The sequence below is a fragment of the Oryzias latipes genome, chromosome 20 (genome assembly GCF_002234675.1).
Source record: "Oryzias latipes chromosome 20, ASM223467v1".
Classification (NCBI taxonomy): Eukaryota; Metazoa; Chordata; class Actinopteri; order Beloniformes; family Adrianichthyidae; genus Oryzias; species Oryzias latipes.
Window position 1 is genome coordinate 17,180,458 of NC_019878.2, and position 72,089 is coordinate 17,252,546.

The 72,089-nt window shown below is 39.3% G+C and overlaps 1 protein-coding gene, 1 long non-coding RNA gene and 1 other non-coding gene across 4 annotated transcripts; 1 reads left to right on the forward strand and 2 right to left on the reverse strand.

Annotated features, from left to right (window-relative positions):
* The first annotated feature begins 26,051 nt into the window (after positions 1 to 26,051).
* On the forward strand, positions 26,052 to 54,801 carry LOC105356685. Of its 2 annotated transcripts, XR_002872384.1 has the most exons (4): positions 26,052 to 26,182; positions 35,786 to 35,911; positions 45,133 to 45,210; positions 54,612 to 54,801. It is a non-coding gene; the product is annotated as an uncharacterized LOC105356685 (long non-coding RNA). The 2 variants fall into 2 exon arrangements; XR_002872383.1 differs by lacking the exons at positions 45,133 to 45,210; positions 54,612 to 54,801 and adding an exon at positions 36,049 to 36,619 and having other exon boundaries at positions 26,057 to 26,182.
* A 3,748-nt stretch (positions 54,802 to 58,549) lies between these two features.
* On the reverse strand, positions 58,550 to 60,634 carry bhlhe22 (basic helix-loop-helix family member e22). Its single transcript, XM_004081043.4, has one exon. The coding sequence runs from the start codon at positions 60,204 to 60,206 to the stop codon at positions 59,400 to 59,402; it is 807 nt and encodes a 268-aa protein (XP_004081091.1). The 5' UTR covers positions 60,207 to 60,634; the 3' UTR covers positions 58,550 to 59,399.
* Positions 60,635 to 68,906: 8,272 nt separating this feature from the next.
* On the reverse strand, positions 68,907 to 68,997 carry mir124-3 (microRNA 124-3). The gene has a single exon (NR_107197.1). It is a non-coding gene; the product is annotated as a microRNA 124-3 (primary transcript).
* Between the last annotated feature and the right edge of the window lie 3,092 nt (positions 68,998 to 72,089).

A 72,089-nucleotide genomic window follows, 5' to 3' on the forward strand; every position in this document is an offset into this window, starting at 1 on the left:
TTACTTTGGAAAAGCCTGGAAGTAGAAACCTGGCTTATTTTCTTCAGTTTTCTTCAATCTGCAAATTTCACACATATGCCGATGATATACTGTGCTTACAAAGACAAAGTTGGGTCATCAGACAATGCCCAGCAAAATAATTGGTGGAATTTAATAGATTGTATAATCCACATGAATCTGCAAATACCATCCCAACATAGTTTTCACTGGTGTTTTGGAAGAAAGGAGAAAACATGCAAAGAAGGCTCAGAAAACAGTTCTGCATTTTGCTGCAGGTTTTTTTTTAATTTAACCACTGTTTCCTGGGTCACACCCTGACTTGTTGACAGACCACTGACTGTATACGAGAACTGGACTGAGTGATCCTTCTCTCTGGCATTCCAAACAGGAAGTACCTTCTGGTCCCAAAAAGCCAAAATCCTAAAGATTTTAACTGAGAAATCGAATGTTAAAACGTTTGGTCAGCAGATTCTTTTGAGGCTGCTTTCAGATTTAGGGGTGTGGACTTTCCAACAACCTCACTCCTGATTGGCAAAGGTGGTTGCCAAAGAAATGCTGCCTCAGACAAACTTGGAGCAATCACTGCTTATCGTAGTTGTCTGGTTCCAACATGGCAACGTTTTACTGTGGAAAAATGACTAATTGACTTAATTTCATTGGAGCTGGAAGCAAGTCATTTTCTATGGGCGATGTAACACTCGCACGATCCAGTTCTATTATACAGTCAATGTGACAGACCTTTGAGGGTCAGTTGCTTGTGGCACTTACCTTGATACCCCACTGATCTGTAGTTAGATACGCTCAGTGTTGTACACTCCCTAAAGGTCCAGCTGACCTTCTTTCTTGAGTGTTGAAGTTTACTGCACATATATATATGGGAGTGAATGTTGTTATTTATCTAATACAATTTGTTTCTGTGATGGACTTGTAGCATTCAATGATTTCTCTGTTCAATTATTATGTTTAATTAACAGAGATGAATGTTATGGAGCAAAATTAAGCCTATTTCAAAAGTTATTTGAATTGATATTATTGGGTTACAGTTCATTTTTGCATTCTTTTCAAATTGCCCTGCTTTGGTTGGATCAAAGTCAGGAGACAGTGTGCAGCCGTAAAGTCTCTTCTTTGCTCTGTGCTGAAAAAAGGCTAGAGGCTGGTGTACAGAGCGTCAGTTTGTGCATCGTGCTGGAGACTGACAAGGGGGCTCACCCTCAGAGATAGCCGGCTGTTGTCCTAAAAGTGTAGCACATTGCCTATTGCTCCGGGACAGGAAATCAGGGACAGCAAAGGACAATGTGGTGCATGCAGTCAGCACTTCAGATGACATCACACAAGTGAACAATGCAGCCATGTTTCAGGAGCTGTGCGGAACAATTGTATTTTAATTTATCAGTGATCTGCTTGAAGAGTAAATCTTTGCTGATCCATTCCAAACATTTGATTAGATGTAATTGGGAGAAATGAAGCAACGCTTCTAGCAGCTAACCCTTTTGCATCTAAGTGAATGCTCTTTGTTAATGTGTGCGATATTACCTCTCATGAAGGGCTTCGTAATGCTCATCAAGGCATTACACAGTAAACGTCTGAATAATTCAGAATAATTATTAAATCCATTTCACCTAAGTGTAAAATGACATAGTTTAGCAGACAGCGTGTGGCGTTAAAGCGAATGAACTCTGAGTTCCTAAAGGAGCATGACAAATGTGAGGTGACATTACACATGTTAGTTTTCAACCCTGAACATACTCCTCACCCTCCTGGTCATGCAGTACATATGTCAGGGATAGGGACAGCAGCCTTTTGCCAATATCTCATACCAGGCTGAATCTGTTTGAATCAGACCTACGCATGAATAGATGTGCACACTTATGCTGTTGCACAGTAAAGCCCAGGGATTTATATATATATATAATTTTTTTTTTCACTGATACCTGTTTCAGAGCACACATTCCAGGCTTGTGAGGCCACACAGGCTCTGCTGTGATCCTGTAGGATGCCGTCAACATGCTATGCCAAGGTGTGACATCCACAGCATATGTCAATAGACGTCCATGCCACTCATCAAATGACATGGTGTTACCATGACAACAGATGTCGCAAACATCTCCTCACCTATCATGCTGCTACATGCCATTTTCCCCCATAATTTAGATTTAGAAGCAGGTGTTTGTGTGTAAGTGCAAATGTGTTAATACAGCTCTCACATGACCCAAATAGATCTGTGGTTGTTTGTTTTTTCCTTTTTCTTTTTTTGACAAGTGGTCCTGTGTGCTATGTACTTGCTTGTGCATGCGTGTGCTTTGTAGCAAGCCAGTGACAGCTGAAGAAGAGGACTGTATTTGTGGAAGAACAGCATGGCTGCAGAGAGGAGTGGAGATCCTGAGGGAGGCCTAATGGTTCCACTCCTTCCTGCACAGAGATAAAGACTCATAATAAGCGTGTATGCTCACCATCTGGCCCTGTGCATGTGGCCCTTATGGAGGCGAAAGCAGCACAATCTGTAAACGATCAGGAGCCATGGCACTCCCCCTAGAGAGACCGCCATGCAATCAAGGTGACAGATGGCAGCACCGCTGCTGTGGCCTCATAGAGGAGATCAAAATCACCTTCAATAAACTCTGACTGGAATGGGCACAAGCCCCTCAAAAGTCAGTTTGTCAGTCAAACTGTGGCAGCTTGCTGAAACAGGGGGAACACACAGCGGTCCGTCCATCCACTGCCTGATTTCCATATTTTCCATCTGACTGAGTCTGAACTGTGATCTTTTTCCAGTTGTCCTTTCGACTTGTGCCTGCGTGGGCAAGCCGACTGCCAGGACAAGCAATGCTGCTGGGGGAAAATTGAGAACATGATTCCGCTAATATGGGGCAAAAATAGTGGATGTTTCCAGAATGGCATTAAATAACCAACTGGTTCTCTGATATTGATATGACAGGACCCCCATGAGTTGACTCTCTTTATCTGAGCTATTGTACATCTACTCAACCTCACATTGTTGTAAATCATTTAACACATCAGATTACTATTTTTCCTCATTCTCTATTGAGTTGAATCCCCTTCCTTCCGGCGTTTTTTTGTTTAACATCTGATAGAGCAGCATGGTCCAGCCTCCGCACCGTGTTTCTATCTGAATCTCTGTGTCCTAAACACAGACACAGAAATGCTTGGGAATGCTATTTCACACATCCCCTTCATCTGATGCGCAGCTTCTGTCAGTGATGTGAGAAAAACAGGCTGACTCTCCAATCTTTTTTTGCACCAGTGCAAAAGTTCAAAATTGAAATGCCATCTGTTCAATGAAACTAATCTGGGCAGAGAGAGCTGTGTCCAACACTCCTCTGATTGGATATGCTTCTTGTCTTTAAACTCCCCCTAATCATTTCAGGATATGGCTATAAGCATTACTGTTGTATATTTAGATGAAAAAAGATACAAACTGTTCCTCATGAATTACTAACAATTTTTTCCTTTTATACTACATTTCATGTTTTTAATTTACAAAAATATAATAATTGCATAAATTGAGGCGCTGCAGGTATTTTATGTACAAATTTTACATCTAGATTATGTAGTCTAGTCTAGACCATGTTGGGTTTTTAGTTTTAATATAAGATGACGTCAGAGGTCCTTTTAGAGAAAATCACCTTTTCTTTAAGCACTCACTTAGTTAATTGCTCCACTTTTTTATTAATTGGACATGTTCCATTGTCTCTATTTACTTCCCCTGTTTTATTGGGGTGTTTCAGAGTGCACTTAATCAAACCCTTAAAGATTTTACAAATGTTAAATATGTGCACTTTAACTAATAATTAGATCAATTACAGTAATTAGTTTCCTCAGCTCAATTGAAAATAAGGGTGCTTTCTGAACTGTATTGTGCAGTGGGCTTCCTCTGTGAGCTGACTAATTCTGAGACCAGGGGAGCTTCAGATGTTCTGCAGGTTCCTAACCACGAGGTTAGAATAATAGCAACTAAATTCTTTAAATGGAATTGGTTGTATTTTTCTCCTATAGGGGCTCGGCCACCACAGAACAGTTAAATCACGAGGGCTGTTAGGCAAAACACATTTCCTCTGTTTGACTTTAATTAATTCTGTATAGTTTTGAGCCGATGTCAGCTCAGACGAGAATGGATCCATTTGTCTGCAATTGGATGCATCAGAATGGAGCAGAGTAGGGAGCTTGTGGCATGCCAACTGTAGCACCTTTGTCACTCCTACAGGATTTGCCCAATCATATTTTTTCCTCTGCTCCTAATTCACATCAATTTTAATAAAGAAATACTCAGAAATGCAGTTTGAATCTTAGATTCCTTTATACACATCCTCCATCATGGAAAGAAAGTACTACAAGAACATGTCAAAAACACCAAAAGCATAATTTTTATTGGGGTGTGTCGTTAAACCTTTATTGATACAGGATAGTCTCTTGAGCTCTCCTTTACAAGAGAAACCTGAGGGAAAAAGGGATTTCCGGAGTGTGATCCGATTTGATGCCCAAATCTTTTCATTAATGAATGCACCATCTCTAACTTTAGATACTGTATGTAAGCAGGATAAATATAAAGATTTAAATTTCTTACCGGTCTTCCATTATATTTTAACCTTACTTTTTTGCACTGCGGTTCTAAGAAATGACTTTGATCCAAATTATATTCAATGAAACTGTTGAACAATGTGAGAAATTGTTTTTGTCAGAGCTCCAACACTTGTGTGTTGATGAGTGATAAAGTTCTGTTAAGATGGTTAATTTGGTTACACCGCGACTTACTTGATACTTACTTGAAGATTTAATTACCAAAAAGCATTAAGGCGGTAAGGTTGATCCTCAGAGTGCAGTTTGGCTGTAGCTTCTTTGATTATGTATTAAATCCCACAGATTCATAGCTGTGCTGGACTTTTTTCGTTGTTTTGTCAGATTTTAATTTGAGCCTCACCTGATGGATGCCAGTAATTTATGCTGATTGGAAACAAGGTGTCACAGTGTATTTTTCTTTACCTCCCTTCACTCATCTGAACAGAAGATTATATGGAGAAGGGTTGATTGGTTGCGAAGTGACTGCTGTACCCCACAGGCTGGAATTTATGTTCTCTATTTGAACTGAGGCCGCATTTACTGTATACATCAGGTTTGTTAATGAAATTTGTTGCCAAGAGGGAAATGGTTGCCTGCAGTTGCTCAGTGGTTTGACACATAATTGTGGAAAACATAACCTCTTAAAGTTCGAAGCGACAAAACTTCAGTTTTGTTATTACCCAGAAAAAGAGATTCTACTTTGTGATTAATATATGGCTCATAAAGAAAGTGGAGTTTTTAAAGAGCCTATGCTATTTTAGGTCTTTCAGAGTAAACTATATCCATATAAATGATGATATATCGCAATTTAAAAAAATACAATATGAGTTATTTACGCAGGTCATTTTCCGACCCAGAAATAAAACGATTCAATCTGCTTCTGGGTGCCGCCCATTTCATGACGCCAACCTAGAGCCAGCAGTGTGTCTGCGATTCCCCTACAAAAAACAAACCACATCTGAACTTTTGCAAAGAGGGATGTGCATATTGTAGATCATTACACTCTTTACCTAGAGTCCGATCCGGAATTTGAAGTGCACGTGGTACCACAGCGACCCCGAAGACATCTGCAGGAAGTTTCTGACTGGCAAATTAAAATCGAAGAGAAGTTCCTGTCGTACTGTTGCATTTATTATAGAACTAAGAATTGTCATGCCATACAATGTCATGCATGCATGTCCTCCAACCATTTCTGACGAGTAGGCTCTTCTTTGGAAAGATTGAATAAACTCCTAAATTTTTGGCAGCCTAAAACACATTTTCTCCACTAGAAGACATTGTCTTACACAAAAAAGTGAGCCGTTGTTGTCTCTGCAGATTAGTTCTGTTAAGTTCTGTTAAGATGAGGAATCGCTTCTTCTCAGAGTCGATGGCCCCCCTGGCATGGCAGATTGTTCCCGGTTGGGGCTGTTCCCCCACGTTCATATTTAAGAATGTGAGGACCCAATTGTTTTTCGTGGATTTGTTTTTTCAGAGATGCAAAATTCTGCTTTGGGGTTGCTTTTCATGATGAATTAACATTATGATACACTTAAAAGCTCAAAAAAGTAGATTTTGCATGATATTGTCCCTTTAAAATGATGCAGAAACTAGAAAAGGAATGACAGTCCCATGACCAACAGTATGAATGTAACACTGTTCTGCTGTAACATGTGGAGCTGTGCGTGCTCTTCCTCCTGTCTGTGAGTGTGTGACTGACAGGTGTCAGACTTGTCACAGCTCTCAAAGCGGCTTTGGGTGGTAGTGGATGTTTAGGGACAGCAAGAGAAGGAAACAGTTGATGGGGAGGGATGGTGAACAAGTCTATCATTTTATTCAGGCTTTTCTCTTTGTATCACGCATCTTCAGCCCCATGTTGTCCATCAGTATCAGCGGGTGACATGTAAAAGCACTGCTCAGCCTCAAACACTCATCAGGACTTTACATGTTGTACCACCTTAGGACCTTGCAGTGTTAGTGGGCAACTGTGGCATCCTCACTGTCCTCTTGCCCTTCATTCTGGCTCAGCGGCTTCACTCGTACCGTCGCAATTCTGATTGCTTTCCAAAAACTTGATTTCACAAATGGAAAAACAGCATCTGCTTTCCCGCAGCTTCACATATGGCAGTCATATCTGCTCAGACGAGCTGAAGCAGGTAAAATGGATGGGGGGGGGGCCCTTTGGGACCTTAAACAGAGGGCCAGGCCTCGGGGACTCTTGGGCCAATTTGCAACAAGGGCCACTGCTGCCCTGAGCCAGTTTAACCTGCATACAAAATGAGGCTACAGAAAACCGAGGACCACGAACATGGAGGAGAGCTATAGGCTGTTTGTTCTGTGGCTCTTCAAAATAACCACACAAAAATAGTTCAGATTCAAATAAATATTTCAATTATTTCTGATTTAAATTATTAGATTAAACCTGGATTTGCTGCAGGCAGTTTTTAAAATTAACACTTCAACACAAAATAATGGATTATATGTGTACAGAACTCAGTCATTTATCCATGTTTCTGTTTCTGATGATTAAGAGTTTTGTCATTTTTTTTAACTTGTCCTGTCCAACAGCTGGGCAAACAGATGAGAGCTGAAGGCCTCTTGTGTTGGACATATTGTACTTTAACAACAGGGGTTATGAATCTTCTGACAAACCACAGGCTTGTCTGAATAAACCCCTTCTGTAATCTAGGCCAAATTGTATTCATCTTAATCATATTTGAAAATCTTTGTGTTAGACCGGAGGGAAAAGGAAAGGAGGGAAGAGGAGGAAGGGATGTTAGAGAGGGGGGATAGGAGGGTGATTATAGAAGGGGGGGGGGGGGTAAAACCATGAAGCAGCATTAAGCAACAAGTTGCTGGATGGTTATAATCTTTACAGTGAGGTTCAGATGAAATACAAGTCTATAAGGGCGGGGCCTGTCCACACACACACTCAAATGTTATAAACACACCTGTTGGCTCCAAAAATGTTAAAATGTCAACATGTACACAGTACAAATAATGTTCACACACACATACCTATGCCTTTAAACCAACTAGTGTGAAATATTTCATTCGATCGCGCCAATTATTCGTGTAAAGATGAGCTAACACCTGTGCTCAAATGAGTGTTTAGGTTCTTTTAAAATGGAGAATGGAATGTAAAAAGAAGGAGGGAGAGTGCCCAGCCATCCCCACACCAAGACCCCCGCTGCAGCAGCAGTGGCAGCTAGACCCTCCCCAACACCCGCACGGTAGCAGATAGAGACCAACCGCCCCCCGGGGATCACATCCGTCAACCAGGCCAGGACCAGCTAGACCGCCACGGGGGCCCCCAATGCCAGAGCGCAAGGGGGCATGGGGGGACAGAGAGTGCAAGCTCCAGCCCAACCAGGAGAGCACACCCCCCCCCCCCCCCCCCCCCCCCCCCGCCGCGCCACGCCAGAAGAGCACCCACGGCCCCAGACGAGCACCTCACCACCACCCAGGAGTTCTGGGCATCCCCCCACCCAAACCCCAGGTACGAGTCAGGACCCCACAAGGGAGACCCGCCCCATGCTCCAGGCATCCCCCCACCCGTAATATTTTAGATTTTTAAGCTTGTGTCAATAGCAACTGTCTGACTTTGTGTGATGTAAGAAATAAGTAATTGTATGGTAAATTATTTTATAGATAACAATAAGTCCTGTGAAGATTTTGCAGTGTTTCGCTCCCTTTTTAATTCAAACGAAGAACTCTTGGTAATTTATTGTTGTTGAAACATTTGATATTTAATTAATCATAACCTTGTTTGCCTTTTTTGCAAAGACCAGGCCCACCTTAGGTTCCCGAAGTTGAAGCAAACCAAGTGCCAAATGTTGCAGTTCCTCAAAAGACCACTGGAGGCTGATGTTAGAAGTAGGTACATCCTTATTGATTCCTATTTTAAAAACTTTAAGCCTCTTTACATTCTGGTTCCTGATGCTTTTTTTTTTTTTTTATAGGTCTTTTACATTATTCATATCAAGTTCTGATGGAGGGGGTTGATCAATTGTTTTGATTTTATTAAAGCTCAGTTTTAGAGTAGTGCTTTTATTTGAATCTTTTTTTTCTTCTCCCAATTGTTCTTTTTTTGGTATTGTTCAGCTGTTTTTGTTTTTTATTGTTTAGTATTTTTTTAGTATTTTAGTATAGTTGAGTCAATATGTCTTTTTTAGGCTTATCTTTACTGTGCAGATTTCAATGGATGATACTTGAATGCAGCCATAGGGGAGCACATCTCTGTCTCAGAATGAATGGAGAGGTTTGTGCCAGCAAGCTATCCAAATTAAAACTAAAGCCAAAAAAGATACATAATAGGGTTTATATTTGCACGCTAAAACAGCAAGTATAGGTTTAAAGTTTTCTAAAATAATTTCAGGATCCTGGACGTGTGTCTCCCTGCTTAGTTTTAATATTTTATTTGGCGAGTTCAATCATTGTTAGTTTTTATGTGGGTTTTTTGTGAAAAATAAATTAAAAATAAACAAATTTGAGTCATGTTTCTCAACTTCTGCTTTCAAAAATCTAAAAACTACATTTTCCTGTTTTTCTTTTCAGTCTGGAACCTGGTCTGTTTTTGTCGGACTCAAAATCTGATGCTGCTATTTTTCCTTTTGATACACTGTCTTTCTGCTTTTTTTCTACTATCTTCATCAAACTCCTAGAAATAAAAGTTTTCCGAGGCCTTCTTTCTGCCAAGAGCGGGTAAAAGTTAGACATGTAAGATTAACCAAAGCTGTTGCTTTTATAATGTCTTTTTACACATTTTTTTTCTTCCCTCTAGTGATCACAGAATGATGAGTCACATATAAATGAATTAGTCAAATGTTTTTTGAAGTAATTTTTGTTTGCAGAAGTTTACTTTTGAGTCTTCTAAAGCTGCTGGAGGTTATATCTTCACATTATCTGTCAGTGAAAATCATGGGAAATGGCGCCCTGGGATTTGAACCATTTTGCATGCTTGAATATTGTGTTAAATATTGACGTGAACGCCCCTCGTGCATAAATTAGAGATAAAATGCAGTGGCTAATGCTGACTTGTATCAGCCTGTAGGCAGTCCACTATAAACATTTGTAATGATTGCTAATTGCCTTGTTAGTATGAAAACAAAGCTTTTTTTCCTTGTGCTGAAGAGCTAAATTAGTGGGAAACAAACAAGTGGAGGGGAACATGAATAAGGATGTTTTCACATGAGCATCTGTGGATACAGCTGCTGCTTGCTCTGCTCACCCTGCCTGCTCCTCTCTGCTTCTCTCAGCCTCAAGCACACAAAACCAAACAAGACAACATCCTTTGTGATAATGAAATGGAACATTTCCCCTGAGTTTTATGACTCCACTTCCTGATTTTTTTTTACATCTGCCACAGATTGCTTGTAAGCTAAATTGATGTCTTCGGGTAATGATGGGAAAGTTAAACATTTGCTTAATTTTTTATGTAGTTTAAACATGTCCATCAGCTCAAAAGAGGAAGTCCCCCACCAATCTTAGGGGCAAATAAAAATTCAGGGGCCTTTTGTTCCAATCAGCTTCTCCTATCAGGCTAAACGCTCTCTAGAGACAGAGCTTATTACCTGACACAATCCTCCAGTAGAGGAGGATCCCATGAGTGGCCCGAGTCATGAGCTGGACCCTGTTTGCAGGGGCCGGTGGGGGGGAGGAGACTGACAGCTTGGGGCCAAAGAGACGAAAGGATTCCACAGCTTCATTGACGTTTTAATCAAAAGCAGTTAGTCTTGAATCAGTCTGTTTGCAGGCGGCGATGCAGGAAAGCTCTTCATCTGAGCCCACTGCAAAGATTGAAATGCAGATCCAGCCAACGAACAATTTCTCTTCTGTCATCACCTTTTTATCATAAATGGTTGAAAGGGTGGTGCTCAATGCTGTGACATGGACTTCCAGGAGCTGCTTACTCTCAATTCCTGGTGAAATGTTGATACATTTTGCAAAAAACTGGTTAAAGTGGATGGAAAAGGAAACAAAATAAGAACCAAGGTTTTAAACATATTTTTTCTTAACTTATATAATCTGCAAATACTTAAAGAATTGTTTTGTTGCATTGCTTCATTAGCTTTGCATGTACTTTTGCACTGTACACATTGCCTTAAGTTTTCTTTATTTCTTTTTTTTTCAATTGTGTCATCATTTTAAAAAATGAAAAGCTGTGAAATTAAGTCTTCACAAAAAAGCCTTAGTCCATTGTGTTAATTGTCGTGCTGGTCATCTGTGTGTCCTTTTTCAAGTTCCCCCTAAGGAACTGATAAAACGATGAATTGATTACTACTTTCCTAAGTAAACTCAGTAGATTATTATATTAAAAAGCTATGTTGAATCAAAACTTTGTGATTGGGAAGGACCCAAGCGCAAAAAATGTACTGAAACATTGAGACTGAAAAACTCAACTTTGCTATCCAAGGAAACAAAAACCTGAAACATTAGAAAACGAACTGTTTCCATGAACTTGCTATAAACTTAAAAACGCTGATCTCATTGATGGGAACAATTGATTTTTTTATTTTTTTTTATTTTAAATCTTGTGCATCAAATTAAAAACGAAAAATAACTTTAAAACAAATTTTCAGTATGAAACCCTTTTTTTGTTTAAGTATAACACATTTATTTAATGTGATCATCTGGCAACAAATGACTATTTCAAAAAGTAATGTGCTTAACGGTCTAAATCCTGACTTTCTCACATCTCTTTCATGTTTCTGGAGTTTTGGCATCTTTGAAAGAAGCCAAACAGGTAGAATGTCAAGCTATTTTGTATTAAAGTTAGCATTTTTGAAACCTGAATGCTGCAAACATTTATTATCCACAAACTAGCCAAAGATTTATTCATAAATTAGCATGTAATAATAGGAGAAAAAGGAAATAATTGTCCGCTCTGAGCTGCAGGTAAAAAGTGACAGCTGCTTAATACGGTTTTGTCACTGGCGTAACTTAATCATTTAGTGACCCCGGTGACGGCGGCCTTATAACTGCTGAAAGACAGAATGGCACTCTGGTTGCCCATTTACAGAAGCAGCAATAGAAACCAAGGTCACTTTAATTAACTGCCAAAATTACAATTTAAACGATGATACTAATCACTCACTTTTTGTGCCAGCAAGAAACCATTGGCTGTCATGTTAATTTAAGGCTGCAGAAGAAAATGACCCACAGTACACACAAGTCTGTGCTGTTCTATATTTTATTTGAGCGGCGCTGTTTTTCAGATCAGGAGTGGGGTGACCTAACGTGTCTACAACTTGTAATTACCTTGATATCTTCCTTTCTAAATTGTTTGTATTTTTTTACAATTATATTCATTGTCTTTTCCTTCCTCAGGGTTTCACTTCGATTTTTCTGCTCTTTCTTCTTTGAGAACTACTAGAAGCGATAAAAAAGTGTATCAATGACTAGAATTTGCATGTCTAGTGATTGCAACAGTAAAATATTGTTCCGTGCCTGCATGGGTTGAGGTTGCAATACCACATTTTTTCATTTTGTACATAAAAAACAAATGTTTCAATCTACATTCAGGTTTTTTTTTGTTTCATATGGGAAGTTTATCAATTGGTCAAGCCAATGTCTCAAAAAAATCTCATCAGATGTTTCAACACACAATCTCACTGAATCCTTGACTCTTAACCTTTTTATTGTCAAGGACTAGTTGATCAATGGAGGCACTAAATAAGCTACTGACTATGGGACATTTATTTAAGCCAGCCTCCACCCCATTACCGTTACTGCCCATCTGGCACTGCTACCACCCCAAGCCCTCCTAAAGGTTACTCATTTACATATGGAGGGGGGAGCATCCACTGATAAGAGTTTCAATCAGTCTGCTCTTTATGATTAGTCCAATCTAAAACACCAGCAGTTGGTTAAAGCTCTGCCTGAGTGCCTTCTAGCCACTTTTGGAAAAAAAAAGAAAAAAGGTCTTGAAACGCTAAAAACAACTGACTGCAAACAACTGATGAACAGAACTCATAAGATCTTAGATAAATTATGACAGGACGCTGAAATTGATGTATTATTGTGATCGTTGGCCATATGGCACAGATTGCTTCTCCCCCTACTCACTCCAAAATTTGTGATTGCAGGGCGAGGTCAGTTCAACCTTTACCATTGCAAAAATGAATCTCAGGCTGATCAGAAAAGATGGAAAACACAAAACGTTAATGCTCCTTTTGCTGAATTTAAACTAGGAAGACTAATTAAACACATCAGTTGAGAGAAATTAACAAAGATATTCAATATGGCCACGTTTTTTGCGTTAAAGATTCTTGGGCCGGTTCTTGAGTGAATTTTATGGCTAAATCCTGTCAAGTTGACATATTACTGATGCAAAAAGCTTTGCACTGTCTTGTTCTTTAATAGTAACAATAGTGACACGTCACACCAATGCTATCAGTATAACTTGTGTCAGATTTAGCTGATAGGACTGGATGAAGATGAGTGATGGAAGAAATTCGGATGAATATATAATTTGTTTCAGACACATTTTCCTATGTTGACTCTCTGCGGCCCCGAGCCTCCCAGAGAGCCTTAGGGCCACAGAGACTGTTCATGTTTGAAAAGACACACTAGAGACCCACTCCAATGAAAATCGTGTTTTTGGTGTTTGTGAACATGTTTTTGTGGCCTCTTTCTTATGATGGAGGACAATGAAGATTAAGCTCAAAATTGTTGTGAATCAGGATTTGACAATAAAAGCAGTTTGAAAAAGCTTGTAGCTGTGATGTGGAAACTGCTCCGCTCCATTTTGATGCATCCACCTGCAGACAAATAGGTTAATGTACAGTATGTCTTTGTTTTCCTCATCCGAGCTGACGTTTGGTTGGAAACCGTACGGCTGGATAGCTCTAATATTGCTCACCATTTTGTTGAATCAGTGATATTAGGTTGGGGTAATGAGGGGCTGTAAGCTAGCAGGAGATAGTGTAAGGCAAGGGCAAGGCAAGTTCATTTGTATAGCACAATTCGTACACAAAGTAATTCAAGGTGCTTCACAAAACATAAAAATGCATTAAAATCACAATACATCATAGAAATAATCAGCGTAAAATTTACTTTAAAAGAAAAGAAAAAAAAAAATTTGAAAATTGATTTAAAAATAAAGGAAGGAAAGTCTTAATCCTAGTGAGTAGGTGGCCGTTCGATAGTGTTGTGGAGTTGATGGCTTTTTTAATGCCCTGAACCTTGCCATTAAAAAATACAGCAAACTCATTACATTTGGGTGTGCAAACCAGTTCTATTGGTAGCTGGGTTGGAGGGTTGGAGTGGTGTAAACAAAGGGATGACGGGAAATGAAGGTGGGCTTACTCCATGCCAACTGTCCTGCCCACAATTCAGAGGCGTATTTCTAATGAACTACGTTTCTGCATCTCTGCAGAAACTATGTCCTAGGAAATGTTTTGGGATTTTTGCCAAAAAACGGAATAATCATAATTAAAAAGCACTACGAAGGCTTCTAAAATAGATCACAAGATGAATGGAGTTGGACTTAAAAAGGAGGCTCAAGACCAACTTTTCTATGTTGTGGAGGAAAACAAAGATGTACATGGATCTAGTCGTCTACAAGTGGATGAATCAGAATGGAGCGGAGCAGAGAGCTTGCGACTTGCCATAGTAACACTTACAAGCTTTTTCGAGTGGCATATTTCCTCTGCTACTGATTCATGGTGATTTGGATAAAGCAATACTCAGTATTCATCTTATTTTTGGCTGCACGGTGGAAACAGAACACCAATGGGGGACCTTTCTGTGTGGAGTTTGCATGTTCTCCCTGTGTATGCGAGGGTTTTCTCCGGGGACTCTGGCTTCCTCCCACCATCCCAAAACATGCTTCATAGGTTAATTGATTGCTCTAAATTGTCCCTAATGTGAGTTTGAATGGGTGTGCAGCCCTGCTACAGACAGGTGACCTGTCCAGCATATCCCCTGCCTTCGCCCACGAGTGGCCAGGATAGACTCCAGCAGCCCCGTGACCCCGAAAGGGACAAAACGAGTTTAGAAGATGAATGAATGAATACTCTAATGTCCTCCATTATGAGAAAAATGCTACAAGAACATTAATGTTGATCCTTTTTCTTAACAAAAGTGTAAATTGAATTAGGATTGGCTCGTTCTATCTATTAGTAAAGTATTTTCTACTGCTCTGTCAACTCTCCCTGAACTGGAAGTGGGTTTTTATTCTCCACAAGCAAAGTTTAGCCCACAGGAAGACATTTCTTTTATATTATCTTTTGCTCGTGAGCTGCCAGCATTTACACGACCGTCTCATAATAATTACAAAGTCAACCCATTTGCTGAGGGCAATGTTGTATTAAATTGTAATATCCTGCACTGTTTCCTGACACAAACTTGATGTGTCACTGTGATTGGCGTGGAAGAGATGACATGACAGAGCTGGTTTTGGGGGGCTGACAGATAGTTGGCAGGTTAAGGCTCCCCTGTTGGGTGCTGCGCTGCCTCAGGACAGTCACCTGTCAACTCAGGTGAAGGCTCGTCATAGCTGATGACTGGGGGCAGCAGAGTGGATATAATGGGATGAGCAGACTGACATAGACATAGTGCGGGACTCTCTTTGTCTGCTGGCGAAAGAGTAAGGCTTGCTTCAGTCAAGTGCGTGACTTTGCTGAAAAATGAGTTGTTGAGAGTTTTAGGTCTTGATGTTCTGGCAGTTATGTACTGAGTGGTGATATTTCTAAATTACTTTAACTGATCAAACTTCTGTTTTCTCTTAACTTTTGCACACTGCTACAGCAAATGAGACTTTGACAGTGGCTTTTGTGAATCTGGGGTCGTTCCTGTGTTCACCCAATCACTGTTGCCATTTTTGTAGAGTTTCTTCAAAAGAGCGTCCTGCCAAGCACAGAGGGAGCATGTGTCCATCAAAGTCAGACTGATATGAAGCAGGAGGGCTGAGGCCTGCTCAGGAGATGGAAGGCTGGGACTGACTCATGTACAAAACCAAGAATCAGACTGTCACTTTCGGCGCAGCCCACTGCCACCATGCATCACACAACACCGACTCCATGGAAAAACTTCTGGGTTGCAGTCAATACATTGTGAAGCAGAGCGAGGCCACAAATAAACCACAATAAATATCATAACTTTTTTTGTGTGATTTTTTTTTGTTTTTGTTTATAGATCTATGCAAGGGAGATTCAGTAACTTTAAAGTAATATTGAATTTGAGGATACATTTTTCATTTTAATGTTTAAAAAAATGTAAACTTAGATTTTTCAAATCAACCAGCCTTGTTTAAGAAATATTTTAGGCTGAAAAATATTCTAACATACTAAGACGCTCTTTAAAACAAACAGAAAATTTGTTTAAGTTCTAAAAATAGTTTTTCGTAATAAAGTAAACAGCAAACAATCTATCTTTTCAGGTTAACAGGATTTATATTATAAACAATACACAAAAAATCTTGGCAGACATTATTGCAAAAGCTACCGAAAAATCAAAATATTGAAAAAGTCACTCAAAAAATAAACAGGTTAAAGTAAAACAAAAGAAAATCAATGATTGGCTGTCACAAGTCATGATGACGTTTGAAAATAAAATATGAAAACTTTACAATGAAAATAGGGATATTTAATAAATCAACTGATTGATATTTTACTTTAATAGTGCTATTTTACTTGGTAATTTGCTATTGTCTTGTTCTTGTCGTGATTAACATTCATGTACCGGTAATTCTTTCTTGAAAAATAAATCATTAAATCAAAACAAATTTTTCCAAAGGCGCTTCACAAAAGCAAAAAAACAACAAAATTTATTACAATTCAATTTAAGGAAATTCAAGATTATTATGATTCAGTCCAGATTATTCTAAAAAAGCCAAATTATCTGATCAAGGTTTCGAATATTAGTCTATTTGAAAAAGTTCTTGTGTCTGAAATCATTAATAAAAAATGCTTGTGATTTAATATATTTGACTGCTGTAATAAGGATTTTAAAGGATTTACTGTAAAACACAAGACATTTTCATCTTGTTTCCAAAAAAACCCACTAAGTATCAGATTAGTTTTATTTCATAAAGGTTGCAAACATTCAGGGAATCTTCTGATAGCAGTTCCCTCTTCTTAATATTCTAATTACAAAAGAAGTCTGTTCGAATAAAACTATGAAACTTCCCAGTATTTCATTTACTTATTTTCTTAGCATATCATGGGGTAAAGATTGGAAATAATCCATACTAATTTATAGACTGCAACAGATTTATCAAAATCATGAAATAATTCTTCTTTCAATATTTTTTTCTTTTATTAGAATAAACTACTTTGAGTTGGTTTTAAAAGTAAAATTGTATTATTTCACTCATAATTTTTTTGACATCTCATATTTAATTTGTTTTACATTATTTTAAATATGTTTTTCATAGCCAAACAAAATTTGTTTTAAAAGCAGTTGAAGGAATAATGTATTCATATCAAATGGCAAATCAAATCAAAAAGTAAACATGTGAAATTTAGTTTTTTGGCAGTGAAACCCTTCTCAATGTGTAACTGAGCCACCTGGAAGACCACTTGAAGACTTTGTCCATGTATTTTTAATGCTCAGGCATCTGCTTTATCCTGTTCAGAGCATGAGCTGGTCACTCACTGCTGTTTTATCATCTAGTTTTGGTACAACACTCACAAATAAGTGCTCCCTTCACCTGTCTGTCAAACACCTCTTCTGTGGTAGCATCTCTCTATATCTTCCTGTCAAATCGTCTCTTCGGCCCCAGAGGCCCTGAGCGCCCGTCAGTGGGGCCTGTCAGTTATGACTTCTGATCTGTATTCGTAACTTCTGTCAGAGTCGTGCCATTTAATCCGACATGCCATCCACTGTGCTCTGCAAAAGCACCAGCAGTGCTCACTAACCTGGAGGTAATCCCTGTAACCTGCTCGAGTTATATGGCTGGATCCTGAAATGTGTCATGAACTGAGCGTTGCCACAAGATCCTCCTGACTCATGGTACGAACATGGTGAAAGAACTTACTGCAGATGTTGTCTGAACTCGTCTCACCTTCAGTTCTCACATAAGAAAATAAAAAAAATAATGAAGTTGTTCCCTCCCTTAAAAAGGAAGACCTTATTTTCATCCTTGTCTCTTTTCCCACAAATGAAAAAAATATATCCTACATCCATCCTCTATTTGTAAGGGCGTCCTCCAATGTGGAGGTTTTTAAGAAAGAACTCAAAAGACATCTTTTTCACTTTGCATTTCACAATTATTGTGAAGCAAGGCACACTTTCAGCATTGAATGGACCACAACACAGAGTTATAATGTGCTTTTTTTAGTTCATGGTTGTGGTTCATTAGTTTTGTCAGCCATCAGAGTGAAAATACTGGAATTGACTGTGTTGCATGAATAAAAGTCTCTTTATTCTGGAGATAAGAACATTTTTTTCTATTTCCATGGATGCCAGCTGTTGCCGATTAGCAACAAACCAAAAATTATACCTATTTTCTGTGCTATTGTCAAATTTACTATCTCAACTTAATTTACTTGAACATAAAAACACGATTGAAAACATTTTTTTATAATTGTAAATTGTGTGACATTCCCTTGTGTTTTAATTTGATTTTATGGATAGTTTTTTTCCCCTTTGTTTTTGTAGAATGTGTTTGTTTTTCATTATAATCACTATTTTTATTTCTTTACTATTTTTACTATTTATTTAACTAAAGCACTTTGAGGTGTTCTGTAACAGGGAAAGTGCTCTATAAATAAAGTTACATTACAATTGGATACCCGATTAATCAGCCTAATTTCTGCTATTTTGAAAAATAATCAGCATCAGTCGTTGTCCAAGCACACTAAGCTGATTAACAGGAGACAGGCCCATCTGCGGCAGCTTTCAGTTAACGTTGGAAACATTTAAACCAGTTAAATATTTTTGGTCAAAAACCAAAACAGAAGAAAGAAACATTTATTTTAATATAGCATGGAAGCTTCAAAAAGTAACTACATCTCATTGTTGTGATTTCTTTTCAAAGCCTCTTACCAAAAACAGCTACATCTTCTAAAGGACTCTGGGACACTTGGTTGTCGTATGTTTCACCTTGACCCAAAGAGCGTGTGCAATTATTTATTCGTATCAAAACAAAAGAACAGCAAAAAAATGAGAAAAAAGAAAAAGGTCAACAGTAAATGCCTCATGGCTTCATTACTTTTGCTAAATTTGTTGTGTTTTTCAGTTTTGTCTCTCCCTTGATAGCAGCTCAATTGGGGGCATATTAATTCTCTAAATGACTTTTTAAGTAGTTCCCCTGCTCTGGGTGACCCTGCTGAGTGACAGGCGCCTCTAACCCTTTCTCACGAGGGGGAAACCACGTTTAGTCAGTTTGTTTTGCCTCAATCCACAACATATGGCGACCAGCATTCAAAATACAGAAATGTCAGACTGTCAACAGTCACTGATTTGCCTATTTCCTCTTTTAAAGACAGAAATGACTGGTAGCAGACAAAAAAAATTAGGGAAATTCAGATTAAAATAAGGATATTTTTAACTTGTTGCCTTCTCAAGTCACTGTTGATCAAAGTATTTGCACAGAAAAATTACACAGAATGTTAAGGATTCTTTGGAGTCCTGGCTTGTCATTTATCCTTGTGTTTTCTAGTCAACTGGGTGAAGGATACGTTGCCTGTTTCACCACTCAAACTCTGGGCCCCATCTGCTCGCAGAAAGGCGCAACATTTGTCAAAGTAGACTGGATAATGGCTTTGGCATCCCTATTATAATTTCAGCATAATCTTCATTTGTCCACTTTTGGCGTCAGGACACTTCTGGGTTTGAGAAATCAGTCAAGAAATGTCCAGATTCAGTTTTATAAACTGAATTCTAATAAAAGCTAATTAAAAATACATTTAAAAGATGACAGTTGAAGCATCCCAATCAGTATTGCTTCTGTTTTTTAAGCATATTTAAAGCTGCATAACCAAAGCAATAAACTAAAATCTAGTTTTTACATCTTCAGATGAGTTAAACACCAAAATCAGACATGAGAATCAAAGCTTTCAAGCTTTTGCAGCAAAATTCCTGCCATCTGCCATTAAAAAGTGTGAGAAAAATCATAGAAAAATACAAGGTAAAAACATGTCACTCCTCACTTCATACTTGTAATTACAACAGGGGGACTAACTTTGTATGATGTTTAGCCATTCTCCATTAAGATTGTGGCTCTCAGCTGACTCCTGCTCCCCTGTATGTGGGTCACACACACCATTCCCAGCTGTGTAACCCAGTCAGCTGTGCCTCATGCCCGCCAACATCTGCTCCGCAAAAACAATATCCAGCTTTTAGCACTCAAATGGAGGTTACACCATATGCCAGTAAGCCACTTAGTTTCTGCCAGGGGAGCTGGGGCATGGCCGCACTCGTCAAGGTAGTGAAGGAGAGCGGCACTGGGATGTGAAGGAGACTTCAGCTCTCTTTTTGCTTTGGATCAAACACGTGTTTGTCAGGTCTTTGACTTGATGTTTTCTCTCTGTGTGTGCATCCTTTTGTTAACATCATTGACGAGTGTCAGAGTCCATCAGATCGAGGTTGTTTGGCACGTTCACTTAAAGAAAATCATCATCAAGACAAAACTTTTCCTGTAAAGTTTGTTTTCATGCAATTAAGTATAGTTTTAATTCAGAGATTATTGGTAGAAACAATACATCTTTAAGAAAAATGGTGCTCAAACTACTTTTTTTCCTTTTTTTATAAACTGGAAGACGGATTGTGTTAAAAAGCTATTTAGTCATCTAAGACCAATTAGGAATAATTAGGAAACCAGATTTTAAAGTATGTGCTGAAGTGCTGCTCGCAATGCTGGAAGGTCATAATGGATTTTTAATTAAATATGGGAACCAAAGGTCCCAAAATGGGGCTTACAGCTAACCAAGCAGCAGCCATTTGGTGACTGTACAGACAGGGTCCATTCAATTCTGAAAAACATCCTTTCTGTCCCTGTGAAGCCCTTCAAATCGCAAATGAAGCTGCCTTCCCTAGTAGAGTAGAGCGTTTCTTTTCAATAAAACCACAAAGTTGAACAACTTTTAGAAAAACAACATGTATACATTTTAGGGGAGTAACATTGAGCATCTCATTAATCTCCTGAATTGCATGACCTTGTTCAGTCCTCGGGAGTGGCGAATAAGGGGGAGGACAGCCGGGCCACGAGCCTTGGGGGTGGATCCCCTGCTAAAAGGTCGGGGCTGCCCTCCGTAGGTTATGTTTTCACCTGTGGGTATTAATTTGGGAGAGGAGAGTACAGCGTGGCAGCGTGCTGGTGTGTGTGTGTGAGATTTAAATCTGTGAGAGTGGGAGTGGTAAGGGGTGAGAAATCACCTTGACAGCGTTCCAACTGTAAATCACACTGATGCCACTCACAAATGCTGATTAAAATCTGCTGGGGGCTTAATTATGATCTGCTTAAATGCTGGAGAGCAGAGTCTGCAATGTTTAATAAAAAAAAAGAGATGACAAATGTATCTTTGTTGGCAAGAAAACAACTTTCAGGATCATGAAGGCGCTTGTTGGTTTAAAAAAAGTTCAGCTTGAGACCAGGATATTTTAATGCTGTTGAATTTATGTTTTGTTTAATAATATATTGAGATTTTTTTCAAACTTAAATCAATTTTCACCTTGTGCTTGTATTTCATTTCATCAAATACCTTTTTGTGCATTTTTTGGTCAAAACTGATCCATCTGAGAGTCATCGCTTGTGTCATAGTAATTCAGAGCATTTGGCAGCAGATTTCTGTCAGCTTCTATCTTTGAACACCTCCCACATCATGTTCTGAGGAAGTGATTCCTATTTGGAGCCAAAGGGGCGCAGTCCAACAACAAATGGCACTGGAAAGGGGGCAAAAATAGGAAGGATTCCTCTAATCTTGTGCAAAAATTTAAAGTAAAAGTCTTTTATTTATCTTGGGGAAGCAGTCGACTTTGAGGAGCTGCACTTCTGCAGGCAGTCAGAGGAGGGCAGTGCGTAGGTGGAAACAAAGCAGGGGATGTCAGCCGCAGCATGAGTGTGAAGTGGTTTGTGTGTTTATGCAAAGGTGTCCGCTGCATCCTTGTTTATATTCTGCAAGTCGTGTGGGTCTTTCACAGGTCAGAATGAGTGTGTGGTATTGGTATCATCCAGTGTGTAACATGCTGTTGGCTGTCTGTGTTGTGCTATACATTACAGTAAGTAACATGGACAAACTAGCACAGAAATTATGCTAATGATGACAATGATTATGTTAATTTGACTCTACCAGTCCAGTGCAATGATGCTGAGACTCTGCGATTAGTAATAGGATCACAGCATGTTAGGTCACAAAATGGACTAATGATTGTGGTCTTCTTTTAATGTCCAGTATGGAAAAATAACATACAAAGAACAAACTTTAGAAAATAAGTGTGACTTCTTGGGAAAATAAATCTGTTTTTTTCTTGTTTTTAGTTAATCTGAAAATCGGCCAACATTAACAAATGGGAATTTGTTTATTTGCTTCAAATTATCCATTGAAATTTGAAGTTTTGGAAGCATTTTTTTACACCTTTGTTTCTGCTTCAGCTGTGACGTCTGGAGGCCTTTCTTTTTAAAGTGATGAGGACAAGAGCGATACTTCTGTTCAGACAGCAACCAAATCTGAGTGGGACGCACGACGAAGGCACGTCAAAAAAGTTGCGACCCTGATCGGTGTGAAAAGTGTAGACAAGGATTTAATATTGAACGTCCAGATGGTTTCCAGGCCAAGACAGACGTGCGGTGACTTGGCATTATCTTTAATTCATATCTGCTCAGCCGCACTCCTGCGCTTTAGGCCCCGTCTCCAGGCGCTGTGATCTGCAGCTAATTTAATACAGAGGAACAAACAAACTAAGTTCAGTCAGAGTCACTTTGGCTGGCACTTGGTGTAATTCGTGTAAATATAGTTGTGTATGATACAGTGCAACATGGTGAATGCTTTTTCTTACGATTGAAAATGACTTGTTGGGCTGCGTTGCCAGCAGCTTGATGATAATTCTCGGATGATCAGTATGGTTCACGCCTCGCTGCTTCAAAGCAATGGTTAAGCTCTTTTTAATGAAAAGACATGCACCATCATTGTGGTTGACTTAGTCTCATATACGTTTTTTGTCTTGTTAAATCTTTAATGTTGCTTCAACATAGAATACAAAACTCAAAAGTTGACATTTAAATAAAAAAATGTAAAAGTATAGATGCCCTCAAAACTACGGTGGCCCTCAAGTGCAAATCACATCATCAAATCACTTGACTCAAAAACATTTCAAAGATCAGAACAAAAAAGAGAAAAGCAAAACAAATAATAAAAACAACATTACATTTTAGATGTTTGGAAAATAAAAGTAATTTCCAGAATTCAAAATGAAAGTTTTCAAAATGACACAATAAGAAACCAGAAAAGGTAGGAACCATGGGACATCGCTGATTGGATGATGTGGTTTGAGTTTTGAAGTTTACGTTTTTTCAAATTTATCTGTAGGCATAACTTTCGGTTGAAATGATGGACAGACATCATCCGATCAACGGTGTTCCATGGTTCCTACCTTTTTCCAGTTTCTGTTTGTGTTTTGTTTTTTGACCTTTCATTTTGATTTCTAGAAACTAGTTTTATCCTGAAACTTTTCATTTTTTTAAAATATTTTGCTTTAATTCTTAAAATGAATTTTTTAAATTTTTGTTTTTCCTTTTTTATTTGTCATTGTGATCTTTAAAATGTTTTTGCGTTACATGATTTGTTGATGGGATTTGCACTTTAGGGCCACCATACAGAACCCTATTATGAACCCATAGTTGTGAGTTTTTGTAACTGCATATAAACAGTTTATTCAGCAAACAAGACAGTCTAACACTCATTTTCTCAACATGTTTTTATTTGCAGAAAAAACAATGACACAGACCACAATTTTCAATCAGTTGATTGATTATAGCACAAACTATAAATCTGAATATCAAACTAATTTATGTTGCAGGTTAAAAATGAGAACTTTTTGTTTGAAATACCCACCAATATTTGGACAAACAGCGGAGCTCATTCTGGGGCTCAGACAGCTCCGTCCCAAAACTGCCCGATACAAGAAATCGTTCTTCCCTAACAAAATTCAACTCTACAATAACTCACAGTGCAGCAGATGACTTTTGCATATTTTTGCACATTTTGCACATTTTTACTTGTTTGTAGTCATTAAACTATACTGCCTTATTTGTTTACATTTCTGCTTTTTTATATTATTGTTTTTATATTATTCTATTTTCTCTTACGTTTACTGCTACGGTAACGCACAAATTTCCCACGTGTGGGAAATTTCAAATGTTGGAAATGTGGGAAATTTGTAGGAAATTTGTAAGAAATGAAAAAAATTTCCCTACAAATGTGGGAAATTTCAAACAAATTTCCTTGTTATGAACAAAAGTACTTCTGATTCTGTACATGTTCAATCTGTTGTATTGGGGGACTGTTTGTAATTATTACAGTTCAAAAGAATCAAACTTTTCCTCCATAAAGGAAAACTCACTTTCAAAATTCAATACATCTGCTTTTCAGAATCCACTGACAAATGTATGTTAATGTGCTGGCAGGATTCAAAAAGTGAAATGAGGCAGCCCATCTTTTCAGATCAGTCATGTGTCACAAAGCCAGATCTCCGGCTCTCACCCCTCTCCTCTTTGGGGCCAGGATGACCTCAATAATTAAGGGACAATTTTAAAATGCATTTCTAATTTTCTACCAGACAGAAAAGCTTTATCGTGGAATAGCTGACAGAAACCCTCCCCTTGAATGGGGGTGACTCCTGGGCTTCTACTAAACTGGTCATGAATGCACAAACCATCTGTTTTTCTGGCCGTTTGTCAGTGTGAGCGTGGCAGAGGCAGCTGTCGGAGTGGCCCCGGTTTGAATGATGGAGCACACAACCTTTGTTTCACTCGGCAGTAGCTTTGTGAGCTCTGCCTCTTTCTGCTCATGGTGCCTTGCAATGAAACAAGGCGGGAGATGGTTCCTGCTTGTGCTACACCAGTCTCCGCTCAGCTGCCAGGAAGAAACTGGCAGTGCAGAAGAGATGGACTTGGAGAGCTTGAAGAAATGAATTGAGGAAAATGAAAGATGGGGGGGTGGTGAAAGGATGGATGGTGGGGGTGTGTGGAGAGAGACTAAAACTGAGAGAAGGTGTATGGTCAGTGAGTGCATTATGCTGGTGTTTGAGAATCTGGGGCATTGTGTGCCAGCCAATCTGGAGCTCTGTGGGTGAGGTTGTCAGGAGCCTGAGCCAAGGATGAGGGCCAGAGGGCCAGGAGAGAAAGGTGAGAGCAGCCAGCAGGGCTGAGAAGGCTGCAGCAAAGAGTGGAGGCATGAAAATAAAACACTCGAGCAAAAAGAGTAACCAAAAAAAAAAAAGAGAAGTTGGAAAATGTAAAAAATTGTGGGGTGTTTTCATTTTTTTTCCTTTCTAATTTTCCTTTTTCATTAAAAAATCAATAATTGTGAATTGAACCCTCTAACAATTAGCTATAATTTTACTAAAATGACAAAGAGTACCACTCAAGGTGAGCATTTATGTTGTATTATCATTTTAAATGAAATTATAGTGATCTTTTCTCGTGTTACACATTCTTTTTGTATTTTTCTTCTATTAAAGACTATCATAGACACTAATCTTAAAAAGAAAATCACTAGAAAAGATGTAAAATGGTCTGTCCGTGCAGCAAGTTTTACCAAGAACTTAAATATATCAAAATCTAGAAACAAGGAGTTTCACACAAGCATTCAAAAAGCTGTTAGAATTACTTCAAATTGAATGTTATACTTGCCAATAAGAATTCTTTTGCTTGTTTTAACAGTTTACTTTTTGGGGTATTTATGTAGTTGTTGTTCATTTTGATTGCAGTGACTAAAATTGGTGTAAAAAAACCTGTCCTTTTAAAGTGGAAATGACTCGTTTTAGCATAAAAGGTGAACAACATGAGAATACCATCATAGGCATAGTACAATGTCTTAATAAATCCTCATAAAATCTAAAACTAGCACTTATTCTCAAAAATCTAAACTTTTGTTTCCAAAATAATGACAGAATACCAGTTTAACTTAAAACTGAACCAAAATAAGTGTGGTTTGAGCTTTTTAAAGTCTTAAATTAAGTTTTCCTACCGCCAAGAGTGTGGAGCAAATTGATTTTGACTCATTTTAATAATTTCCTTGTTATGAACAAATTCTCTATGCTGCTGATTTTGAGAAAAGCTTGGGAAAATGTAGAGCAAAGAAAAGCTAAAGCAACTTAAAACCAGGTTTAAAAAAAAAAACTTTATTAGAAAGTGCTTTTCATGCATTGCAGCTCAAGGTGCTAAATAGTTTGCAGTGGAAGCTATTCCTAAATGAATATGTCAATGAAATCACTATTGTCAAAACACAAAACTGAGTGTAGGTAACAGAGAAAAAAGCTACAACTGAAACAATGTTCTTAAAAAATGAGAGTCATTAGCAAACAGGAAGCAGCTGTGGTTTTACAAACATCACCAGGTGTGTTCATGGCAGGAGGGGAGAAGGCAGATTTCTGATCCGCAATTTTAGTTTTGCTGTTTTTCCAATATTTCAAAAGTTTTCATGAAGCTGGCATTTCAACCCCAAACCCCTTTCTGTCACAGGTAGGTGACATGCTTGACATCACAGTATTTTATTGAAAGCCGTTGATGACGTTGTCCTTAATTGGAACTTTTGTAAATGTCTTGTTGCATTGACCAAACTAAGATAATTATATGGGAATAAAAGGTAATACATGCTTGTACATGAAGCTAAATTAGTCTCAGAGGATATGTTTATTTATGTTCTTTACTTTGTTTGCTCCTCTTCTTTATCTGTTGTTTTCATTTAGGTTATTCCCTCAGAAACTTGCACCTCTCTGCCCTGATTACATTTTCTTTCTTCTTTCTTAAAATTGACAATGACTGTTATTCCCTCAGTGGCCAACATGACCTAATTGCATATATTGGTCAGGCTGATGCACTTGACCGGAACAGAGAGGCTGTGATTTTTAAGGGGTTTCGGGTCAGTCTGTGTGGCAGCGTTAATGTTGGGCAGTGTGAGTGTGTCTCTTATGTAACCTGACATCAAACCAACCAAGGGAAGGGTGACAAAACTAAACCAGCAACCTAAATAGGTTAAAGGGGGGAAAACGTTGTTTCGTTTTCTGCACATAGGTATTTGGGGGGGTGGAGCATTCAGAAAGATGATCATGATTAGCGGACAATTTGGATTTGATTTCTATGGGAAAGAAACGGAGAACAATTTTTAAATTGAGCTATTGAAAATGTCATTTTACGGCTCACTTGAAGTATCTGCGCATTTAAAACAACATTGGAGCTGAATGCTCTGTGGGATTAGCCTACAAGATCACCTCAGGACTAAAAGTTTTGCTCTTCTTTTATTGCTGCAATGAAATCCGACATATTGGATCAGTAATTTAGATGCTGGACTGGTAAAGCTAATGCTGGTTGTGCAGAGTTTAGCAGGCAGCAACTGTTCTCTCACACAGCAGTTGGAGCACGGCGCTTTTCTGCACCCCCAGGGCAGGCGGGCACCCAGCACAAGCGCTGCCTGTGCCCAGCCCCTCCCCATCTGTGAGTCACGAGTCAGATCTCGTTAGGCATGACGGCTCTCTGATGTGGACAAATTGTCACTGAGGTGGGGTGGGGGACTGGAAATTGAGAGACTCAGCTTTAGGGATTTTAAAGGGAAAATCTGTGGGGGGGGATGCACGTTCAGAGGAAGCCTGTTCTGTCTCGTCCCCACTGTGAGGTATGGGCAGTTTGGGGCTCATCTGTAGTCTCATGTGGTGAAATTTCAGTCTGGGTCAGAAGATCTAGTTGAGTGTTTTAGGTACAAAAGCAGGGTAAACAAAAGAAGAGGGAAAAAGAGTGAACATCACAAAAAGGAACCGCTTTGTCTAAATGAATAGCTCCTTAAAAATGCATCAGGTGCAGATTTTTATTCCCATCCCAATAGACTGCCAGACACTCATTCATGATCTCACACTTTTGTCTGCTAACTTTGAAGGCTGACAATAGGCCCTGTGATGACAGAATGTCTCCTCTTTTAATGTTTAACGGACCAAGCAAGGCCGAGCATGGGCACCAGCCTTTGAGAAGAGCCTGGAGAAGCATATGGAGCTCTAAATAAAATTCAGATCAAGAACAATGATAGCTGAGGTCTGCTTTGTGTTTGGACAGCCTTGTGGAAAGAAAGGGGTGGAGCTGAAAGTTAAACCTCCATAAGGAGACGGTGAAGCTTGAGCAAATGAATGTAAGGATCTGTAATGCGGCGTGCTTTTGGGTCTAAACCAAAAACTCTGCCATTTATTACTCCCTAACAGTTGGTTTCAGTGAATCCTCATCATCGTTCTGCCTTCTAATCAATGATGCTGACAGTTGACAGATTTTCCTGGCTCTCAGTTTTTGTGAAAAGCTGATGACCTGAAAGAGCAAGGGTAGCAGGGCAGTAAGTAAGCCGTTTTAAGATGATAAATAAACCCTCCAAAAGCTGCTCCGCTCTGTGTCTACTGCAGACGAAAGAGATGCGAGGGGATTTTTTTTCTCATCATTTTTCCCCACCCTCTTTTTTCACACTTGCAGATTCTGCGGCCTTTGAAGGACTTGTGAAGCCGAAGGCGTCCCGTTGCTCAATCAAACAGATTAAGTCAGTCAGACAAGCAGCGATCTGTCCCATTCAATAAACTTACTTTTGTCATGCCGGATCTCAGAGGGCCTCATATATTCATAACACTGGGCTTGGACATGTCACCGTTTTATCACACAATGAGTTGTCCGTAACTGGATTTTGTATCTATTGAGGTTATTGTATTTTTTGCGATTATGCAGTCCCTATTTAAACATAAATTTGGGCACGTTGAGTCCCACCTTTGCTTTCCCAAATCCCTTTTAACACTTTATTTCAGCAAAACTGAAAACAAAAATAATCTGTAAAATGTATATAAACCTATTGGATGTTTCCATAAAAGTATAATGAGCAAAAGCAGTTTGGAGTGAGGTTGTGATGAGCCAATAATGAGGACATCTGTTTTCATATGGTCCTTGACATGTAGCACCAGAAATCTGATGTCATCCTGTCCAAACTGGTGCATGGCTGGCAGACAGCATGGCATCCTATGATTGGTTCTGACAAGCCAGTGACAGCTCTGGAGGTGAGGATGCATGACAAAGGGCAACCAAAGGAGACGTCATCGGTCCATAGGTCTGTCTGTCCTTTTCATTTTGCACTAATCAGCCAAACCCTCTGTGGTGTTGAAGTTCTAAATCTAGACAATTAATTTCTTGCAGGGGAGATGTTTGTGCTTTTATTAAAAAAATGTTGACAGTTCTTCCATGTCGATTTAAAGTTAAAGAGGCAAAAAGTTGTTTCTGAAAGTGGAAAACATGAAAGTTAATTGACATATTTAAAAAAATGTACTTTTAGATGACTAAATTAATATATCGGTGAACATTTAAGTGGACTCAACTGGTTTGAGCATTTGAGAAATGAAAAGCTGCCAGGAGACCAACTAAAAATAAAACTGCAACTAAAACAAGTTTTATCTCAATATGTACAAGGTGAAGACTGATTAAAAAGTTATCAAATCAATATTTACATGGGAAATTGAAAAAGATTGATCAAACTCATTAATTGATTTTTTTTTTCCTTCTTTCCAATTTACTACTTTTTTACAAAAAAAACTTACTTTAAATTAATTTATTATTTGATCATTTGGACTCAACTTTGTTCAGTTTAGATCACTGGTTTTTACTGATTATATCTACTGTGCTTTGAACTGTTTTTGTGATCAAATTGTCAGTTTTGTGAGAATATCAGAAGAGAAAAATTAATGTTGAGTTGTGAATTAATTCAGTATTTTTGTCAGTGCTGGCTATCCCTAATTTCATTGTTGTCATGCTTAAGACTCTAAAATATAGACTTAATTATCAGAAAATATCTATAAGTCTTTATTGAATTTGAAGAGATGCAATGGGATGACCTTTTTTAATTGGCATATTGAGATTCAAAGAACCAAACACATATTTGTGTAAACCATTAGGTAATGTCACTAAATGAGTCCATCACACAATATTATGATGAAACGTAGAGATAATCTATCAAAAAAACTGAATATATTTTACATTTTCATATTATCTCTACTTTTGTGTTTTTGTTTACATGAGCTACTCTATATGAAATACTTTGATCCCCAAATCTATCCATCATTTCGTTTATTTCCATGGTGTCCAGAAGCAAAATTATGTAAATTGTGTCACTCTACAGATTGTTATGAATATGAGTCTACGTGGTGTTATGGAGCTGGGATTATACGTAGATCTCCGATTTAAAGATGGCCACCTGTCATCACGAGCTGTCAGGCTTTTTGCTCTGCGCTGAGAGCGGAGAGGGCCGCAGAGGGTGCAACAGATTTTTGGCACTAAAATCTGCTCATGAATTTCTTTTTCATCTCGCAGACATAAAGGGAATCCTCAGTTCAGTACATGAGCCTTTTTTATTAGAGCTGCAGATGAAAGAGTCCTTTTGCAGTGACATTGTTTTGTAGGCCATAATGTCTGCATCACGGGTTTGCGTCTGATGAGCTCACAAGGCAAATTGGGAGGGTTGTTTTCTCCTCATGTGGCCACTCTTCAGTGTGACCTTGCATTAGTGCATATGCTCACAGCAGGGTCACTGGTTGAGGGCATGATCTGTCAGCCTTTGTTTATAAAACGCAGACAGCACAAGCCTGTAAGATAACATATTTTATGCAATTAGTAGTCTGCTGTATTGCATCTGTGTACACAACACCACAGCAAACATTAGATCTATGGTCCAAGTCAATCTAGAAAAGCTTGTAATGTAATTTTGGGTTCTATTCATTTTTCTTTTTTGACTTTCAGTGATCAATAATACAATTGAGCTGTAAATGTGGTGTATGAAGTTTTTAGTGATATTTTTTTGAGACCTGTGTACAATAAATCAAAGAAAGTATCATCATCGTGATATCAGCCAATGCAATACATAATGTATTGCTAAAGAAGGGGTAAATTGCAATAAATGGTTACCATAAATGTTTACAAACATGCTAAATTAATATTATGGAAGCTTGAAGTATTTAATGAATTAAATAAAGCCTTTTACGCGTTTGACCAATCGGAATGACCTCCTACATGTCAGATGACCGCCTCCTATGTAAACGAGCGTCATTGGAGTATAATTTAAAGTTTATGTATATAAAATTCATGCAGTGAAATGGAAATGCTGCAATTAGTTGTTCTTTGTTTAGATTTTGTTTTTGTTTCACAAGTCATTTTCTGATCGCAATATTCACTAATAATAGTCACTAATATCAAACATTACAATGTTTCGTTAAAAATGTATTAAGAAAATCTAACTGGTGGCATTAATATTATTTTTAACCAGAGAATTTTCCGCATTATTTTGAAATGCATTTTAAAAAACAAAATAATTTATTTAAAAAAACGTATGTTTTAGAGTTGATGTGAAAAAAAGTTTTGTAAAAATAAGGGGCAGAAATGTGGCAAAGTTTTGCATTTTTTAATTATGAAAGAATATTTGAATGTACCATGATTAATACCTTATTTTATCATATTTAACGAAAGACATTTTGTTTTAACTCAAGTTTGTTTTAGGGAAACAGAGTCTAATGGATAAGATTACATTGAATTTGTATGGGAAGTGATGGCTGTAAACATTTCTGGTATAGATGTGTACACTTTAGATGTGTGCACTTCTTGGACACACTAGTGTGTGGATGATTGAGACGGTTTTGATATGATAGAGATGGGTTGACAGAGTCTGTCGGAGCAGAGCTGGCAGCCGCTTTGACAACAGGCGCCCTCTGACTGTGGCTCTATGAGGCTTGGTAACCAGCCTTTTTTCCTGGGAGGTGTTCACTGTCACTGTGCATTGTGGGTGCCTGGCAGCAGTATTTCTCCAGGCTGTCAATCTCCACAGAAACTAACCTGCCATGTTAGATTTGACCTCCACAGGAGAGATTACTGTCTTCATGCTTTGGAGACATCTTTCATTTTCGCCTTCTCTGTAGGAAAACCTCATAAGACAGGAATGCAGAGGGCGCTTCAAATCATGCAGCTTTTTTAAAATAACCTCACACACAATGGCAAAAAGCACCAATTTTGCATAGTAAAAATCTTTTAGAAAACTTTCTCCTGATGTACAGACATAGGGGAATTTTATGTTGCATAGTAACACTGCATGTTCTGGTTTTGTTGAAGTGGAGAGTTTTGGATAAGAAGACTGGCTGTGACTTTGATGCAATATGTGTGTGGGAGGCTTTAGAAAGGCCTGTTAATTAATGCTGGTGCATGAAAACTCAGCACAACTACTGCAGGGACAGAAAGAAAGAGAAATCATCTGTTCATGTATTTTTGGGAGGTGATAGCATTTGTAAGTAATTGTCTACCATCAGATGACGTTTTTTTTTTTTTTTAACAAATAGTTGCTTACAGCTTAAACTTTTGTTGCAAAGAGCCAAGCTGTTTCTGTAAGAATTTAAGTTTCTGCCTTCATTCATTCAGGAGAACTGGAACAATTAGTTATATTATTTAAATAAAATGATGGCCCTTCATTAACCCCCCCCCCCCCATTCCATTCTTGACTATAACCCTTTAATACCAGAGTTGTCGTCAGCCACACTGAATGAGACGCGCTCTTCGAACTGCCGTAACTCTTCAACCATTTTGCCAAATCGGCTCTGAAGCCGTTTTCCTCTGCTTCACAATCTGTTGAAATTATATTGATTTCATGAACAGAGTAATGAACATAATTCAAAGAACCATGGAGCTAAAGCTCTGGTGTTATAGGACACCCAAAAACATCAAATGTTGCAGTTCCTCAAATAACCACTAAAAGCTTGTTTCAAAACTGAACAAAGTCTAGTTGAATTTCATCACAATGTTTTTATGTACACCACAAATAGACTTTTTTGTATAGTATGTTTTGAATTATGTTTGTAAGTCTTTGTAGTTGGGCCCCAATGAACACAGGCTCTGAGGAAGTTGGAGATTTATTGAGCTCGTGGTAGGACGAGGAATCGGAGGTGGCAGGTCTTAACCTCTTTCAGACAGTAGGAGGCATGTAGAGGTAACTATGGAGGAGAACAATTAGGACTTGTGGACAAGACTTTGATTACCGGTAAGTGTATATATTGGTCTTACTTTGTTGTGGCAACTCATGGGTGCAGATCAGCAGGAAAGGACTGAACACATTGCGGAGCGGTCACTGTGTGGAATTCTGTCTGATTTCACAGAAGTAAAAACCTCTGAGCGCAAACGCTAGGAGGACTCTTTGGTTACTCGAACGTGAGATTTAACGCTGGAGCTTGAATTAGCACAGGTCTGCTCTCTACAATTCAGGATTCAGAATGAGGACTTGAAGGGCGGGTCAGGTGAGGGAGAACTCGCACAGTTTGGTCGGAGACGAGGGTGCAGTTCAGTTAGCAGGAACCCCACATGAAACGGGGCACTTTGACAGGGAAGGAGTCATGATGAACTCCCACCAACGCAGGTCTGCATGCTCTTGACGTGGGAGAGTCACTAGTAATGTGCATTACCTGATTGCCCCCACAGAATGTACTGATGAGGAGGGTAGAATGCCGGCATGACATTTGAGTTTTAAACATTTTGATGTGTCTGATTAGAAGTTTCACGTTTAAAGTCCCACTCAGATCATCTTATGATTTACTGTCAAACATTATCAGTGGTATTCTAGTTATTAATACGCCAATTTTAGCCGAAATTGTTGTTCATCTTTCAGCATATCCCTTCAGGGGTCCCCACAGTGACTTTTGCTTTGACTGATTCGCACGGATGTCGCCCCCTTGCTATCACTATTGCTGAGAGCTTATACCCCTGTTCCGTCCAGCATAGTTTTTTATCAAATAGTATTTTTTTTTCCTGGTTCACAATGATTTAAATAAAGAAATACTTAAAAATCTGATTTGAATTTAACTTATTTTATATATGTCCTGTTATCAGACAAATACCACAAGAACATGTTAAAACCGATTATTTCAGCCCTGCCTAAAATTAAAAAAAGAAAAAAAAAAGAAAAAGTCCAGTCGTACTTGATTCCTTTGTTTCAAATATTGGTGCCATTGAATAATTACTTTTGCAAGACAATCGACTTTGTTTTTTTACTGCTTTGACATATTTTAGCCTCGTAGGTTTTTGCTGGACACAATATTGAAAAAACCATAGCTTGTGACAAGCAAATATCAGACAAACTGTGAAGGAATCGGCAAATAAAGTTTTATTGACACAATGTCTCCAATAAGTGTGTTTTTTGTTGAAATGAAACCATTTCAAATGACCTAAACTACAGGCAGTGACTCCTACAGCATCTCGGTGTTTATGGTTTTCTTTCTTTTAAGTGAACACTTTTATGTTAAACAGGTGTACACTGACTATCTTTTTTATTTTTTTTTGTCACCAACCTAATTATATCTTCCATAAATATTTGATGGTTTGCTTCCATGATAAGTATTGAAGTTTCTGACTTCCTCTTTAAAGAGGTTTGGCGTCATTATCAGAGGTTAGTTGGGAACATAATGATGTTGTTTGAGATTGGCCATCCCACGTTAAGTTATAGCATTCTACCTTCTTATCATAAACTGACTGGTGTGCTCTGTGAACGGGCTGTTATACACTCCCATAAAACCTCCAGTTATGGCCTGTATTCTGTTTAGCCCTCGATAGAGATGTGTCGTTGCTTCTTGGTGTATTTCTGACCATGAAAATTATAATATGGAACGAAGATTAGAATGAAATTATAGTGGCCTGAAGGCACTTACCCAGCTTGTTGAGGCACGCCGTATAGGGTTGGAGGAGATGGGGGGTGGGGGGTGGGGTGGAAATCTGGTCCCCAAGAATAATGATAATACATTAGGCTGTGAGCATGCTGGTGTTATTGCTGTACATTATGTATGTTCCATTTATACTACCTCACACGGTCAAACCGCTGCTGACGAATAGGCCATTATTCCCTGCACCGATGAACACTTATCAGGCCCCACCGCTGTTTATGGCCAGAATGAAGAGCACTTGTCAGTCAAGGTCACTGCTTTGTGTGTGTGTCCTCCTTAATTGTTCCTTCTACACAGTTGTTAAACTCCGCTCGCTGGCTTGGACACTCCTATATCTAGGAGACTGGGGGAAATGTTATTGTGCAGAGGGATGCCCAGCATACTTGAAATGTGCAGATATTGTAGACATTTCAGTTAAAGTTCTGTTTAACAAAATAAAAGCAGTCTCGCTTTCATGTAGAAAATACAGCCTGGGTGAAGCAAACATGCTGTAATTCCATGTTTGCTTGTGTGTCGGCTTGTGCGCATGTGAACAAGAGTGTATGATAAGTTTGGGTGACAGGATCCTAAGAGCCTGCTCTAACTGGAGGGCCAATGCTAATGCATGGCTGGTTGCGTTACACCAGCTAGTGCGGAAATCAGAAGTGGCCCACAGTACTGTGCAGGGCTTTGCTCTGGGACAAAAACACATTTTAGTTTTTTTTTTTTTCTTCTTCTTAGCCTTAAGTCTTTAGTATTTGTCATATCTGCACTAGCTGTGTTTGTGTATCTTGTAGCACTGTAGGGTCATAATAGCAAAGACACTTGCATGTTATTCAGGCTGCTTAGGTAAAAAGGCTTGCCCCATGGTAACTGTCAATGTTGTTTAGTGTAAGCCTCTGAAACTGCTTTGTTTGTGTTGTTTTTCTTTTACGCAAAATGTCCTTTGAATTTTTCATTGCTTAAACAAGACATTTTTTATAAAACAAGTGCACATTAAAGCTATTTTCTTTGTTTTTTTAATGCAATCATGAATGTATTTTTTTTCCTAACTCTGACTTAATTTAATAAGCATTTCCTCAACAGGTGCAGGATAAAATATTATCAACAGATTTAACTCTTTTGTTACTTTCAAAATAAAAATAAAAACTTGATCTAAATGTATCGGATGTTTTCCTAAATCCAAATATCCATGGTTAATCACTTCAACCACACAACCCTTACTTTACTCGTCAGTCTCCACAGAAACCTCCTCTAGAGTCCTGCTCAGCTGTAAAAAAGAACAGTTCCTGATTTTCTGCTTTGATGCAATGCTGACAGGAGTCACTTTGATATATTTGGGAGTATGAAATTTAGATCTGTCCTCCTTTTTTTTTTTTTTTTCATTTCTCCTGAGGCTTCATCTTTGCAGACATTGGGAGCTGTCATTTCGCACTGCCCTGTGATGTGGGTGACACTCAGCCGCTGTGACAGGTGCTGGAGAGAGCACACACTCTTCAGCATGATGGAGAATTTTCTTCAGGTGAGACTCTAGAAAGTGTAAATGACTTATTGATATATTTTCAGCTTTTCAGACACCATGGCAAAATTTATTCCGAAATAACTTATTCATTCATACTTGAACAAACATTCATAGATTCAGCTGTTTTGATATTCTAGAGTTTTATCTTTCATTTGATGAAACAATCTAAAACAAAGAAAGTCCATCCCATGCAGAATAAATATGTCACCAGACCTGTATTCATCTTCTGATGCTGTTCAAGCATTAAAGATATTGCGACTAATGGACAAGCCAGCCACTTCAGATGGAAGATTTGCTGTAGTACCATCCTGGGATCAGGTCTGCATGGTGCACTGTGGGAGCCCACAGGGTGTGTGTTCACAGTGTTTCTTGGATTAGACACCTTGGTATGGCCTGTGGAGAGATGTTCATAGTCTGCTGTTCACACAATCTGTCTGCTACAGCTGAGCTGCCCTTTGCCAACTGGCCTAAAGACAGGATGGATAGATTTAGATCCACACGTTGCAGCTTCCTATTTGTTCTTGGTACTTTTTTAGCTCATGAGTAAAGTCGTTATCATCATCATTATTGTTAATTTCACAATTTTTTTATTAATCTGTTTTGTAGTGCTCAAAAGGTTGCATTGCAGCTCTGTTTAAGGAATAATTTAACTTTGTCTGCTTGAGTGATATGTGTCAATTAAAATATCAGTTAAATGAATGTCTTTAATCCAGATGTGTTTGTATCCTTGTTTAGTCATTGTTGTAAACATTTCTTTTTTTTAAACTTGGTTAAACACGTTTAATATGTGATCAGGTTTGCTGGATAGCCTGGCCCCAAATAGAACAGTTCACAGCTTAAAAAAAAGTGTATTGTTTCTACACGCACACACAAGCATGTTGACATGCTCATCTGTCACTAGGAAAAGTGCCACAGGCTGTGGCCTTGGCACAAAGACATTCTCTGAGCTGAGTGAAGATGCTTGGAGCCAAGATGCACCCAGTCAAAATGTTAAGAATTTCTCATGCCATATTCGACAAGCTGAAGCGTTGATTTGAGGAGAAATGATGTTGAAGGAACCACAATTCTGCAGATACGTTTCACAATGATGCTCTGCATGTCGGTGACAACCGTGTAAACTTGCTGTTTGGCAAAGTTGTGATTTAAAAGTCAAAGTATTTGCCTATCAAACAGTTTCATTTACAAAAGACTCATAATTAGCTTGTTCAAAACACAGCAGCCCTGTTGGTTTGGTCTCAGCCCCGGACGATCCGCGTTACAAACCTCTACTGCCCCCAGAATCAAACCTAGGAAAAGAGCTGTGGTAGCAGAAAGCTAATGAGACCCCATGTGCACAGGGTGTGGTCAGGAAAGATTGTTTACTTCTAAGCAGGAGCTGTAAGTAGACATTATTATCATTATTTTGCATCTGCATTCGTTCAAGAAACAGCTGTTGAACTTTGAACAAGATATAAAGTGGCAGGGCCTGGAGTTGTTCTTGTTCATTCAGCTAACTTAGCTTTGACGTGATGGCTTCTGGCAGACTTTTGTGCTGAACTCAACATCTGTGACAACTGTCGGCACAACTGACCAGTCTTCCCCCTGTCTCTGTTTTATGGGCGACAGTGGCTCAGGTGGTTGAGCGGGTCGTCCAATGATCGAAGGGTTGGCGGTTCGATCCCCGCTCCCACCAGCCAAAATGTCGTTGTGTCCTTGGGCAAGACACTTCACCCTCCTTGCCTCCAGTGTGGCTCCACTGGTGTGTGAATGTGCATGAATGATCCCGGTGATGGTCAGAGGGGCCGTAGGCGCGAAATGGCAGCCACGCCTCTGTCAGTCTGCCCCAGGGCAGCTGTGGCTACAACCATAGCTTACCGTCACCAAGTATGAATGAGGAGTGAATGAATAATGGACACAATGTAAGCGCTTTGGGTGTCTTGAAAAGCGCAGATAAATCCAATCCATTATTATTATTATTATTATGTGTTTACATATTTCTCCTCCTCCATCCTTCATATTTTTCTGCCTTCCAGGATTGCCCAGACTAGGGGGGGGGCAAAACCAGAAAAAAGTGGGAAAAATTGGAACCTTTGACGCCACCAGATCACTTTCCTCTGCCAGTATCCATCTCAATCACTGCCACATCAGCTGGTCCTAGTGATGTGAGGTCAGCCAAACATCTGGCTTCTCTGTTTTAGTAAGGTTACATCTGGAGTATAAAAAAGATTCCCCTTTTAACATAATTTTTTTAACAAATCTACTTTTAGAAAATTAAATAAATTTTGAGAAACAAGTAATTAAATCCTCATTCATCTTGGTTCCATCTAGTGGTAGAGCTTATTTGCCTCGGAGTTGAGGGTGGGAATGTTGGTGCAAAGATAACCCAACCCCACTTGCCATCACCCATCTGTTTACACACTCTCACACCTGTTTATAGCACCCCCAAACTAGCACTGTCGGTGCAACAAAAATGACGAGCAATACTGGAGCTATCCAGCTGTAGAGTTTTGATCCGGATGTCAGCTCAGACGAGGAAACAGACACACGTGAATCTAGTCGTTTACAAGCGGATGCATGAGAATGTAGCAGAGCAGGGAGCTTGTGTATTTATTTATTTTTTTTTTTAGTTGCTTCCACATCACACCTAAAAGCTTTTGCAACAATTTAAATAACGAAATACTATGAAATGTAATGTTTAGTTTAATTTTCTATTTATGTTCTCCTGAGAAAATGCCACAAGAAATTGTCAAAACCACAATTTTGATCTGAGTGGGTTTTTAATTCTTCCTATAGAGCATAAAAACCAGCTCTTTTAACATGGTGTATCAGAACTGAGAGAGGCTCTTGAAAAATAACTTTACTAATCTTTGATTAGTAAAGAGAACCAGAGTTTGGTTGACTACTTTTTTTACTTATTACTTAAAAACTTGAAGTTCTACATGAGGGGAAAAGTCTGCTGTAAGTCTGTAATTAATTCACTTCTTCATAACTTTTTTCCACATCTTAATTGTTTTATGTGTTGACTTTTGGAGGATTTGTTCTTTTTTTATTTGTTCTTTGAGTTTCTTCCAAAAAGTCATTTTTTTTTTTGCCCATTTATTGTTGTCTTTTCAGAATTTCTGATCCTCTAATCTTCACAACAGTGAATGACTAAATAATTAAACTGCTTTGTAGTTGCCCAATTGCATTAAAGCTTTGCAGTTTGTCATTGTCTGATCTTCCAGTTCTCTTTTCTTAATTTTGTCAAGCTTCAGAATTTTGCTCAGTCATGATTTAGTTAGTTAAATCAAGTTTCCATCTCCTATATTGGAGTCCTTAAACCACAGTTTCTAACACTGTGCATTTTACCCTTTTAAAAATGTTTTAATTCTTTGCTCTGTTGTGGATCTTATTGTGTCACATTTCTCTCTTATTCTTTCCTTTTTTTTCTTGGGGGTGGGGGGTGTTCTTACTGTGTGCTTTTGATGTTTGTGATTAAATATTTCCTTTTCTCCTCTGGCTCTTTGCTGCCTGTCTGTCCTAACATTAGTATTATTTACTGCCATTTGGGATGGGAATTAGGAACGCATTTGTCAGATCTTCATCTATAAGGAACCCAAACACAGACTGGCTCTGCAAGTGTCTACAATCTGGTGACGAGAAGAAGCAGGAGAGCCGAATAAATAGAAAAGATAAACAGAAGCAGGTGGAGCAAGACACCAGGGGCCTGTTTCACAAAGGAGGTTCAACCAACTCTGAGGTTGAACTTGAACTCAGAGTTGGTCAATCGGGAGATTAACAACTCTGAGTTTTCTGTTTCAGAGAAGCTGATCCGAGTTAGATCAATCAACTCTGAGTGGACTGATTCGGAGGTGAGCGTGCGCACCGCGTCTATAAGAAGCCATTATCAATGGAGCGCAGATATCACGAGTCACCATGGCAACCGTGAAAAAAAGAGGTCTGCATATTTTTCGCCAGCTGAACTTGACGTGCTGCTGCAGAGTTACAGTGAATATGAGCACATATTACGGAAGAAAAGCAACACCGCTGCATCTGCAAAACAGACAGTTAGCGTGGAAAACATAGCTGCTCAAGTTAATGCCTAAGTTTGCATTTAAATCATTGTTATAAAATATTGGCTGTAATAACTTTTTAAATAGCGTAAGGAGTGAAATAAAAATGGCGATATTTCGGTGTACTTTTGAAGTGTTATTCCTGGTGTAAATGCATGAAATGCTGCATAGTGTACAGAACCAATCTGTGGGAAAATGCATTTAACGTCGGTAATGTTTAGAGGACTTTTTTGTTTACCTTCCCCTCTTGGTCAGTTTAATATTAATACATGCAATTGTGTTTTTAAAAGTGAACTTTTGTCTACTGTTGAACCTTTCGCTGCGCGAAGACTTCTCCTTTCTTTTCTCTCGTCTTTCCGACCGTGGTCAGAACGCAGGGGAGATTTCCTTCAGGGCTGAAGGGAATTCTCCTTCGGGGTTCACTTCCCGTTCGAAACCCTCAACCTCCAGAGCGGATTAAGAATGACTCCAAAACAGTTATTCTGGGAATGACACCTTCTCTTTATTTAACTAAGTGCTCCGTCCTCCGAACACACAATATATATCCCCGCACACACCTCTGCTCCGTGCTCACCCCCCCCCCCCCCATCTGCACCTGCACTCGCCCCTCCCCTTGTCTCTCGTGGATCGCACCCCGCTCAGCACACACACTGCAACACTACCCTTGTATTAATCAAGTGGTATAGGTTTATACGGGATTAAGAAAGTAATCAGTGCTAGAAAATTGTGTTTCCAAAAAGTAATTGTTACATTAATCTAATTCAGTGTCCCTGATTTCATTTTCACGTAGATGCAATCCTGCAGGAATTAAAAGAACATGGCAGCAGCTAAAAGTGAAAAAAAAAAATCGAGTCTTCTCAAAATCCTCGTACGAGGTAAATATAATTTTCTACGAATTAATGCAGCCTCCTCGTCTGTTGGGTCCTCCAAAAAAGGACAAGCCATTCTTGTCACTTAGACCGTCTCTGTGTGACGGACATGTGGGCAATGAAGGTTAAAGCGAAACGTACCGCTTCGTCTTTAAAAAGGGGAGGGGACCGGCAGAAACTTTGAGTTTGGAGAATAAAACCTGCTCCCGACCAGATTAGGTTCACAGCATAAGTAACCATGGATACTGACTCCGAGTAGAAGTTACCTCTCTTTCAGAAACGGGTTTGACTTACTCTGCTTTCTCTGGTTTAACAAACCTCCCATTCTGAAACGGAAAACCCAGGGTTTCCCTGATTTCAGGGTTGACGCACTCAGAGTTTACACTTAACCTCCTTTCTGAAACAGGCCCCAGAACTGCATCTTTGAATAGAAAAAGCGACGCAAGGGGTGAGGAGAGAGCTCAAGAAGGTGGGAAGAGAGTCAGAGAACAGAACTGGATTCCACTTAAGTTATTTTAATATAAATTCAATGCATCTAAATCAAATTCATTTAAGAATTCCCAGCTCATTAACCAACACTAAAAGTGTGGGTAATGTCCACTGAATGCAATTAAACAAGTTCCATTCAGTCAATAACTGCAAAGAAGTGAGAAATTACATTTTACAAAATTGAAAGAGTTGTAACATTACATATTACCGTGGAAACACCAAAAACAAAATACATTTTTAGAAGGGTTAAATAAAAATAAATACAAATTTCTGTACAACTTTGCCAAGTAAGTGGAAAAACTCCCCTCATGGGTGGGGGTTGTAGATTTCATGGAGTTGTGGGGGTCTACCACCAGAATGAAGTGTGGACCTTTCTGGGGGATTTTGTCCTTTCAGCATTTCAGACCAGTTCAGCCCTTGCCAGAGTTCCCCCTAAAGGCATGATGCTTGGAGGTGTGGGGAGGCAGCAAACCTTACTCCTGGGGGTAACACCCATTTGGCTCCCCTCTCTGCGTGGGGTGGCTGAGCCAGGGGGGGGTTGTTCCTTGAGGTACCTCTGCGACTGCTGTAGGCCTGGAGCTTTATTCTTGAGGAGGGCAAATGGTTGGGGTGGTGTTCCCAAACTGGTTACAGTTTGTCCCCCTTTCTAATATATTCATTAGGATAATTGGGGAGGGGGTTGGCCTTTGACATATCTTGGAGGCAATTCTATTGGATTGCTTATATCAGAGTTTCAGTCAGACAAAACTCTTGCAGTAGAATACATTTATTTTTACATACTTAATTTACATCTTAGTTGGCATTAAGAAACTTTGATTGGCATAAGGCTCCGTACAATTCCATGAGATAATTTCCATAAACTTTAGGGTAAGAAACCCCGACGGAGCCCACAGGTGGAAGCCGGGGAGGAGGGTGGTGCGACGAATGCAGCGCTGCGGTAAGAAAGAGAATGAACGGCTGCACACCTGGACTTAAATAGAACGCTGAACAGGTGAGTTAATTAACTACCGCCCTAGGGGGGGGAAAGACTGCAGAGTTTTGGCTGCCTGAAAGGCGAACTCGTTCGCTATTTTATTTGAAAAAAACAAAAACAAAAAAAACAATTGATTTAAAAAAAAACTTTGCTATTACATTAGTCTAAAGTATGTCCACAGACACTCTTCAAACAGAATGTCAAAGAGTTTAAAAAAAATCTGTTTAACCCATAAGAACCCATGGTGACATCAATGTAACAGAAAAATATCAGAAAATGATTCTGTGGTCCACTTGGTTTGTGGTAAAATACACAATTTTATTTTTAAGAAAATAATGTAAATGTAAAAAGAAATGTTTCCTATTGTTTCAAAATTTTTTTCTTGCCACAAATTTTATAAACTTAAATAAACAGGGAAACCAAAAGAAGTGACACCTTTAGAGGTTGCTAACTAAACCTGGAAAATAGACCTTAAAAAAATTGGCTGCACGGTGGAGCAGTGGTTGGCGCTCACAGCAAGAAAGTCCCCTGATTCAAATCCCGGCTGGGGGACCTGAAACGGAACACCAATGGGGGACCTTTCTGTATGGAGTTTGCATGTTCTCCCCGTTCATGCGTGGGTTTTCTCGGAACTCTGGCTTCTTCCCACCGTCCAAATACATGCTTCATAGGTTAATCGGTTGCTTTAATTTGTCCCTAGGTGTGAATGTGAGTGTGCATGGGTGTGTGATTGTGGCCCTGCGACAGACTAGCGAACTGTCCAGGTTGTCGCCTGCCTTTGCTCACGAGTGGCCAGGATAGGCTCCGGCAGCCCCATGAAAGGGACAAATCAAGTTTAGAAGATGAATGAATGGATGAAAAAAATTGCTACCGGTAATTACAAACTTTTTTTGCTGATATTCTGCTTGAAAATAGAAAATGTTTTTAATAAAGAGTTTAAACAACAGAACTACCCTGGTTTTCTTCTTGATAAGGGGAATTATGAGTGCACCTGTCTCCCTCCAGCACCAGGGCTCTAAGCTTCTTGCAGAAGATGAACTTGCTTTGTGAGTTCAGTAAATAGGGAACATGTGGGCACCTGTCCCTTTGTGTTCGGTCCAGTGGAGTTTGAGCAGCAGCCGGTGCCGTGATGTCAGGGGCTCTTAGGGGTCCGGACAAGAATTCTTGAACAGAGGGGGGCTGACGGAGGGAGCTGGCACAGGGAGCAAGCAGATGTTGCAAACATAAAGAAATACACAGCCTCTGAATTAAATATAAAAAAGCAGGAGCAGCAGGCATGGAGGATGGCCCAGACTTTGTTTTCATGTCTTGTCCACTCACAAAAGCCTGCTGTTACCTTGGACGTCCGTAATTTCTTATTAATTGGGACGGCAATGACGGTGTAAATTAAAGAAATTGTGCAGATATCTTCAAATGAACTTTGAAGATGGGATTCAAAGCCTTGATGAAGCATATTACAGGATGACAGCTGTTGGGAACATACTGCAGATTCATAATTCAGAAGCTGTTGGTCTCTGGACAGGACATGTTATGTCAAAGTGTTTTAAAGCATTTACGCCACAACAGCTCAGGGATGAAATCTGTAGAAAAGAGGGAAATCTGACAGAATGTCCTCAAAACATTGTTTTACCACAAGTGTTTTGTTTTCCAGTCATTTTTACAGGGCTTCTCGCTCACAAGGAATCACAAGTCTGTCTGAATATTTGATGGCAGAGGAGGCCTGTGTCTACAGAGCTGGGACACAGTTCAGGGTTATTTTAAAATCGGATAAGTTAAGTAATGAAGACTTATTTACATGGATATTGAAAACTTCACACTATTGCATAAAAAGTAATTTCTGAAATTTGTATTTTTTTTTTACATCTTAACGTTAGGTCCCTAAAGCAATATTTAAAACTTTGTGGCAGAGCATTACTCTCTTTTAGAATGATTTGAATACATATTATACATTTATATTTTTTGGTTTGGTTTCAAAAACCACAATTTAATTTGGTCTGAAAAAACGTTTTTGCATGACTAGCACTTCCAACTGAGAAAAGATGGAAGTTTTGTAAACAAAACTGTGAATATTTGTACTTTAAACAACAAAGGTTTCCTCAAAAAAGTGCAAGCATAGCTTTAAAAAAACATATATTAAACACTTTATTATATGTAACAAACGTTATAACATTTAACAACTGATTTTATTCCTTAACGGGTACATCGATTTAGCATGTTTTTTCTTTTAACATTTATTTTACCCCCTTTTTTTTTTTTTAGGGAAAAAGGGTATTCTGCACGGTTAAATCCATTAATATAAACGTCTTTAACATGTATTTATAACCATTTTTGTTGGAAGGATCAGACTAGATAAATTACAAATTTAAACTTTGAGTTAAGGCATTGTTGGTATCTGTGATGGAATTAGGCAAATCCATCTGAACACTGACCTGTTTGTTTACAAACAATGCATGGATTTCTTGGAGGATTTTATGTCTCCTTTTACTCTATTGAAAAGTATTATTCTACTTTTAAACTTTCTCCTCATCTGCTGGACCACATTTTACTATTATTTAATTCATTATTGTTTATTTTATTGTTCTTGCTTGATACAACTTGACTTAAATAATCACGAAGGGTAATAATTATTACATATTTAAGCGTTTTTATTACACAGTAACGCTCAACAATGATTTTCTTTTTCAAGGTTTTAAGATTTTAAGATTCTCCATCAGGATCATCATCCAAAGTAAAGTCAATGCGGCCAAAAGCGACATTTTACGGGCACAATTTTATTTGTGTGCAGCTTCTGTTGATTTTCTCTCTACAAATGTCTTTAACTGGTTTAATGAACTAATTGACTATCTCTGTGTGTTGAAGTGGATGGCGGCCTGCCAGTTGGGCCTCGCTCAAAGTGCGGCAGAGTCAACACTGAAGAGAGAAGGCTGGAGGGCAGATGTGAGTATCGATACACTCCCTGAAATCACTTTGTCACCACAAGAGATACTGAGCTGCTGTAAACGCATAGCTGGAAGATGATTGTAAATTCCTGGCAGCGAGATGAGCATTAAAAAGGCAAATGTGATTAATTTTTAGTGAGAATGCTTTCATGTTGGTGATTGTCTTTGAGGGTGGGCTAAAGGGATGTGACACAGAAATTACTCTCCCTCCAGCCTCTAATGTGACTCGTCACTGTGAGGAAATATGGGGGAGACAGGGAGTCTGACAAAAACACTCTCCTCTAATAGACCATTTGTCCGGGGCTCATGTGGCAGGAGGGGGCTCAAGAACAATCTGTAGCTCAGGCTCTCCAGATAACTTGTAATTCAGTGCAAGTGTGTGAAGCTCTATCTGATGAAACAGAGACTCATCACATCCAAAGAAGATATGCTATGTAGATTCTCTCTTGGTTTGCATTTATTCCCCTTTTTAAAACAATCTAAATTCTATATTCATTTTATTTATTAATTTTTAGAAATGTTAGTGTTTTCTTAGAACCTTTTCAAACTCTGCAACCCCCCATTGAGTGACATTTTCCAGGCGACACAGTGGTACAAGCCTCAATAGGCTTCCTCATAAACACGGCATGGCTGCGGCTCCTCCATGGTTGCCTCTTTCTGTGGAAGTGCTAATGACACAGGACAGGACCCAGGACACACTAAAGGTTATGTCTTCATGCATTTCATATTGTTTGACAACAGTTCTTTTTACAAATTTAAAATCTAAAAATAGTTGAACTACGATTATCATGATGCGGACAAAATTCTCGATCCAAAAAAGTGGATTTTGTTTCTACAAATTCTGTTTTGTTTTTTTAAGTCTTCCCCTCTAAGTCCATAAATTGTTTAAAGCACCTGCAAGGAAATCCTTTTTTATAAAATGAAGTATGTTTATGTTGGTATTTGCCAATTCCATCTGCATGGATTTTAATGAAGGGACATTGAAAAATTGTGTTTCACTGTCACAAATAAGGAAGGAAAAGCTGCTTTACATCATCACCCCTTAACTACTTAGTTGATTTAAAAAAAATTTTGTCCTTCATATTTGAGATTAGTGCTGTAATCGAGTAATCCTAAAGCTTACTGGGACATAAAACAACTGTAGTGTTAATCTTAGAAAGAAGGATATTATCCTAAAAACATGTCTCCATTGAATGTGCAATCTTCTGAATGTCAAATTGATTACAGAAGTCATAAACCATCAGAGCTCACAATTGCATAATCCTTTTTCACTTGTAATCTTTGGATTAGTCTTTGGGTTACATGTTCTCCTCAGGAAATGACAATCAAGCTGCTGCAGGCTGCCATGACGGCCCACTGAGCCTGACGCTGCAGCTTACAATGCGGGGAAGCTCCTCATGTTCCTGCGTCCCATTAACGGGCCACCTTGAGATAAATAGCTCTTTCTCCCCTTTGCCATAAGGTTTTATATCAAGCGACATGTGTTGAGTATCTTACTGCAGGTTATATTCTTGCCTTCGGATATAAAACAATCACTTTTTGGAGCATGCCGCTTGCTTTTAGTGCATACTTGCAGGTGGACCCACACACTGTGTTTATGGATGTAAGGAAAGGACAGTGGCAGGTGACAGGTTAACTCTGCTGTGTAAATTCCTGGGCCGTGTATGATGTAGCCTGTGATCCTGCGGTCTGTGATTAGATCTGAGCTAGTAAATATCCTGTGATTAATCAAAAGGGCTTGTTCTGCGTGTAGCTTCCCCGTGTCACCTTCACAGCTGGGGAGCAGGGCCGTCTTGTTTACCTCGCTCCACCTCCATCTCTTCAGGCCTGGTCTTATTTCATCACAAAAAGCCAGAGCTGAGGACATGGTCAGCATCATAATGTAGATATAGATGAGGAAAAATTGGAGAAATGTATCTTTTTTTTTTTTTTTACATTTGTTGACCAAAATGGGTAAAATGTAAATTCTATAAACAGATGAACTCTTTAAATGGGGGTTCTTAAAGTCCCACTCCGATCATCTTTTGAGCCATTGTAAATGCGTTCCTAATGGTCTTTTAATTATGACTATTTTTTTGTTGTTTTCCAGGCCATAGTTTCTGCAGAACAGCAGTAGTTCGTTATAAATTCACCTCTAAGTTGTTGGTGGGACTGTAAGCCTGCCCCATACCCCATCATCCATCTGTTTACACAGGTGAGGGGCTGCTTGTTTGCAGCCCATCACAACCCCAACCTAACATTACTGGTGCAACAAAAATGGTGTGAAAAGGAGCTTTTCAGCTGTACAGGTCTGAGTCAGATGCCAGCTCGGACGAGGAAACAAAGACGTACATGGATCAATTTGTCTAAAAGCAGATGCATCAGAATGAAGTGGAGTTGGGAGCTTGTGGCCAGCTGATTCTAGCTACTACATTTAAAAGAGATTGTTCCAATGGCATTTTTCCATCTGCTCCTGATTCACATTGAGAGAAATACTCAGAAATGCAATTTTAGACAAAATGTTCTTTATGTATGTCCTACATCACAGGTAAAAATGCTACAAGAATGTTTAAAAAACACAGAATACACCATTTTCATTGGAGGTCTGCAAAAAAAGCAAGCTCACAAATTCATGTAGTCAAAATGCAGATTTTTCCCTGTGAATTTGGGATACAAAACATTGTATAAGCAGCTTTAAAAAAAATTCTAATCGAGTGCTATAAAAAAAGTTATAGAGATGAAAGTAAATGTCACAGCTTTATCCTTTTAATTACGACAAAATTAGCACTCGGGCTGTGAGCAACCTCTAGAAACGGTGTCACTACAGGCTCGTTACATCCATGAAGCATGTTCAAAATGAAGGCCAACATGATAATGGGTGATTATAGTAATTAATAGACTGAACTAATTACTTTAGCCAGTTGACGTTCATTTAATGCTGGGGAGTAAGTGTGTGTGTTTGAGCCTGCTCAACTGAAACTGACTCATTTCTAATTAACCATCCAGCTCTGCTTCCTTACAGCTGCCACAGCATTGTCTGATACATGGTGTGATTTTAGTTAGGTCCTGTGAATTGTGTGTATTGGAGGGAGGGGGTCAGCCTTTTAAAATCTCTCATAGTTCCCAATCCGATCGCTTGGAAAATGGGTTTTGATGTCCCGACTTGTCAGTAGAGCACAGTTTCCCTGATTGCTGCAACCTCTTCTGGTGATGACTGTCATCTGAATACAAACCATAGGACTTGCATGTCATGTTAATAAAAGCATTAAAAAAGCTTGTATCCCTCTACCAAAGTGCAAAGTCCTGTCCTGTCTGGGAGTATGGATCTCTAATTGCTTTTGCGAGGTGGTGTCACAGAACTCCACTTCATGTCACATCTGCCAAACCCCAGTGCACATCACTGTCAATAAACCAGAGAAATCTTCCTAACAAGCCTGTGATTGCATAAATCTGGAGCTGGACTAGCGTCAAAAAGACTAAACAACCTTTAAGAAGACTTCATATTCAATCTTTTGGAGTCAAATTGAATTTTAGCAAAATAAAAAATAAATATAAGGAAACCCACTATATTTCTCTATTAGGATTGTGTCTGAACGGCCTTTTTTGTGCTTCATCAGATTCACTGTAGTGAAGCAGTGGAATGAAGTTTCCTGCAAAGGGGTGTGAGTGGGTTTGACAGGCTGAGTGAAATATGTGCCCGACGTTTTTCATCATAGGAGCCCCGACCAACAATGCAAATGTGAAGCCCTTTCCAGAGGTCATTTTAAGCATAACACCTTAATGAAAACAAGTTCAAACCGATTTTATATTTTAAATCTGTGTAAATCTGATGAATTAGCTTTGTTTTATTGAAGGCTCTGTGTTTGGATGGCCTCTGCGTTAACATCCATGATCATCAGAGCACCAACCACATCCTAAAGAGAGAATGATAGACTTGATCTGTCTCACGGTCTTCTCTTAACAGGTGATGAATCGACTTAATGGTGGGTGGACTGCAGAGCCACACAAGGGGGAGGACTGAGTGGGGGTATTAAATGACATGGTTTTATAGCCTATCAGCATTGTCATACTACCGCTGCAATTTTCATTCTGCACCATAAGGCTGGTTGGATATTAGGCCCTAAGCTTGGTTAAACACATTTAAACATGATGCCTTTTGCTGCCGTTTGTCATCGCCAATGAAAAAAGTTTGAAGACTTCATTGATATGTTTTCTTATTATAATTAATTTTTCAGTCTATTTTTCTCAATGAAAAAATATCTGTCCATATTATTTTAAGATTTGTCAGTGTTTGTCTAGATTCCCATAATACTTTGCTGATTTTTTCATCTAGTCTTCCCATTTTTGTTGTTCTTTGCATTCATTTCAACCACATGTTAGATTTGAACTAAACCACAAACAAGTACCTGCTGCCAGCTTGCTGTGCAAACACCAGGTATTCAAATGCAAGAACACACGTGTCTCTTTCAGAAGCTAAATTCTTACAATTCCCAAAACACTGAAGCGATAAACTGTAAGCATGATGCACATGTGATAGAAGGGCTTTTACGCACCTGAAGCTGTAAGCACTAAGCCAGGTGAGCCGCCAACATTCTGATCAAGTATTTACCAGCCTGATGTCAACACAGCTCATTATTGTGATGAATTAGCCAGCTGATTATGGCTGTTTGTTGTCATTCAGATGTGTACCTGTCAGTAGGACCCATTTTCTGAAGACGATCATCCTCTGAATAAGTAACAACCTCTTTAATTTCAGTTGACTCCTTAACCATCTGCTGTGTATTATTCTGTCATTTTCTTTGGCTTCAGATTGATTCCTCCTCTTAAACCGTGTTTATAATCATCCCTCCCTCTGTATTTAGATGGATCAGCGAATTCGAGTTGAAGCAATTTACAAATGAGAGCTGTTAAACTAAAAGAGAAAGCAACGATTGAGTACAGGGGTCTGCAACCTGAGGCTATTATTCCTCCCTTGCAGATGTTTGGCTTTGAAGAAAAATGCTGACAGTTATGATATAAAAAAAAGGATTCTACACAAACGTTTTCACATTTATAATCAGTAGTAAAAGGACAAAAAGGGGGACAGGGCACCAAATTGACAACCATAGTAAATGCCATGTAAAACTTAGCTTTTTTGTATTTTTTTAAATTTAAGAAAAATCTGCTGCTACGGAATGATCTCATTTAACACAGAGTGGATTTTATTTTGAAAGGAAGTTGTATTTGCTGCTGTCAAAATAAAATACATTAAAATTGTTACATAAAGAAAAATATAACATATTTATTATTCATTTATTAAAATATTTATTAATGAATGACTTAATGTAATACATGATATATATTATCTAAATGGTGTCTCAGTGGCTTTCGCTGGGATTGACCCATGAAACTGGCCAGAACGGCTTTTTTGGTGTTGGTGCTTCCAGCTATCAAAGAACAAACATTTCACTTGCGCTTTTGCGTTCAAGTAAATGGAAAATCAAGGTTATAGTTGAGCTTATATGGTTTGATGCATATTTGCATCAATAGACATCAAGGGGTTAAATGTTAGCGACCTCTGAAGTCTACAAACTAGTGATAATTGAAATCTTAGCAAGTTCTGCCTTACCAAATGTAAAGCTTTCATGGTTTCATTCAATTTATCAATAAACTCGTTTGTCAACTGAATGTATGCAGTTAATTTTACCATTTATAAATATAACAGACTTAACTTTTAGTTAACAGTAAAAACGGACAAAATCCACTTTTTTAGATTGAATGTAAAACTTTTTTCCTGTTAACCATGAATTACACAAGAGAGCAGCAGAAAGTGAAGGAGCAGTGCTTTGAGATAACTGGTTTCCCATTAAAGGATATTGGCTTGTTAGAATGGCCCCTGTCGTAATGCCAGACAAGAGTGCATGTGACCTTCAGCCGTTAAACCAGCCTGTTAATTACCTAATAATAAAATATTTTTACTGTGCAAATTTCCTTTCAGTGTAATTGAATATCTCTGCTTTCCCTCATTTTATTTTCACTCCCATCGGCTGTGAATCCTCACCATAACTGGCTGAAATGACAACGTGGCCGGCCTTCCTCCACCCTCCCATCTCTCTGCCTCCCAGCTCGCCTCCCTGCAAACTTTACATTTCAACCATTCTCATTATGGCACAGATTACAGAAGCCTATTGGTCCTCATTAGCACCCACTGATCCTTGGCTGAGCCCATGTCCTAACATCTTTTAATTAGCATTCTGGAAATCTAATCAATGTAATAACTCAAATGAATCTCCTCTTTTACACTTATTTTTTCCATCCTTTTATTTCAGGATGTTCTTGGTTTGATGGCTCTTAGAAAGTTAAGTGCTGTCGTAGGCTGCCAGGTATATGATGAGGGAAGAAGGCAGCTTGAAGTCCATTGATTTTAAAGGGGGTTGTCCTGCTTTAATTTTCCTTGTACCCATCTTTGCTGCTTGTCGGTGGAGGAACACACCAGATTCAGGTAATCAGGATATGACTGGAAAAACCAGGACATTGACCGGTTTTGGTGGAAATGAAAGACGATAGAAACCTTTAATCAGTGAACATGTCATGATGCCACCACCGTGACAGAACATCAGTGGATGTCGCTGATATCAAGTTGTTGGAGTTTCACCTTTTGATCTTTTCTAAAAGTATTCCCCATGGTCTTTGAATTATTATGAAGTTTTCAGCAAAAATAAAAAAATATGGTGTTTTCTAGGACATAGTTTCTGAAGAGCAACACTAGTTCATCAAAAATGTTGACACGGAGCAAGCCTGCCCCCGCTTTTCATCACCTGTTTATTTGCACACACTCCCACTAACTTAGAGTCCTTAACAACCCCAACCTAACATGCAATATTGAAGCTATCCAGCCTACAGTTTTGAGCTAAACGCCAGCTCAGATGAGGAAAACGAAGACGTACATGGATCTATTTGTCGACAAGTGGATGCATCTGAATGGAACGGAGAAGGGAGCTTGTGGGCAGCCATAGTAGCTTCTACAACACAACTACAAGCATTTTCCAACAAAATTTTTTTGTCTGCTTCTGATTCACAACAATTTGAATAACAAAATACTCAGAAATACAATTTGGAGCCTAATTTTCTTTATACATGTCCTCAATCGTGACAAAATTGCCACAAGAACATGTTAAAAACACCAATAACAAGATTTTCATCGGAGTGGGTCTTCAAAAAGTCCGATCGAATTTTTTAAAATGAATTTCACGTATAAAACCTTGAAAAGCTTCACTCCCAGGCCAGGTTTTGCAGTGAGATTTGAAGTGAAGGCCAAAGCGGGGTATAGCACTGGACGGCCATTTTGTGTCTGGTTTTACTGGTTGTCACATTAACTGCACTTCACTGCAAAGCTGCATGTCTCTGTCTGATGTGTTTATCACTACACTTGCAGGCTAGGCAGAACAAACTGAACTGAATTTAAAATACATTTATGCTGTTAGATTTTTAAGTGTTTGTGGGTTTCTTTTTGTTAACTTAACAGAGAAACTACAGTTTGTACCCCAGTTTCTTTGAATTCACTCACCTTTGTGAGAGGCAAAGTGCTGCTTCTGTGCCATATGTCCAGGATAGACAAGTTGGCATCACTTTGACCGGACAGACAAAAGACACCAGCATGTGACGGGGCGCAGACCTGCCGTTACCCAGCAGCTCTGGCAGGCCTCTCGCTGCAGAATGATGAATGGTTGCACACACGTGGCACGCTTCCCCTTTCACATGCAAGTTTGGAAAAAAAAACGCACACGCAGCGCTTGCCGTCGGGTCAAGCAGGATTTGGCATTGCATCACACACACAGATATACTAAGACAGACGTGTATCCTTGCTGTGGCACTGTAATATTCAGAGCCAGGTGCAGGTAGAAGGGGGAATAAGGTTGTGTTTATTAGCAGCTCCCTTGGTGTTCTCTAAATTGCCTTGTTTGCTCGGCACAAGCACACAAACAGATGCTGTCCTCTGTGCTCTGGGTAATTCTTGGGGTCTCTGGGTATTTACTGAAAGGCCTACCCTTATCACACACAGCCTCATTTGTGCCAGTGCATACGTTCTCGGCATACAAACCCACGCTGGATCAGAGGACCTGGGAAAACACATTTGTGTGTTAATTCTAGGCTGTTATTCAAAAATACAGCTTGGCTCATGTGAAGAAGGAGACATTGTCACTCCAGATAAATAATTGAACTTACCCCCATACAGCAGACCTCATAGTCCACCACCCTCTCAGTGAGACAATTTCACTCTTATTAAGAAAATCTGCATTTAGGAGGAACCAATGCTATCAGTCGAAATTAATCTACTTTGACTGATACCTAATGTGACCACAGTCATCGAGTAATTATTGTCTGGATGGCTGTGCACCAGCCTCATAACCGATGTCCTCCTCCTGCCCCCACAAAAGAGCTAGTCTTGGTGTGTGAATCCCTCAGCAGCGGGTTGGTTATGGCAAGCATGTCATTAAGCGCTTGATCAGTGAGTCGTGATCGGTCTGCCCTGTATTATTGTGATTAACGTCCACTCAGCAGACAACTGTCCCGTTGTCACCAGTCATACCATCTGAGATCTTCACAGTCTGGGATGAAGGCCAGTTGAAGGACCTTGTTGGGTAGAATGTAACAATTCGGCCAAACAATGGCGCACACGTTCACTTTTACTGTCCATCAGCTCAAAAACCATGCACGGGGTGCATCGTTTGTTCCACGAGCAACTGTGTTCTGTCTGCGTGTCGACTTAGATTAGTGAACCCACCGTATATCTTCTGCTGCACTGCATCCCCATCAGGCCCACACACCTTTATGTCTCTGCATGCACTGAAATCCAAAATCCACTTTCTGTTCTCCCTGTCTGTCTCTCATCTCACTCTGCCCACTAATGAGGTTGATTTGACGCAGATCATAACTTTGAGGAAGGCACTCCAAGAGGCTATGCACGTTCTCACTGAATGTCAGATTAGATCACAGCAAGAGGGGGGTAGCCTCTCACTGACCCTCGTCTCTTCCCCTCAGACAGTTGTTTGCTTACATAGGAGCCTTTGCGGGGGGAAAAAAGGCCTGCAGACCCACTAAAAGGAGTTCAAATGAAGAACCTGATCTAATGCAATCGCTCTCCAAAGCAGGAGTTGAAGAGAGAATTGCTGACTAAACTTTGCCTCCTGGATCGTGAGGTTTTTTGCTGAACTGTGGCTTTTGGAGAGCAGACACGAAAACTCTTCTGGGTCTTTATTTCTGTTTCATTCACCAACCAAAAGTCTGACTCCCCTCTTTTTTGCTGTCGTGCATTCGTTGGTGGAAAAGAGTCAGTTCTGATTACAAAGTAAATGCTGGAGAATCAGACAGGGGGGAGTCACACGCTGATATGCATTCTATCAGGATGATTTATGCAAATTATGCACATTATTCCCGCAGGAATCTCTCTTCTGAAAGTGCCAGGATAAATTGCCGGAAATTAGCCATAAAATCTACTGTGCAGGGAGTGTGAGGTGAAGGCCGCCAAGGAGCCAAGGACATTGGGCTGCCGTGGTTACGCTTGGCCTGCCCTGCCTCCCCCCATAGTTGGCATTCATGGCTGTTAAAGACCTCTGCTCAGACGGATACACTGAAGTAGTACTCAACACATCAGGAGGATCAGCCAAGCAAGTGTTACACCAACGGCGGGCTTTCATGCTCCAGTAACGTGACAGATTTTTATCAAAGGGATGAAGTTTTTATGGATTTAGTTTTGTTTCAGATTTTGACTATGTTTGAATTCATAGTAACTCCTGGAAAACAATCTTTAAATCGAATGAGTGCTAGAGTTTTTATTCTGTTAGATGAACAAGTTTTAAAAAACGCTTTCCAGCAATCACATAAATTTGTGCAAAGAGCAAAGAAGATCAATTATGACAGAGCACTGTGTATCTGAGTGTGTGTGCATGGCAAAGGAGCCAAACAGACGTGTTGAAAAGAGTGAATCTCACTATAATGGTGTCACCCTCCTGTCCTAATTTTAATGTGGAAGCCAGAGCTAATGAACATCACCGACTGGAGATGAAAGCCACTTCACCTTCACTTTAACGAAGCCTGAGAGGGTCAGGATCCACACACTGATCAGGACTAGTGATCTTTCTTACACCGCAAACATCCAGATACCAACCAGGTATCTGCTTTGCTTTCAAGACTTTTGTGTGGCAAAATAGTAAGAGGATTGTGTCAGAGTTGAGACAAACCCTGCCCTTTTTCTTTGTTGTTTTGGTTCATGGGAAAAAGAGCAGCTGGTGAAAGCTGCACATCCGCTCAAATCAAATGGCATAACATTATCTGAATGTAAGGTCACAGAAAAAAGTTCAGTGCTGTCTTGACCACTACATCATCTCTATTTTCACATTTTTGTCATATAAAACCTTAATTAGTTTAATTCAAAGCTGTGAAGGCAAAAAGGGTTTTCAACAATATTTGTAGATTTTTTTAAGCTTTCTAAGAATAAAAAACTGCACAGCCAAAGGTCCGTTTTGAGCAACAGTACAACAAAAGAAAACCAAATTAAATGAACAGACTTGTACAGCATTTTTAATTTTATTTACTTTACTCAACTATATGCAAAAGTAGAGCCCTCCACTTCATCGCACCTGTTTGTGTTTACTGAAATCCATTGTGATTTTTTTTTTTCCAGTAAACAACCTGTGCATCAACAGAACTCCAAATTTCTCTCATCTGCCGTGAGTCCATTTAATCTCTGGGAAATAAAAGAACATCAGATTATGGTACAAAAACAGAGCCATCGGTAAACAGGGATTAGGGTTTGGGGACTTTAATCTGATTAATATGGAGGCAGATGCAATACTAAGGATGTTACTCAACAGTAGGATTTCAAGGGAGAAGATAATCACACTTCACTACGTCATTTATTGTTGAATGGAAGGCGTTTCACCACTGCCATATGTTTACCTGACCTCGGAGCATCCTCGTGGAAAACAAAAAAAAGGAGATTTTAAACTGGAATTAGGAGCTCGGAGTACGATGGAAAACATAAAATTAGAAAAGCACAATGAAAGATAAATTATCCAGTAAATAAAGGAGTGTGATCTTCAAACTATCTCTTTTTTCTCTTAAAGGTAATTTAAACAAATTTTTTATTGCGCAACTATCACCACAAATGTTCACTTTTCTGAGGATTTAATACCATGCATATTTCTTGAATCTGAATCTTGTAATATCATCTCGAAGCTAGCGCAATTGTATTAACATTGGAAAATATTTCAGGTCATATCAAATGTGAGTTTAAATTTCTATCCAAAATTTAAAGGACTGAGACGCTCTCAGAAAAATAAGAACAACTTGAAATCTTTTGCCCACAAAAATTGCACTTATTACAGCCCAATGATGCACTTTCTTGGCATGTTTTAGGTTACAAGTAGGAGAAAAAAGTGGTTGTTGTTGACATTCTGAGTTACAATTACATCAGCCTGCTTTACGTTCTCAAAAGAAGACAATCTTATGCATCCCTATCGGACGTCGGACACAAATGAATTGCCACACTGAGGTTGATTTGGGTCATCAAATTGTGCACCACATATATCTTATTAAACAGTGTTGAGCGCCACAGGGATGATGACTCTCTAGAGTTTTGCTAGTGACTGATAGGACAGAAGCCATTCAAATTACGATGTTTATGTATATTTTGACTTTTATGGTCGTCATTTTTAGCATACAGTACTTGCGTTGTGAACGAACACCCTGCTGGACCTCGATATGGTAAATGGAGCACTTTTCTATGTTATGAAAGGAACATTTTATCTTCCTTGCATCCATGAAGGGTCTGTATTTGACTTTTAGACGGATTACGCTTTATTGCACTCATAAATATAGAAAATAAGATTGGGGGGCAAGCAAAGGAAAAAAAAACTGGATATACTGGTATTCTATTTCCTTGACATCTTCATCTGGAAACATGTCAGAGACTTTGTTGGGACATTTACAATTCTACGCTGATACTGCTGTACTGTTTCCTGTTTTCTCCTGGATGCTCCACTCTGTTTTCCACACACATATGGCTTAGTCTCTCCCTTGGGGAAGTTCCTATTCTGGGCTAATGTGAATATTAGTATGGGTTAAATGTTCCAGTCATTTGTGCATTAATGCATATTGCATAATTTATGTTTTTTTAACCGCCAGTTTCCAAAGGGAAGGTGGGAAAGCGGATCTCTATTTTGTAACTTGAAATATCAAAGATGAGCTCTGTAACAGGACTAACTGGTTAGTCTTGATTAAGAGCCGATCTGTGCAGATTTGAGGCATTCAGGAGCATGATAGGATTAAATGGGACAAATAATAACCCTGTGGTTAGTGAATCTCCACATCCACACAAAGCCTGGATCCAAGATAGTCAAAAAATTCGAGAAACCAACAACACCTAATCGTATGAGTTAAGATTGACATATCTGCAGATTGTCCCTTAAAATAAATAATATTTCGATATAAATGTGTGTTTTGTGTCTGGCTGGTTGATCTTGAAATGTTTAGCTAGTTTTGGAGAATCCTAAAACTTTAATAATGCAACAATAGAAATATAGAGCATTTGATTCCACAAATTACTACAATAAAGGACGGTAAAGAAGCTAATTTGCAAGTTTAAAACAATCTCTCTGTCCATGGTGCTGAAATCTTTAACATTTTGATTTATCAACTCAAATATGTGTATAAATATAGGCCACATTTTTTACACGTTTTTTTGGCTATTAAAAAGTCAGGTGTTATTTTTATGTTATTTAAAAATACAGCTTTAAAAAAATCTTTTTAGGAATATATTTGCTTTTGTTTTGATGCAGCTTTGACCAAGATGCGGACAAAGGGTGAATCTCTCCAGAGTGCAACTGATCGCTGCGCGGTGATTGAAGACCACAAATTGCTGCAATGAAGACGGTCGTAATTACGTTGCTTAATCACGTTCTCGAGGTCTAATTACCTAAAGTGCGTGTTTTAATTATGCAAAGCCGGGTCTAACAGTGACGGTTTTCATACACACTTGTTTTCGAATTATTGTATTATTGTACACCGTCATGGAAATCATTGTAATGGGCACAATAAAGGTCATTGGAGCCTCTATTTTCTCCGTTATAAAGAAACGTCTTATTGCAGCCCCGAAGCAACATCCAGCACCACGTCTGGCCTCCATTCCCGACACTTAGCGTGACTTACAGCTGAGGAAAGGGTAACTAATCTCGATTGAGTGGAAAATGAGGCTGCCTTGATTTCTCCTGAACTTTTACACCTGCTGAGGGATTCCGTAAGCTTTAAGCAGCGTGGAAAACACACACACACACACAAAGTTGTATTTGGGATAAATAATCAGATTAAGATTTTTTTTCTGATGTTCAAAATATTTTAATAAAGCTTTCAACACTGAAATACAAATAAACTGCCCTCTTCGTCCATATCTACAATAATCACAGCCTGTCCTGACAAGAAGACTCCGTGTTTGAGGGAAAAAGAAACAAAACATCAACTTATTAAACAATGTGCAATACAAGCAAAATATCCATCATAAATATCCAAAATAATAAATTACAAAAGACTTATTAAAACACCTGATAATTTCTTGATTTTGACTTTTTTCTGTTTTTCCTTTATACTGCCCTAAAATGAATAAAAACTGGCATGCGCTGCAGCTAACAAGAATCAGAGACAGCACAGCAATAACTGACTGATTTGGACCACTTAACTTAGTTTCTATTTTATTTCACCTTTCCCCGTTTAGAACATTCCACGTGGTCACTGATGAAGTTCGGGAAAGCAGGCCTTGACTCGGAGGAGAATGAAAGGAAGATAGAAAAACCGCGAGAAAGCAGCAGAAAGAAAGTGAGGCTGGACTCATGATCCGGGAAGATGTCCATCTATTCAAGTGATTAAGTCGCCCGAGTCTCCAGAAAGAGTCCATCATTGTGATCAATAAGTGACTTGACACTTGCGAGCCTGCGCAGGCCGCTCTCTTCTTCTGTTTGGTTTGCACTGCCATTCATACCAGCACTTCAAGGATGATTTATGTACACAATCAAGTATTGTTTGGAAAAAAACAACGCATTTTGATGCATTTATTAAATATTATAAAAGCATTACTTTTAGTCTCTAGTCTAACTTCAGCAACAGCAGTCTTACTTTTTTCCTCCAAAGTGTCCCCAAATGTGTTCTGTCGTGTGCTTTTAAGTCTGTCAGGTGCAGTTAAGGCTTGTCAGTGCACTGTTTGCAGAGGCTGGATGTGGCATTGTTGAACAGGGTACATTTGTCGGGGCACGAGGATGTTGGCACCCCGGCGGGGAAGGGGTATCCGGGCGGTTGGTCGTACGCGCCCAGCCCGGGAGCTGCCAGCGCCGTGGTGGCCGGTATGGAAGCTGCAGAGATGGCTTGGCCCTGGTTGAGATACGCCACCAGCCTCCTCATTTCCTCCAGCGCCTGCGCTTGCATCAGGATATAGTTTTTGGCGAGCAGCAAAGTGGCAATTTTGGAGAGTTTCCTCACCGACGGACTGTGCGCGTACGGGATGACCGCTCTCAGCTCGTCCAGCGCGTCGTTCAAATCGTGCATCCGTCGTCTTTCTCTGGCGTTGATGTTTAGTCTCAGCATTTTCTGCTCTTTGGTTTTCTTACCTCCATCCGTTTTCCCCGCGGGCACCGTCCGCCCATCAGTCAGCAGGACCATGTCACACCTGCCGTCACTATCATCATCGGGGCTCTGCTCACCGCCGCTGCTCTCAGCCGCCGAAGTCCTGTTGGCGCTCTCCCCGTATTTGACACACAAAGATCCGGTGGGGAGACCCAGTGGTCCCCCTCTGCCTCCCACCAATCCACCGGGCTGAATTGGATCCGGGTCGGCTTGATCAAAGCAGCTGATGGGTGACTGGCGGTCTCTGGGTGGTAGTTCAATACCGGCTGACGATCTAAACGGGTCCATCTTTTTCGTGGACACGGCGCTGAGAGTTTTGTGAAAAATGTCTCCAGCGCCGCCGCTCAAGTTCATCCTCCGGTCCATATCCTCGTAGACTCCGCGTCCTCGCAGGTTTCTGTCGCCTGTGGAAACTCTTGGCGTGTCTCTGCTAGTGTCTCCCTCTGCGCGTTGCAAGTTGAGCTGCGCGTCAGGGGTAAAGTCGCAGCCTCGCTCCACTTGTCAGCTGAGGTGTAGTGAGGAAGAGGAGGCTCGTGTATTAAGTGTTGCTCTCTCCTTCCCGTCTCTACGTCTGATTCACCTTCTCAGGATCTCCACGATGGTCCTCCTTACGCGCAAGACGCTCCAGTCTTTTTACATCATTATCTCGAGGCGGGTTGTTAAAGAGAGTTCGCCTATTGGGACAGAGGCGCGCGCTCCCCTCTTTGTCTCCACCCAATCAGGTTAACGTTTTAATTAACGGGGTTTAAACGATGACAAGCAGTACAGCGTGCGCCCCTACTCTTCCTTTTGGGCATGTGTGTGCGCGTCTGTTAGTGACTCTGTTACTCCACAAGGACTTTCTCTGCTGCAGGTCGGATCATCAGTGGAACTAAAGACCAGTCTTTATGGGGCGGAAAGAGTTCAAATAATTAAAGCTACATTATTTAATACATCCATGTCTAAAACCAATAACTTTGATTCGGACAAATCTCACAAATTCTGGAAATTTTGTGGTCAGCAAGGTCTGATTCAATTAAGTTCAATTTTTTCTGATATTTCGTTACCTGAAGCTGAATTTATTGTTGTTTTTTGTCAAATCAAACAATTAATGATCACACAGATAATTTCAAAGTAGGCACATTTCAGTTTTTCCAAGTCCCTTTCAGCTCTGCACACAATAAAATCCAGAATAACAATGCTGCCATCTTTTGGATATTAAGGGTTATTACATCTTGGGGTTGAAATTTTATTTAATTTAGACACAAACAAATAAAGCAGTCATTCAAACTTGGCTGGAAACTTGAGAAGTTTATAGTTTAACTAACCAGAAATTATTTTTTTCTTTATTATGGTTCATGTAATAGTCCTATATTTGAAAAAAAATATTATAGTATATATTTATACACCCCCCCACACACACACACAATCAGGACCATAATGATTTGGACAGAGAAACATTCTGTCTAATTTAGTTTCTGTACATTACCACAGTGAATTTTAAATAAAACAACTCAAATGCCATTGAAGTGCAGACTTTCAGCTTTTATTCCATGGGTTGAACAAAAAGATTGCATAAAAATGTGAAAAACTAAAGCATTTTTTAAACACAGTCACTTCATTTCATGGGCTCGTAAGTAATTGGACAAATGAAATAACGGAAAATAAAATGGTCATTACTAATAGTTGGTTGAAAAAAACCTTTGTTGGCAATGTCAGCCTGAAGTCTTGAACTCATGGACATCACCAGATGCTGTGTTTTCTCCTATATATATATATATATATATATATATATATATATATATATATATATATATATATATATATATATAATATATATATATATATATATATATATATATATATATATACATATATGTATATATATATATATATACATATATGTATATATATATATATATATATATATATATATATATATGTATATATATATATATATATATATATATGTATATATATATATATATATATATATATATATATATATATATATATATATATATATATATATATATATGTATATATATATATATATATATGTATATATATATATATATATATGTATATATATATATATATATATATATATATATATGTATATATATATATATATATATATATATATATATATGTATATATATATGTATATATATATATATATATATATATATATATATATATGTATATATATATATGTGTATATGTATATATATATATGTATATATATATGTGTATATGTATATATATATATATATATATATGTATATGTATATATATATATATATATATATGTATATATATATATATATATGTATATATATATATATATATGTATATATATATATATATATATATATATATATGTATAGTGCCCCCAAACAGTTTTTAAAATGAGGACATGTGGAATACAGTAGTTAAAATATTTTAACAAAAGATGATGCAGTGAAACTTTGTGTTTTCCTCCCATCACGTGTGAATGACACATGGGTGGGTTTGGTTAATTTACTGATGCCTTCATCTATCTCATTGCATTTACCTTGGGCTTCAAAGGAATTTAAAGTAACAAATGCATAAACAAAGCACAAGTGGTTAAAATGTAATTTTGTCTTGTTTATCTTAAATTACTTTTTTTGGCAAATCACACAATTGACAATTGATCTAATGTTAATCTTAAAACAGACAGTATGTGAGGAAGAATGCATGTTCAATTTCTGTAGAATATGTGAGCTGTCTGTTTTTTTTTTTCAGCTCTTTGGACGGCACCTTAGTTGTAATTCCACAAAGAGGATTTGAAGCAGGGCCTACTCATATTTACCACAACTCAAGGAGTCCCTGAGTGCACAGATGTGTGGTTTATGCAATAAACAGCAAGTCTGAGCTCTTCGTTAGCAGCTTCTTTTACATCTGTGTTCATAAGGGAATTATTGAAATTGAAGCCTACAGCCACTTAGTAAATATTCTCCTCTATATTCTATATTTGTAGTGGCAGAAACTGAAAGAAACACACAGAGGCTCTAAATTCTTCCCCTTTTCATAACAAGGTGGTTAGTTACCACGGCGTATGTGCTCCTAACATGTAACTATGATTACAAGATACATCTGCCAGTTGAATGCACAGAGAAAACGCCTTAGAGTTCTTCACCCAGTGAGTGTGTTGCCTTGGCAGCCACATATGTGGAGCAGGAATACGCTGTGTAGTAAAGGTTGATCATGCTTCTTGCACAGAACTGCCAAATGGACACAAAATCATGTTTAAATTGGAAATCTTTCCTCTTGTTTTAAATAATCGGTAAATAGATAACTGCACTGCCAAAAGAGGTACCCTATAATTAAGAAAAGAACACTAATATTAAGAAGAAACCTACTAGAATGCTCAAAAGGTATCTGTCCATGCAGCAAGTCATTTTTATGAAACAAGAAAGTTTATAATGATAAATTAAAATCTAGAAACCAGGATTCCACACAAACATTCATGAAGGGAAGCAAAAGCTAAAAAAGATATGTTTTAGATCGAATTACCTAAAATTCATTTGTTATCCAGCTCAAACATAAATATTTGTTTGCTAGTTCTCAGCTTGTGGTTTGAATTTTTTGAGTTTTTATGTACTTAATTGTATTTAATTTGGATCACAGTGACAAAAAAAACTGTAAGTGGAAATTAATATTTCAAAAGAAAATGTGAACAAAATGAGAATATCATCTTATTACAAGTTGGCCCATTTTAATAAATATTCACAAAATGTAACTTTAGCCCTTATTCTTAGAACATAAATCTAAATTATTTTCCCCCAAATATAAGTTCTTATTCTGAAATCAAGCAGTTTAAGGTTTTTTTGAGTCGTGAATCAAGTTTTTCTATTGTCAAGTATGGAGCAAAATGATTTTGACTTATTTTAATATAAAAAAAAAATCTACTTCTAGATTCTAACTGTTAAAGACAAAAAAATAATGATCTCAACAGTTTTGATTTTAAGAAAAGCTTGTAAAAGAGCAAAGAAAAGTTAAAACAACTTCAAACCTAATAAAATACCTCAAATGTCCAAAGACAAGGTTTCAAATCTTTGCAAGAATTAAACAGTTTGCAGTGAAGGATTCAAAATCCGATCTTAGTTCCAGCAAAACATTTCAAAACTGACTTTCATGAACGAGCAAACGTCCTAAATTTCAGAATAAAAGCATCATGGTCCCTGTGGACCTCTGGTCATCACAAGCACGTTTAACACTTTGTTCCACACACTCAAGGTCAGCACATTAGAACCTTTATTCTATCTTGTTTCAATTAGCTTCTGTGCCTTCTGGGGGCAAAATGCTTGAGGAGTTATGATCTAGCGAGAGAGAGAGACGATCACTTTGTCCTGAGATCACCTTCATGGCCAATCAGGCCCCGCTAATGAGACAAGATGGGCGAGGACGGAGAAACAGCCATTACAGTAACACTGTAAATGTCAGCACTTTGCAAATGAGGAGGATGACAAAACTGTAGGATATAGTAGCAAATGTTGTCATCGTGTAGCTCCCTTATTCTTTTTCCTCTGTTTCCTTAGTGAAGAGAGTATCTATGTTCTCCTGGAAAATAGTCAGTGAATAAATAAACCTTTAACCCTCCTGTTATGTTGCAGGTCAAATTGACCCATTTTAAAGTTTGAACATCTAGGAAAAATAGTTAAAAGTATTTTTTCAGCATGAAACTTCTCCTGCTTGCCTTAATTAGTGTAATCAACATATATTATGAATTTTGTTCATTTCACATATTTGCAACCCCCCCCCCCCCCGCATGTTTATATCACATAGATACTGTTCGGGTCAATTTGACCCGGCAGTCAAACTGGAGGTACAAGGATCTATTATTATAAGTAGTATTGCTTTCTTTGCAGCTGTGAGACATATTTCACCCCAATCACACATATAGACGCGCACGCACACACACACACACACACAGGTGTCTAGGTGTTATGACTTTTGATAGGAACCATTTATGCTCTTGCGGGAAAACTCAACCCACATTCAGTGGACACTCAACAGGGGAGGGGCAAAACATATAAAAGATTCTCTGCATGGGAGTCCTTCCAACATTACACAGGCAGACCTTTACAAAATGAGCAGCCAAAGCAGAAAGATGACGGTCCAGGAGGCTCTGGAAGTCATCACTGACCATGATCAGAAGAAGACTATCTTGAGCTTAATTCTAATTCTAATGATTCTGATTTTGAACCAGATGAGGGAATTACTATTCCTGTTCCTCCAAGCAATAATTTCATATCAAAGAATGGTGAAATACATTGGTCTTCATGCCCAAATATGCGTCAGACAAACCTGTCTGCAGAAAACATAATAAAAACAGTGCCAGGGCCCACTAGGATGGCAGTGACCATGTAAATTCAATTCAATTTAATTTTATTTTATTTGTATAGCCCAAATTCACAACAACAGTCGTCTCAATGGGCTTCGTATCGGTAATTGAAAAAGTAAAACATAAAATCGCGGTAAGGAAAAACACCTAAAAAAAAACGGATTCCAGAAAAAACGAAGAAACCTCAGGGGTGCCCACATGAAGGAGGGATCCTCCCCCAGGACGGACAGGCGATTACCAGAACTCATAGAGAAGAATTAATGTATCTAAATCTACAACTAAATATTTAAAGTCCAGCAGACAAGCTTCATCCAGATGGAATTGGGGGGATGGCCGGGGGCGCGAGTCCAGCCGCAGACAGGATCCAGGTCAAGACAAGCATGACCTGTGCGAAATGAGCAAAATTAATTTGCACAAAGCACAATATGATGACTGATCACTCCTGTGCTGTGTATATTTACAGACACACACACACAACTTCATATCGCAATTGCTTGTTTGTTGTATTTTGATTTTGTTTTTTTCTGGTTTACAGTGCATGTATGTAAAACAAAATTTCAATTATTATGTTTCAATGTTATTTAAAACTATTGTATTTTATATGGTGTTCTTTCAAAAGTAATACAGTAGTGAAAATTTTGAAAAAAGTTTGAACATGTATATTTTTAAGAAAAACGAGTGAATTATCTAATAATTGAACCACTTCCTGTTAATGGTAAAAACACCATTTTAACTAAGTTTTTGAAAGAATAACTGGTAATGGAGTTAGTGATGATGTATTCACACTGCTCGTTAGGATTTTTTGGGTTTCAGACATCTTTTAATTAATAAAAACTTCACCGGGTCAAATTGACCCAGGAACATCATCTCTGTTCCTCAGAAACGAACATAACAGGAGGGTTAAATTTAAACTTACTAGAAAATGTGTGCAGCAGCACAGAAATTCATGTGTCTGTGCTTTTAAATCAAGATAGGGTCACCAACCTGCCAGACTTATTACAACTGTTTAGATTGTGTTCAGTCAATCAGAATCCTGGAGCTCCAGATCAATCAGCAGCAGCTTTTTTAAAGTTTAAAGTCAGAAAGTTCTGGAAATGTAGTTTGTAAAAACTCTCTTTTGTGATGCAGCAACTGCAATGGTCTCCCTGCACTCCATTCTGATGCATCCACTTGCAGACAAATGGATCCATATTTCTCTTTGTTTTCCTTGTCTGAGCTGAAATTTGGCTCATAACTATGCAGCTGGATTGCTCCAATATTGATTGCTATTTTTGTTACATTGCTAATGTTAGGTTAGGGTTGTGAAGGGCTGTAAAGCTAGAGAGCGTAGGTGTAAACAAAGGGATGATGGGACATCAGCAGAGGCTTACGTCTGCGCCAACAGTCTTGCCCACAACCCAGAGATGAATATCTGATGAGCTCCTGCCGGTCTGCAGAAACTACGATCTAGAAAACAACAGGTTTTTTTTGTACCTAAAAACGTCATAATTATCATTAAAAGACCATTGAGAACGTTTTTGCAACAGATCAAAATATGATTGAAGTGGTACTTTAAAAAGTTTTGGGTGATTCAGGGATATGGAAAACAGGACTTTCGTATCAACCATCTATAAGGAATATTTGTCATTCTTTCATTTATCTAGTGCACACGAATGGAATGGGTGGAGAAAAGTCTCCGGTGTGACGTCTGATAGAAGAACTAGTGAGACCCGCCATGTTGTTCGGCCTAGAGACAGGAGGCAGAGCTGGAGGTAGCAGAGATGAAGATGCTGAGGTTCTGTTTAGGCGTGACCACGGGGGATAGGATCAGAATAGTACATGAGAAGGACAGCACATGTTAGAGGATTTGGAGATAAATTCAGAGAGGCCAGGAGGCCAGATGGAGATGGTTCGGACTTTTCCAGAGTAGAGACGGTGAATGTTTTGGGAGACGGATGCTGAATCTGGAGCTGCCAGGCAAAAGTTCTAGAAGACCACAGAGGACGTGGTGAACAAAGAGATGTATGTAGATGGTGTTAGAGTAGAAGACAAGGTTACATGGAGGAAGCGGATTCTCTGTGGCGACCCCTGAAGGAAAAAGCGGACAGGAAAAGAAGAAGAATTGGACCAGGATGAACCAATAGCGACTTTGAATCGTATCAGCAACCAAAACTTATGATATGAATTGAATCGTAGTTAAAATGAATCATTAAACTCCTAGTTAGCAGTGATTTTGGAGTATCTACTTATGAAGCCTGGATGTGTAGAAGATTTGGTTCATGGAAATCGTTTGATTATCAATTATTAAGTTCTACCACCAGAGGGCGCCCCAAGACCCGCAAATTCCAAACGCGTGGAGGTGAAAGAGGTGATGAGAAGGAAAGATGATTCGCGCTGGATTATCCCGGGCAGTTGAATCCTGCTTTTTTTTTTTTTACAAAATTAACCTCAATTAACACATATGACAATATATCTAAACAGACAGATTTATGTTTTTTCTCTAAAATCAGGTCTATTTTAGCACGATCGTACATCATTCCAACGAGGTGGCTTTCGCTGCTGACTTCTATTTTTTGCCAGATCTCCATCTTTTCAAGTAGACTGGTCGTTTTAAAACTAACATTCTGCGCACCCCCCCTTCCCCCTTATAAAATCAAATGTCCTGTTCCACTCATCCCTGACAATAGACATACAAGTATATAAAATCAGGGCAACCCCCTTCCCATACGGCCCCGTTTCAACCCTCCCCGTCACTCTAATCACACACAGCTCTGTAAAATGCTTATTTTTTCTTGTCAAAGTGGCGGAAACGCGACAGATTTTTGGCATTTCTGCGCAAAAACAATTGAGCAATAAAACGCAATTGGAGATCTGGCGAAGTGGATTTTAAAGGTTAACTTAAAAAGCTCAAATCTCGCTCTCAAATGTGTCAAAATCTCCTTTCCGGAAGCAGCCGCCTCATGGACGCTCCTGCTGTCAGATTAACATCGCCTGTTTCTCTGTCATCAAGCGGAGGCGCCTCGTTGCTCCCTCAGATAGAGGCTCGCATTTGAGTTTACAGATTTTTATCAGGCTGCCTTCTCAGCTCTCTTGGCACTCAGATGTGCGCGCGCAGATCTTCAGCCGTCCGTTTGGACTCCAAGTGCAAGAGTGACTAAAGTTCCTCGAAGACGCATGAACCTTATTTACTAAATGTTCTATTTTTTCTCCACTCACAGTGGGGAGATTATTTAAACCCAATGTGTTCTGAATTTAATTCTTAATCCGAATTTTGCACAATAGCTGTGAAATATTATCACGGTGTGTCTGATTTATCACAAGGAAAAGATCTAATAAAACGGAACTCTTGGGTGTTGATGCGTGGATCGGCGCGTGTGCGCAGTCCGGGCTGCATTCCTGCACTTGTTAAAGAGTTGAGTCATTTCCGCTCCTTTGCCGGCAGGCGACTGAAACAAAAGGTTGGTCTGTGGTGCGCAGAATTCAGCACCACATAAGGTGGACAGCGCTCCGACAGCCTGTGAGAGGATGGACAGCTCCCACCTACACACACGCACGCAATACCCACGCACATAAAGACATTTGCTCACATGAAGCCAGTTTACACATCAGTGAATTCACTTTATTGTTGAAATACATTTAAACACAAACATTTAAAACATGACAAACTTTATTATAAGGACGTCCTCACTGTCTTTTTTTAATTAATTTTAACTTGTTCTTTTTTTTTTGATCGAGGCATGGAGGATCATCTCTTGGCATTCACCGCGTGCCTTAATTGTAAGACATTAAATCAAGGTCCGCTGTGAACACGGAGAGACACAACCCGCTCTTCTGTGCATGTGTTTGCACGCGCGCGGGTGTGAGTGTGTATCCGTCCTCAGTTTTTTTCCGGGAAAACACTTCAAACCTTCACGTGCGTTTTTACGTCTATAGGATGAGTGTGTTTTGCAGAATCCACGTCCAGCACCCTGCGGCTAGAAAAGGTTCGAGCTTGCCCAAAAATGAAAAAATCTTGGGGATCCACAAACGGTCTTGTCCTACCTTATTTTAAAACGCATTCAACTGAGGAGAAAGAAATTAGATTACACAGCTGATTATACAGAGGCTCTATCAGTATTGGGGGGGTGATGATTATAGGATCCACGTTGATTTTTGCAGGTAAAAATGACTCTACTGAGCAGTTTCCATCGTGGTTTGCCCATAGAAGTCCTCCACCGATGCACCTAAAGGAAAAAAAGAGCAAAAACAAAATGCGTCATGGATCTCAGATTTAGCTTCACATTTTTAAACGTTTATATTCCACTTTGGCGTCCAAAAACAAGAAAGTCCTCCGTTCGCGTGAAAGTATGGATTTTATGGTGGGTTTTTTTCCCTTCTAACACGCGCGCGCCCACAAAGCCTTCTGCTCTCCTGTCACAACTCAAAGTGGCGCAAATCTCTAAATCGGGCCGCCGAAGAGCCTCGGAAACTGCGGCTGTCCACCCGGGTCCGAACAAACGGAACAGATGGGAAAAGCGCGAGGCGAGCCTGGCGCTCCGGCACCACCTAAATGGAACAGATCTCTCTCCGCCCGGTCTTTTCCTCTGACTTTGGGGATTAATGCTGCTCCAGCCAAACAAATGAGGCATCTGCCTTCAGCAAGAGGATTGGGATGGCGATGGGGGGTGGGGTATGACGTCACCAGGCAAACAGATGTTCCTATATCTTACCCAGCGTCCTCCTCATCACTGCCCTGCGTCCTTGAAAAAGTGGGGGAATGAGTTGACGACTTCCCTGCGCGAGGGTTGAACGTTTCTGGGTGAACTGGGCTAAACTGGGCTGCCGTGGGATCTGCGTGTCTGCGCACGCGCGCCCGGCACAGGAAACGCCAACAATGGTCCCGCAAAAACAGTGAAGCCCCAAATCTGGCATTGGCTGTGAACGGTTATGCAACACTGCACAATTGATTAGAGGGGGGGCAGAAAAGGGAAGAAGTGCGCACTGCCGCGCACGCCAATACAGTCCCACTCGAGCATGCGCATGTGCACTATCCCGCGCACACCCGGGCAGCCAGTGATGAGGGAAGATGCTCGAGTCTGTGGGCAACAAATGCTGCGTTTGGCAGGATATGATGACTTACAGATAACTCCAAGAGCCTGATGGAGGCTGGGAAATCAGGAGCATTTAATAAAGGGCGCTTCGCTGCGCATGTAAACACTGCGTAAATTTGTCTTTTGTGCTCAGAAATGAACAAATTATTCTTTACAGGAGATAGACAAACATTTACTGTTCTATTAATGACATCGGATAAAGCACACGTCAATGTAAAATGGAAATAAAAACGTGCATATAGTTACATATTAATGAGCCGGCTTTAAAGGGAGCTGCTCCCCATAAATAAAAAAGCTCCTGAACGCAACACAACCGTGGAGCATATTTCATATTTCGCTCTTTAGCCTCAACAGAAACCGTTAGAGTGGGTAGGAGCAGGTGCAGGCTCGAGCAGGCTCGTGCACGGTGATGGAAACGCATCCTGTAAGTCACTTGACATGGATGTGATGGATACAGAAACAAAGGGAATCGCCATTTTAGACGGAAACGTCTCCATCCTTCGAAAGCCATGGTTGCTGGAGCTTCATGCAGCGCCCGTCAGCTCAACACTAATGCTGCATCCCAACTCCCTCCTCACCGGACAATAAAACGATCCCTTTTGTCCTCCCGCGGCGCGCAAAAGAAGAAAATCCAGATCTCAGAAACCCTCCGTCCTCTATAGCCTTCTCATTGATTATGCAAGCGTCGACATGAAAACCGCGTGTGCAGCAACCTGCGCGCCTCTGCAGCTCGTTTTTAGTCGCCTTTTTTGCTTGGAGAGTGCTTCATCCCCCAAAGCATGCACTTACAATGGCAAGTGCAACGTGCACGCAGGGGAAGGGAGAAGGACCGCTATGTCCCTAAAACGCTGAGTGATCCCTGTTTCCCGAGTCATCTGCAAACGCTTCCTTGATGGTGGAGGCACACAAGCGGAGAGGTTTTACAAAGGAGCAGAAAGCATGAAAGGCGATACTCACCATAATGTGCTCCACGCCATATGGTGGATCCCAGCACTGTATGTATGTATCCCCCTCAGATTAAAATGGTTAACTTAGCTGCAGATCGTTGGGTGATGGTTGAGGAGGTGGAGGCACGCTTGTATTCCCGGTTTCATTCGGTTGTGCAAAGACTCCGTTTTGGCGAGAGCCTGATAATGAGAGCGACGCGGCTGCCTCTGCAAAGCATGGCTGTGCTTTCTCGCTTCTTCTTCTTTTTTTCCAAAAGAGGGCAGGTCGTTCTGCACATTACAATGAGTAAAATCACTCTCTTTCTCAACCTCTCTCGCTCTCTCCACATGCACGCGCATGCACAAGTTTATGATTCAAATGCGCGCTCTGGAGGATAGTGTATTTATACTGTTTGCATGATTTAGTTTAGTGCTCCATAGGTTTGCTGTAGTAAATAGTATCCACACAATTTATTATCAATGTGTGCGTTCCATTAGTGCGTAATGGATAATTCATTCTCCATAAATCGGATTGTAGCTGCACTTACGGGGAATCACACCAAAACATGCATCTCTACATTTGCATAAATGCTAAACCAAATCATATTTTGTTTTTATATACAACCCCTGCAGCCGTGCATGCTGCCTTTTTGGATTTCATTAGTCTTATGCATGCGTTCAACATCAAGGCAATCATTGATTGGAGCCAGTGCAGCCCTGCATCGCTCGTTTGCATCCCCTTCACTTCCTGCCGAGATGGACTTCCAGGCAAGGATCCAATCGAGACCAGGGCCTATGGATGATGTCATCTGCGTAACCCCACTAACCCTGTAGCCAAGGCGGAACACACGAGCCTGCTTATGCCTCCTTATACCTACAGCCTATTAATATGTCTCATTGCAGC

Excerpts from the sequence above, each read along its gene's own strand:
- bhlhe22 (XM_004081043.4), bottom strand. The coding sequence starts at position 60,206 with ATGGACCGGAGGATGAACTTGAGCGGCGGCGCTGGAGACATTTTTCAC.